General features: G+C 40.4%; 1 protein-coding gene across 1 annotated transcript; it reads right to left on the bottom strand.

Annotated features, from left to right (window-relative positions):
* Window positions 1-17,970: 17,970 nt before the first annotated feature.
* On the bottom strand, window positions 17,971-39,865 carry LOC127123422 (uncharacterized). The gene is made up of 5 exons (XM_051053641.1): window positions 39,638-39,865; window positions 39,139-39,375; window positions 38,796-39,071; window positions 38,016-38,708; window positions 17,971-18,408 (listed from the first exon to the last, which is right to left on the bottom strand). Exons 1-5 carry the CDS (start codon window positions 39,863-39,865, stop codon window positions 17,971-17,973), a joined length of 1,872 nt encoding a protein of 623 aa, XP_050909598.1.
* Between the last annotated feature and the right edge of the window lie 32,224 nt (window positions 39,866-72,089).

Here is a 72,089-nt window from a genome sequence, read left to right as displayed (position 1 = left end):
CATCCGATTATCCTCTCGAGGAATATGATGAAAGTCAACTTCTGTAAAGAACGTTGAAATCCTCCTCGCATAATCTCTATACGGAATGAGACCTGGCTGATTCGTCTCCCATTCACCCATAATCTGATTGACAACCAAGGCCGAATCACCATACACATCAAGATGTTTGATTCTCAAATCAATACATTCTTCCAATCCCATAATACAGGCCTCATACACAGCGATGTTATTCGTGCATTTGAAAGTTAGCCTTGCTGTAAACGGAATATGTGTGCCATGAGGAGTAATGATTACTGCCCCAATTCCATTTCCATACTGATTCACAGCGCCATCAAACACCATCGTCCATCTGGAACCAGGTTCCGGACCTTCATCAAGTGTAGGCTCATCACAATCTTTCATTTTCAAATACAGAATCTCCTCATCTGGGAAGTCGTATTGAACAGACTGATGATCTTCAATCGGATGGTGCGCTAAATGGTCAGCCAAGATACTACCTTTGATAGCTTTTTGAGCTCGATACTCGATATCATACTCAGATAACAACATCTGCCAACGGGCAATCCTCCCAGTTAAAGCATGCTTCTCGAAAATATACTTAATCAGATCCATTCTGGATATCAACCAAGTTGTATGATTTATCATGTACTGGCGCAAACGCTTAACAACCCAAGCCAAAGCGCAACACGTCTTCTCAAGCATAGAGTATCGAGACTCACAATCAGTAAACTTCTTACTGAGGTAGTAGAGAGCAGATTCTTTCTTCCCTGATTCATCTTGTTGACCGAGTACACAACCCATCGAGTCTTCAAGAACAGTCAAATACATGATCAGAGGTCTTCCTTCTACAGGGGGAGACAAGATCGGAGGTTCAGACAGATATTCTTTGATACTGTCGAAAGCTTTCTGGCAATCCTCGGTCCAATCATGGGATTGATCTTTCCGGAGGAGCTTGAATATCGGCGCACATGTGGCAGTCATGTGGGATATAAATCTAGAAATATAGTTCAAGCGGCCAAGAAAACCTCGGACTTGCTTCTCAGTTTTGGGTGCAGGCATCTCTTGTATTGCTTTGACCTTTGCAGGATCAACCTCAATACCTCTCTCGCTGACAACAAAACCCAACAACTTGCCAGAACGGACTCCAAATGTACATTTGTTCGGATTCAGACGAAGCCTAAACTTCCTCAAACGCTGAAAAAGCTTCAACAAATGCTCAACATGTTTAACTTCCGTTCGGGACTTAGCAATCATATCATCAACATAGACCTCTATCTCCTTGTGCATCATATCATGAAACAAGGTAGTCATAGCACGTTGATACGTGGCTCCGGCGTTCTTCAGACCAAAGGGCATCACTCGATAACAGAATGTTCCCCAAGGTGTGATGAATGTTGTCTTCTCCGTATCTTCGGGTGCCATCTTGATTTGATTATAACCGGAAAATCCGTCCATAAATGAAAAGACTTTGAATTTAGCTGTATTGTCTACCAACATATCAATGTGTGGTAGAGGAAAATCATCTTTTGGACTAGCCTTATTCAAATCTCTGTAATCAACACACATACGGACTTTTCCGTCTTTCTTAGGCACATGCACAATATTGGCCACCCATTGAGGATATGTGGAAGTCACCAGAAACCCCGCATCAATTTGCTTCTGAACCTCTTCTTTGATCTTCACTGTCATATCTGGATGAGTTCTTCTGAGCTTCTGCTTCACAGGCACGCACTCAGGCTTCAAAGGCAGGAAATGTTGCACAATATCTGTAACTAGACCCGGCATGTCTTCATACGACCAAGCAAAGATATCGGAATATTCTCGTAGCAAACTGATCAACCCCTTCTTGACAGACTCTTCAAGAAGTGTCCCAATCTTCACCATACGAACACAATCTTTAAACCCCAAGTTGACTGTTTCCAGATCTTCGAGATGCGGCTGAATGATCTTCTTCTCGTGCTCAAGGAGATGGGTAATCTCATCAGGAATCCTTTCAACATCATATTCCTCTGCCTCGAATACAGGGAATTCAAAATTGGGAGATGGCGTTGGATCATTATGTTCAATGGGTTTTAGAATCAACCTGCATAATGATTTTGGATAATGAAAAACTTTAGAATTTAAACAAGCAAACCATTATGCAGATGAAAAGATTGCTTTTATTCTTGTTTTTTAGGGTTTTTTGTGATCACTGATTTCATGCAAAAGCAAAAAGTGAAAACAAATGGAAAAACAAATGTTTACCATGGTCTCGTGAATCCATGGTCTACCAAGGAGACAACTATACGATGGGTGGATGTCCATAACCTGGAAGGTAACTTGGAAATCACTTGGTCCAATCTTGATCGGGAGATCAACTTCCCTAATCACGGTCTTACGCGACCCATCAAAAGCCTTCACAACAACACCACTCTGCCTCATGGGAGGCCCCTGATATGACAATCTCGAGAGAGTGGTCTTTGGCAATACATTTAAAGATGACCTAGTGTCCACCAGCACGTTGGACATGGCATCAGTCTTGCAATTCATGGAAATATGTAAAGCCATGTTGTGGTCTCTTCCCTCCTCAGGGAGATCAGCGTCACAATAACTCAAAGTGTTGCAAGCAGTGTTATTCGCAACAATACTATCAAACTGTTCGATAGTGACGTCATGATCAACATACGCCAGGTCCAAAACTTTCTGCAGAGCCTCCCTATGGGGTTCTGAATTCAGAAGCAAAGATAGCACGGAGATCTTAGACGGCGTTTGTAGAAGCTGGTCTACAACGTTGTACTCACTCTTCTTGATGAGCTTCAGCATCTCATCATATTCTTCATTCACAATGCCACTCGGGCCAACAGAAGAAGTAGGAGTCTTTTGTACAGAGGAGGGTTTGGCAACAGTAAGTGCCGGATTAGGAACATTCACCGCAGTCCCAACCGGACGTTCAGCAGAATCAGAAACAACAGTTCTAGCCTGAGGCTTAGGTGCTAAAAACATGCGACCACTACGGGTTAACCCGCTCACATCAGCAATATTAACAACAGAAGTTGAAGGCAATGGCACTTCTTTCCCATCTTCAACCGCAACGGGGTTGTATCGGAAGGGAATCGCTTTGTCCGAAGAATAAGGCACAGGGCTTGCAGGCTTGATGACCAAAGAAGGAGAAACCTTTAGCTTGCTACCATCATAACGGATGACAACAGGCTCAGGAAGCTTGAACACAGGAGAAATCACATTTACTTCTGGTTCGTCTTCATCAACATTTCGATTTTGCAGAATCTTAATAGTACCCTCATCCAATAACTCTTGAAGCTCTCGTCGCACTTGGCGGCAACCCAATCTATTGACGGAGCAGATACGACATCTGTCATGGTCGTGCTCCATATGATTGTACTGACACAGCAGACGATGCAACTCGACCATTGACTGTCGAATATGGCTCACATATTTGACTTTATATTTGTCAGGGCAACCCTGGACCATGTTAACCGACTTCCCATGCTCGGGCAATGGGTTCTTCGTAACATTGGGGCCTGAGTCCTCAAAGCTCAGAATGCCGCATCGCATAAGGTCTTGAACCTTAGTCTTCAATGGATAGCAGTTTTCAATATTGTGACCGGGAGCACCGGAATGATAAGCACAATGTTGATCGGGCTTGTACCACCACTGCGGGTTAGCAGGTACAGCCGGAGGCTCTCTGGGAGTAACCAGTTTCCGCTCTAATAAAGAGGGATATAGCTCAGCATATGACATAGGAATTGGATCGAAACTGATCTTCTTCCTATCATAATTCAAATTAGCCTGATTACTGGTGCTGACACGAGGTTGGTAAGCCTGTTGCTGTGGACGATGTTGCTGTTGATACGTAGGTTGTTGCTGATGCTGATTGTTGTCTCTGAAGACAGGTGCTATATGAGCCACCTGATGCTGATTGTTGGCATGACGCACAGGCTTCCTCTTGGCAGAGGGTCTTCTAGGTTTAGCATGGGATTGCACAACATGTGCCTCCCCATCTTTCTTCTTAAACGCCCCATATCGTTTAGAAGAGCTTTCATCTTTAGACAACCGTCCTTCACTGACACCTTCCTCCAAACGCATCCCCATGTTCACCATCTCGGTGAAATCAGAGGGAGCACTCGCAACCATCCGCTCATAATAAAATGAACTAAGAGTCTTCAAAAAGATCTTAGTCATCTCCTTCTCTTCCAGCAGAGGAGTAATCTGAGCTGCTAACTCTCGCCACCTCTGGGCGTACTCCTTGAATGTCTCTTTATCCTTTTGAGACATGGCCCTGAGTTGATCACGGTCAGGAGCCATATCAACATTATATTTGTATTGCTTGACGAAGGCTTCGCCAAGATCGTTGAAGGATCGGATGCTTGCGCTATCAAGGCTCATATACCAACGAAGAGCTGCACAAGACAAACTATCCTGAAAGTAATGAATCAACAATTGATCATTATCAGTCTGAGTAGACATTTTTCTGGCGTACATAACCAGGTGGGCGAGAGGGTAGGTATTCCCCTTATACTTCTCAAAGTCGGGGACTTCGAATTTGACGGGTATCTTAACACCGGGAACCAAACAGAGCTCAGCAGCAGACTTGCCGAACAAATCTTTCCCTCGGAGGGTCTTCAATTCCTTACGGAGCTCGAGGAATTGGTCATTCATCACATCCATCTTCTCATTAACATCTAGGCCCTCAGACGGCTCAGAATGATAGATGGTGTCGTCTACCCTGGGAATGGTATGCACGACAGGAGGAGGCATAGCAAGGACCGGGCTAGATGCCGACATGGAAGCAAAGGTAGGAGCTGGAATATCTGGCATAAAACCCGGAGGCATACCCCACGGAAACCCGGCTGGCATGGCATGCGGCATGAAGTGGGCACTGGCAGCTGGCACAGTTGAAGAAATCACTTCAGATATAACAGTTCTCTGGGGAGGAGTTGTAGGAGGTGGAGAAGGTTGATTCTGAGCAGCCAAGAATTGCTCCATCAGAGCGCTCAATCTGGCAACTTCTTCCTTCAGCTCTCTGTTCTCTTGTTCTAGTTTATCCATCACTCTTGCAGAATTGGTTCGGGTATAGTACCGATGAGTCAGCTTGTCTTCAAAATAAATGAAGAGCACAGAGTTAGGCCACAGACAAGAAGACCAGAACAACCTGCTTATGCAAAATGATGCATGGAATGCTTGTGCATATGCTTTGTTTTATTTCAAGGAACTTTTAGGGTTCTATTTGCAATTTTGAAATTTAAAACATTTAATAGCATATGGAAAATATCTCATCAAATATATTCAAGACAAAGAAGTACATCATTGTTGATTATTACAAGGGAAAAGGAAAATAAACATCTTATGGATCCCTAGAAGCTCGAGATGCTGGAAGACGAGATACACAAAGCTTCTTGATCTCTCTCTCATAGGCTGCTTCCATATCCGTTTTTTCCTTAGCGAGTCGATCATACTTCCTCTTCCAGAATTTGGAAGACTGAGGAAGCAGAGAAGTCCAGGTATCATTCGGATCATCTATCACCTGATGTTCGAGAAACTCAATCAGAGCATCCTTCTCTTTGATTTGCTGAAGCAACTCTTCTCTTTCACGGATCCAGGCACGTGAAAGGTCTTCTTCTCTCAACTCCTCTACACCTGGGTTAGGGAGGGTTGAAGGCCCAGCCACAACCAACGGTGTAGGTCTCGGATAATCATATGGCATAAGATACTCAGAACCTCTCTGTCTGACCCAAGAAGTATATGGCTCCAAAGCAATGCAGTTCTTCGGACCCAACTCATTTCTACCCTTCTTGTGAATCTTGCGCCAAGCGCGGGCCATCCTGGCTTTCAGGCCTTGGGGATCTTTACCCTCCTGAAAGAACACACCTTCTAACAGAATGTTATGAGGTTTATCCTTTAGGGGGAACCCAAGCTGACGACGTGCTATGATAGGATTGTAGCTGATCCCACCGAATGTACCAAGAAGAGGCACATTAGGGAATTCCCCACAATAATCAATGATCTGAACAGTATCATACACGCGATCATACCAAGAGATATCGTCATTAGTGAGAGACATAAGTCTCGTAGACCACCGTAGACATCCCTTGTTCTCCTTGAAAGCAACCGTCTGCGGTAAGTGAGAAATAAACCACTTATACAACAGAGGCAAACAGCACACAATAACTCCTCCACCCTTTGCATTCCTCAGATGCAAAGAGAAATAGGTATCACCCAATAGAGTCGGAACGGGATTAAGAACTGAGAAGATCCTAATGGCGTTCACATCCACAAATTTGTCGATGTTGGGGAACAATATCAATCCATAGATGAGCAGCACAAATAAAGCCTCAAAGGCATCCTCACTCATGGCCTTCCCATAAACGGTAGCTTGAGCAATGAGGAAATCAGAAGGAAGACCCTGAATTCCACCTTTGGTGGTCATATGCGCCTCAATAAGGGATTCATCTATGTGTAACAACTCTGCGATCTCTCGAGAAGTCGGAATACTCTCCAAGCCACTGAACGACACCTGATCCAGAATAGGAATACCCACAAGATGAGCATACTCCTCGAGCGTAGGCAACAACTGAAAGTCCGGAAAAGAGAAGCAATGGTACAGAGGATCATAGAACTGAGCCAAAGTACTCATCAACCCTTCGTCAACCTGAGTAGTCAACAGAGGCATAAGCTTCCCATAACGAGCTTTGAAACCCAAGGGATCTAATACATAGGATGTCAGATTCCTTAACTCTTTCACATCGGGCTGTCGAAAGCTGTACTTTTTTGTATGCCTTTTTGGTCTTTCCATGTCTGAAAATTTTTCAAATAAACCCTTTAAGTTCCTTGAAAATTTTCTCATTTTTCTGATGACATGGATGCAGATGAATGCATGAATGCATGAATGCAGCAATCACACTCAAGGATCAAACAAATCACACCAGACAAAGGTCATGGGAAAGCTCATAGTATCCTTAATATCAATCATCCATTTTGGTGGATTATGGTTTTCACCTTATCGACGCCCAAGTTCCAATGATATTAACAATACATGAACCGGCTCAATCATCCTTAATATCAATCATCCGTTTTGGTGGATTATGGTTTTCACCTTATTAACACCCAAGTTCCATTGATATTAAGGATGTCTGAACGACTCAACCATGAATCACGGGTTTGTTGAGAGTCACGAGCATGGAGTCTCGGTTAAGAACCACCCAAAGGGAGTGTACTAGGGTTTAAACCTGTCGAACATGTTCTACAAGAGGTTCCCATAGTCATCATCCCATCTTTCGAATATTATCGGAGGAACGAATACTCGTATTCCAAAAATATTCTCAAGAGAGACTCTTATGAGTGTAGTATCGCGTAACAATCGCATCAGATCTGACATTTGAACGACCTCCGCACTACGTCCTAAAAATAGGCCAAGATGGGCTTGGTAAAGTAAGGTCCTTGGCTTCTAAGGCACATGATTGAAAGAATAATGCCTAACCACAAATAACTTGGGTGACATTATTAATCCAACATGACCTCCACCAAGTGAATGGACTCGCAAGTCAACTTGTTAAGGAATACTCCACACAAGTCGACAAGACTATGCCATTCTCCTATCCTAAGGTGCACTCGAATTCGGGTATAGAACTCATCTCACAGAGATCACCAAGCAAACATCAATTGTATATCAAGCAATTCAAACATTACAATCAATACAGTAATCCCAAATTGTACAAAAATATGCCATATAACAAAATAACAAATCACACAACAAGGGTGAAAAGTAGGCAAAACCACCAAGGATATTGTTTCCCCAGCAGAGTCGCCACTTTTCTGTAGCGGTGTATTCGTCACTTTATGATTTATTGATTAAACCAAAAGCAAAGCATACAAAGAATCGAGTCGCCACCGCACTTTTATTTATCCAAAGGAATGGCTAAAAAGCGAACAAAAGCCTAAGAAGTTTTACACATAGAAAACTAATGAAAAGATCAGAGATTTGGGTAAGGGGTTAATTACGCAATGGGAAGGGGTTAGGCACCCAAAACGTCCTAGGTACTCCTAGGGAGCACTTTTCACACTTGTTGTACGAAATGTTATTTGTTTATAAAATATTTATTGTGCAAACATGATTGAAGGGATGAGAAAAGAATATACAAGTTATTATTTTTGTGTTTGGATGGAAAACCATTGCCTACGTACCTTTTCAGGATCAAAACCTCGTAGTTCGGCTAAAAGATTTCCAAAATATGAGTGGGTTCATTTTAAAACAAAAGCCCTAAGGTCTTTCATTATCCACGGGAGAAAACTCAACCTTATACAAACAACAAGTCCACCATGTGAGAATAGCTTCAACTTGCTAGTGAGGGGTTAACCCTATAATAAGCAAGGAAGTCTTACAATTCAATCACTAAGGACAAAAGGTGAGATTAACATCAACCACTAAGATAATTGAGATCTATGGCTAATGTATGAAAACTTATCAAGAATGGACAAAGCCACAAAACAATTGAATGAGTGAAATTAACCAAATTAGGATTATTCACAGAAGATGGTCAAAGTATGATTAGAATTCAATTCAAAAGAAGTATTATGAAAATGAAGTTTGAAAATCAAAGGCTTAAGGCCCAGGTTTCTAATTTGAAATCATGTCAAAATGTTTGCACAATAGTCTTCAGGTTTGGGCTAACATGCAAAGATGGAGGTTTAAAGAAAACAAAAGGTGGGAGGGTGATGGAAGTAAAACTTCTTAGATGTTCACCTCTTGAGATCATATGTAGATGATCCAAGTGATTCCTTTGGAATAGGCAATGAGCAATAAGCAAATAGACAAGGCTGAGGGATACCGGATGCCAATCAACGGGCTTACACCAATCTCCTAAAACAAAGAAACAATGATACCAGATGCCAATCAATGGACTTACACTAATCTCACAGAACAAAATGGATACCGGATGCCAATCAATGGACTTATACCAATCTCCTAAAACAAAAATGGATACCGGAAGCCAATCAATAGACTTATACCAATCTCCCAAAACAAAACATGGATACCAGATTCCAATCAATGGACTTATACCAATCTCCCAAAACAAAACAACACATGGATATCAGATGCCAATCAACTGGACTTATACCAATCTCCAAAGAATGATCATAGGAAACAACTGCCAATAAATGGACTTACAATTGACTCCTCACATACAACAAACAAAACAAATGCAATAAGCAAGAGGAAACAAGGATGCCAATAAATGGTCTTAGTCCCAACTCCTTCCAGATCATAGGAAACAAATGCCAATAAATGGACTTACAACTGACTCCTCAATGGACAAACAAAAGTGTTACAAAGATATGAACAATGATCATGCAATGATGTACAATTAATGATGATAAATGCACAAAGGCACACATAAGCAGATATGCACAGATGAATCAAGCAATCGGACAACACAAGTCAATTAGCACACACTATATACAATCAATTAGGCTCAAACAAGGTTAGGCTTTACAACCAACTGGAATGGGGTATGTTGTGCTCTTAACCCTAACATTGAGAGTTAGGGTGAAGCAGATGAAATGGAGATGAGGGGTGTGCCTCATAGCTCTTATCCCTGGCCTGGGAGAGCTTTAAACAACAGAATGTGTGGGAGTTCAGAAAGTTGGAACTCTTCTCCACAAGTGATTTGACTCTATAAGATCTTGGGTTAGTATTCACAATGCATCAACACATTGTGTGAGCAAAGTGAATGACACACTGAATTGCAGGAGATGGATTACACATCTCTTTTATCTGCCAATTGCCTCATAAGAGGACTTTTCCTGCTTGGCACAAAAAGTAAACAATCACATGCATTGCCTCTTAAGGAGGACTTCATACAGGTGCCTACCAATAACAGTAGGTCTTCCAGACTACATGAAGATTAGAGTTTATACCTAAGTGGTTAAGAAACCAAGCAAAGCAAAGTTCAAAATGAACTTAAAGCAACTTATGTACCTGTGGAAACATCAAACCAATCAGTACAAAGTTTAGACAATCAAACAACAGTCAATAAGCAACAAACAATCCCAAATGTACACAAGGTGTAAGCCAAAGGTTAAACTCAAATGACTCAACATCAACCTACAAAGCACACAAAGATTAGTAATCAAAGGCAAACATCAATGCTCAAATGATGGAGCATCAACAACTATGGAACTTGAATGCTCAACCTGAAATCAAAGCTCAAAGATAAGCAACAAACCACTAGGTCAAAGCCTAGGGTCAAAGATGGAGAAAAAATTCAAAACAGACGCTGAAATTTAACATGAATCAACTTAAAACACATCTTGAAACATTCCAAAAGGTCTCACATCAATATCATATACCAAAAGCATTTCATGATCAAATGAAGTTCAAGGCAATTTTAAAGCTCAAATGTGATCAACCAGAATGAAAAATCTCAATTAAATCAGAAATGATTCCAATAATTCCAACAAAATTCATGAGTAATCACAACATTCATAACATTCATCACACAAAAAATCAGGACAATTGGAGATCATTTGGCATGGCAAACACATCATATAAAATGGACAAGCAAAGGTGTGACACAAATTGTCACACCAAATTAGCATGATCATAAAACAGAAATGATAAATGGTAAAAATACCCAATCAACACCAAAATGTCGAGCAATGAGTCTAGTTTTATCATGCAAATTTTCAGAATCATTGGATCAAAGACCAGCATTTCACAAATGTATAAGCATGGCAAGGTACAAAATGGATACATGCTCACATACCCTATCACAAAATGAAATCCAGCCAAGCACAATTTTGGAATTAATGATCAAAAAATAATAGACAGAATAAGGATCACAATGCAAAAAAAATTGGGATGAATTTGGATTAATTTTCAATTAGATATGATTTTTTAAAGATGAGGAAAATGAAAAAAATGATACGAAGCAATGCATAGAAATATATGGAGGGAAATGAAAAAAGAAATGAAGCATTTGAATTATTTGGCACGGCTGGGAATTGAACTAGGTATACATTTGAATTCAAACGCGCGCGCCACACAAAACAACTGCGTATCACCTCAAAACCCTAAAGCGCACGCTGTGCATGGCAATTGGAATCCGCAGGTAATCACATGAACTCATGGCAAAATTCGCAGGAAAACATATGCGTTTCATGGCAAAATTCGCAGGTAATCTGGAAACGGTAAGAGCATGATGAAGATCATGAAGATCTTCATCTGGAAATTTCTAGATCAAAAAAAAAAGTTCCAGAAATCATCCAAAAGCATACCAATCGATTCATCATGCAATGCACATTCACAATCCATAATCATTTCTACATAAAACACCAAAACAAGCACGGATCGAAGCAAATAAGATTCATCATCCAAAATTCAATCAGTAATATCTCACTCAAAACAGCATGGAATTTCATGATTCAAAGCTCAAAATGCTCAGCATAACAAGATCTATAATATCATGGCAAGGAAAATCAAAAATAAGAGAGTTCATTTGTAACCTCTTGAAGAGAAGAACTGGAAATCACGAGCTGCAGGCCTTGGCAATGCTTTACAGTTTCTCTACAATGATTATTGAGGTGATTGGAAGGAAGATTGAAGCTCAATTGTGCTTGCATTCACAAAAATCTGAAATCACCATTGATATTCAAAGCTTCGAGCATGCTTCCATACATCACCAATTCTCTTGATTCCACGTGCAAACTTACTCCACAAAACTTCAGGATCAATAATCAAGCAATGGAAACGGTTCTTGTTTGAAGATTTGCAAGAAAATTTTGAGAGAAAAATTGATGAATTTGAGATCTAGATATGAAATTATGAAAGCTTCCCCTCTGAAAACAGTCAGGGTTATGCTTATATACCTCCTACTAATCATGTTTAATTAAGCTTAAACCAAATGCAAATGGAATTAATTGAGTTTTAAGGTGTAAGTGCAAATTGGCTTTTTCACCTCTATGCATGATATGCATGTGAACAGTGCACGAAAATCCATCCAATTCCACTTAAAATTCTATTTTGGAGCCAATGGTAATGGAAAAAAGATCAAGCCATGCACCAAATTTGAATTTCATGTTTTCCCTCCAAAAAGCCAATGAATTATCCAATGCTCATATGAATTTAATTTGTGCAATGCAATGCATGGTTTGGAAACTAGAGGTCAAAAGGAGAAGAATGCAAAAAGAGCCACCCAATTTAGAGCTTTGGTTGAGAAGTTATGTCCATTTGAATCTTCAAGTACACTTTTCCATGTTTTGATCATATCTCCTTAACCACACATGAGAAATTGATGATCTTGGACTTTTTGGAAATGGGAGAGAAAGATCTACAACTTTAATGTTCAACAAAATTTCATTTGAAGCTTTCTTGATGATGTAATTTGAAGTTGAAGTTGGACTAAAACCTTTCCATTTTTGGCAAATTTGAATTATAGGTCACTTTCTATTTTTGGAAAGTTTTGACCTGACTTTAAATTCTTCAATGTTGATGTTTGAAATGTCAAATTAGACTTGTTTGAACATGAATGAAGTATTTCTAATCACTTCCCACCTCCAAATCCACATTTGACTTTGCAGTTGATTTTCTAGGTCTTCAGATGACCTGGCAATGTTCTGATGAAATTCAAGCATCTACCACTTGGGATTTTGCTTCAAAATAACATCATAGCTCATATGAACTCTTGATAATGGTTGTGGGATCCAAATCTCAAGAAATGGCCACCATTTATTGCTCAATGACTGCCTTGGATTGCCTTGACTGTTGATTGCTTCATCTGCAAGACAAAGATTAAATGACATATTTTTGTACTTTTGGTTAGTGATAGAAAGAAAAGCAATGACATACAAATTCAATGAATGCTTGGTGATCAAGAACCACTCTCAAAAAGGTGACCCACCCATAGGGAAGGAAGCAAGGTGTCCAATGATCCTTGAGGCAATGAAATGTTATGATATGATGCCATGAGGGATCTTAGGGACAAAATTGGGGTCTTACAACCCCGCTACAGAATCCCATCTAACCAAGGTTGGGACGGACATGGAGGTAACCCAAACATGAACAGCTTTGACAAAGGGGAGAACCTAGGAGGCCAGACAACCCTCACCCAAGGGCCAAAAGAGTTATGTTTAAACTGCCAGCAGAAGCCCCTGAGGACAAATGGACTCAGGCGGGACCGAAGAAAGGAAAATGGAGAAGTTTTGAGGATGGAGGAAGAACCTCTTGGGCGTATAGAAAACAGTTCCAAGCATCCAAGAGAGAGGCTATCAGGCTAGAAAACTACAAAGGAAAAAATCCTATGTCAAGATCCCAGTGGAGAAGACATCAGAGGATGTGGAAGGCTAAAAGAGAGATGAATCTAAAAGAGATTGGAGAATCCAGCAGCGTCAAGGTTCCCCCAAATGTCATGGATTCGACCAAACCACCTGTAGGAAGGAAGTTGTTCCCAGATGAAAACATAAGTCAGAAAGTTCAGAAGGAACAAGTAAGAGAGGAGGAAAAGCGTCGTTGACGACTTCGAGTCCGACAGAGTGTCTTCTATTAATATGAATTACAATTTAGTCTCAGTGGATGCTGTGGAGATGGCGAAGCATCAACCGGTGTGTTACTATGTTCTCAATTGTGGCGCTATCGAAGAGCAGAACGCTATTTTTGGAGATGGCGAAGCATCAACCGGTGTGTTACTATGTTCTCAATTTAGGGCCAAAGTTGGACAGGTGGGAGTGAATAAAGTCCTGGTGGACAGAGGAGCAACAGTCAATTTGATGCCCCAATTCATGTTAAAGAAGATAGGTATGTTCAAAACTGATGTCAAACCTCACAACATGGTATTGTCAAATTATGAGGGTAAGATAGGACAAACTATGGGTGTCATACAAGTGGATCTGACTGTTGGATCAATCACAAGACCAACAATGTTCATGGTAATACCCACGAAGGCAAATTACAACTTACTACTAGGGAGAGAATGGATACATGGAATAGGGGAAGTCCCTTCAACCATGCATCAGAGGATATCCATCTGGAGAGAAGATGGTTTGGTAGAGAATGTTAAAGCTGACCAAAGTTACTTCATGGCAGAAGTAAACCATGTAGACAAGAGAAACTTCGACGAGAACTTGGCTCACATAGGACCATGCTACCCAGCAGAAGAAGGCTACGCCCCAAATAAAAAGGCCTTGTACTTCTTGACTCTTCATCCAAATGGCTTTCAGTGGGATAGGGAGATTATAGGAGACCCAGAAGAAGGGGAATCATCTGAAATATGACCAACAGGCTGGGATGAAGACCTGTACTATGACTGAGTCTTCTTTTCTCGAAATGATTGCGGCCTACATGGCTGAGAACAAAAGAGAAGCGGCTCTCGAAGCCAAGATAACAAACATGGCTAACAAAGCCACATATGGTGAAATCTATAATACAGGACCTTGGGAGTACTCTAAACCAAAACCCCCTGACGAACAAGTACCTATGGAACCAACAGAACAAAGGTTAGATGCCATCTACGACGAAGAGCCTCTAGGATTCGAAAAAGATCTAGTAACGTCAAGTGCGAAGATGTTAGCGCAAGATCCTCTTGAAGAAATTGATCTCGGAAATGGGAGTACAAAAAGAATCACCTACATCAGCATTAAACTGGACCCCAAGTTGAAAGTTAGAGTAATTGAATTGCTAAGAGAAAACAAAGATTGCTTTGCTTGGGACTACGACGAGATGCCTGGTTTGAAGAGGGACTTGGTCGAATTAAAGCTGCCTATCAAGGATGGCAAGAAGCCCATCAAGCAGACTCCAAGGAGATTCGCCCCAGAGATCCTCTCAAAGATCAAAAAAGAGGTCGAAAGACTTCTTCGATGCAATTTCATTAGGACCACAAGGTATGTCGATTGGATTGCAAATATAGTTCCTGTTATCAAGAAAAATGGCTCTTTGCGAGTGTGTATAGATTTTCGTGATCTAAATGCAGCAACTCCTAAAGATGAGTATCCAATGCATGTGGCAGAGATGCTGGTTGACTCAGCTGCAGGCTATGAATATCTCAGCATGCTTGATGGATATTCTGGCTATAACCAGATTTTCATTGCAGAAAAGGATGTTTCTAAAACAGCCTTTCGATGTCCAGGGGCAATAGGCACTTATGAGTGGATAGTTATGCCCTTTGGTCTAAAAAACACTGGGGCAACATACCAGCGAGCAATGAATTCTATATTCCATGATTATATAGAGACATTTATGCAAGTGTACATAGATGACATTGTGATAAAATCTACGTCAGATGAAGATCATCTAACCCATCTCAGCCAATCATTCGAAAGAATGAGAAAACATGGCTTAAAAATGAATCCTCTGAAGTGTGCATTCTTTGTGCAGGCTGGAGATTTTCTGGGCTTTGTGGTCCATAAAAAGGGGATAGAAATCAATCAGAACAAGACGAAGGCTATTATGGAGACCAAAGCACCATCAACCAAGAAAGAATTGCAATCATTGTTAGGAAAGATAAACTTCCTAAGAAGATTCATTTCGAATTTAAGTGGTCGAACTCAAGCCTTCTCTCCCCTCCTACGCCTGAAACAAGGGAAGTTCGAATGGAATGACAAACATCAAAAGGCATTCGACAAGATCAAACATTATCTGACGAATCCTCCTATCTTGGCACAACCATGTGGAAAGAAGCCTGTGAGACTGTATATATCGGCTTTTGACACTACCATACGTAGCATGTTGGCACAAGATAATGAAGATGGCATCGAAAGAGCCATTTATTATCTTAGTAGGGTTTTAAATGATGCAGAAACTAGATACATTTCAATAGAAAAGTTGTGTCTTTGTTTGCATTTCTCTTGTACTAAACTCAAGTATTATATAAAACCTATTGATTTATACGTCACTTCACATTTTGATGTCATCAAGTATATGTTATCTAAGCCAATAAGGCACAGTCGAATTTGGCAAATGGGCTTTAGCACTCACTGAATACTCTTTAACCTTTATGCCCTTAAGGGAAATGAAGGGACAAATAGTGTCAGATTTTATTGTGGACCATGCAATGGTCGAAAATCCGCAACTTCAAGTTGAGTTGAAACCTTGGAGATTATTCTTCGACGGTTCCACTCATAAGGATGGAAGTGGAGTTGGGATCATGTTAATTTCTCCTGACGGAATTCCAACAAAACTCAAATATAGAATTGAAGGTCCCCTTTGTTCTAACAACGAAGCAGAATATGAAGCCCTTATTGCAGGACTCGAGGCTTTGTTGGAATTGGGGGTAATCAAGCAACTGACGAAGAAGTACAAATGTATAAAAGAAAATTTGATTATGTACTTCGTCATTGCAAATAGGTTACTAAAAAAATTCGAATATATCGACATAAAACATCTCCCTAGAATAAAAAACCAAGAAGCTAATAACTTAGCACAAATAGCTTAAGGGTATAGAATTTCAAAAGAGAAGCTAGAATAACTTGTCGAAGTAAGAGGAAAGGCAATGGCTGCCAGATTGTCTCCGACAGATTTGGAAAGCACTCAGTTAGGATATGCTAACAAAGAGGAGTTTGAAGTACTGGCTATTGATACCTTAATAGATACAGACTGGAGGAATCCAATTATTAACTATCTTAAGGATCCTTTGACAGATACAGAAAGAAAAACCAAGTATAGGGCTTTATCTTATGTTTTGATGGGGAATGAATTATTCAAGAAAACCCCTGAGGGGATCCTGTTGAAATGTTTAGGAGAAAACGAAGCTTACTTGGCATTATCTAGTGTACATATTGGATCCTGTGGAGCACACCAGGCAGGCCATAAGATGAAATGGTTGCTTTTCAGATATGGAATGTATTGGACCACCACATTAAAAGATTGTATAGAGTTTGCTAAGGGTTGCCAAGAATGTCAAATACATGCAAGAATTCAACATGCTCCTGTAAGTGAGCTTCATATTATTAAGCCTTGGCCTTTTAGAGGGTGGACATTAGATCTAATTGGGGAAATTCGACCCAATTCATCCCAAGGTCAAAGGTACATACTTGTAGGAATTGACTATTTCACTAAATGGGTCGAAGCAGTACCTTTAGTAAATATGGATAAAGAAACTGTTATGGAATTCATTTAAAGGCAAATTTTATATAGATTTGGAATCCCAGAAAGTATAACAACAGATCAAGGATCTGTTTTTACTGGTCGAAAGATGCAAGAGTTTGCAAAGAAGATGGCTTTCAAATTATTAACATCCACACCCTATTATGCTCAAGCCAATAGGCAAGTCGAAGCAGTCAATAAAGTAATAATTGGTTTAATCAAAAAGCATGTAGGGAAGAAGCCAAAAAACTGGCACAAAACTTTAGATCAAGCACTTTGGGCTTATCGAACCTCCCCTAAAGAAGCCACTAACACTACACCTTTCCAGCTTACATTTGGACATGATGCAGTATTACCTGTCAAAATCTACTTGCAATCAGTGAGAATCCAAAGACAAGGAGAAATTCCATCTCACTTATACTGGGAAATGAAGATAAATGAGCTGGTGGATTTGGACGAAGAAAGGTTGCATGCGTTAGAAGTATTAAGAAGACAGAAGGAGAGGGTAGCAAAGGCATACAATAAGAGGGTCAAAGGTAAAACCTTGACTATGAATGATTTAGTTTGGAAAGTTATATTACCTATGGATCGAAAGAATAAAGCATTAGGAAAATGGTCTCCACATTGGGAAGGACCTTTTCGAATTTTAAAAGCCTTTTCAAACAATGCATACGAAATAGAAGAATTAATAGAGGATCAAAGAATCCTAAAAGTAAATGGGAAATACTTAAAGAAGTATAAACCATTTATGCACGAAGTTAAAATCATAACAGCATAGTAAGTAAAGAACTATCATGGCAAAAATGGTGAAGATATTTAAACTCCAAAATTTGCCAAAATGGCTTTCGTCTTAATCAAAATACAAATAAATAAGAGTCGAATAGAACAAATACAGGAGGAAATCAAAAAGGAATAGTGGCCCTCATCCGATCATACTTTTTCTTCGCCAAGCCAATCTTGTATTGAACAGCCGCTTGAACACCTCTGAGGCGTGCAATATCTTCATTCATAGTCATAACCTTTTCGATATAATCCACGCTGTGCTTCGCCAGATCATCAACTTCAGTACTATCCAAGCCTTGGATAGCAGCCTGCTTCGCCTTAGCATCAGAAATCTTCTTCTGCAATTCTGCAATCGGAGATTCCCAAAGACGTATCGAAGTAGTGTAAGTGTCGAATTCTGCTTGGGCTGATTTTCTGGAAGCGGCTAACTCCTCAGAAGCTTGTGAATTTTGAAGGGAATTATCAAACTCAGTGGCTTGAGCTTTTTCAGTTGATAGAATTTTGGTTTTGGCTTCCACCTCCCTATGATATTCAGCACAAACTTGATCAATTAGGTTCTGAATGTCGATAAGGGCTTCACCTATTGTAGCACCTCAAATTTGCACCTATCATTGTACATACCATCTCATATTAGGTCATAGCATATCATGATCCATTGCATAGCATTTGCATTGTCCCCAGTTGCCTCAAGAGCAAGCAAGCAAAGAGTTAGGTCAAACTGATCAGGAGATCAGTCAACCAATCAAGCAAGGGTGTTTCTCAAGGAGCCAAGGCCTTAGGGTTTGTCCAACAAGTTCACATGACTTGGAGGTCCATTTGAAGTGTTCAAGTCAAGGATTGGATGCTCAGAAGCCACCAGTTCATGCACAGACAGTCAGAAACCCTAGAAAGTCAAAGTTGGTCAACTGTGGTTGATTTTGTGGATTTGATGGATGGATTTGGTTTGAGAGAGCTTGTTCATGTCCCAATAGGCCTTATATGTCATGGCAATCAACATCATGGAAGAATTTGAAGCCAATCAGAAAATTTCCAAAAATAGAAAGTGGACCTGTAATTTTAACTGCCAAAAATGGAAACTTCTTGATCTTAAACTTGCATCATGATACAAGCTCCAAATGAATTTTTGCCCAACATGAAAGTTGAAGATCTTGTTCTCCCATTTCCAAAAAGTCCAAGAACTCTCAATTCCCATGTATGTTTGTCAAGATATGATCAATTCAATTTCAAAAATTTGTGAACTTCAAAGGGCCATATCTCTCAAACCATAAGGCCAAATTTGGTGGGGTTTTTTCCTACAAACCACATTTTTCCTCCTCTTTCCAAAAATGTAAACATCATATACCAAAACCTTGCCAATCAAAATGGCATTTTTTGACCTTTTCCATTTAAAAATCAAGTTTGACCAACCTTTGACTTTTTGATTTTTTGATTATTTCTCACTTTGGCCAATTGGGATTTGTTCCATATCATATTTGCAACATGTCTCAAGTCAAAATTTGTGCTCATGATATCATCATACCACCATTTTGGCCAAGGGTGCAAAATTGGTAACTTTGGCAAATGGTTTCATTAAGTGAAAACAAGTTAACCATTCATTGAACAAACATAAAACAGATGGATTAAGGGTCAGTAGCAGCTTGGCTAAGGCCCATTCTCGTGCCAAACTCACACCTCCATACTCACATATGCACAACTTAGCAATTTGCATTTGGTTTGATTTAAGTAAAACCAGATTACCATTTGATTAAGGGACTTTAAACAGCATATATAAAGTGTTTTTCTGACAGTTTCAAACCCTAAGCAGCAGCCATACACGATCAAAACACTCCCTTTCTCTCATCTTGCAATTTTGCACATTTGGGATTTCTGACCAACCCGTCAAAGAACCCGAGCATCTCTTCATTGCTTCACCATCCAAGCACCATTCCAAGCTCATTTCCACTACCATTTCCCAACTGGAACTCCCTTTTGAGCACTGCATCTTCAAGGCACCCTTCAATGGCAGAAATCGTTTCAAGCTAGCTTGTGCATCCTTGAGTGGAAATAGCTTCATCAGTCATCATTTCAAGGCCTAGAGAATACCTGTTTCGAGCCAAAGTAGCCAAAACTTCATTGCAACTCAGCTGTGCTTCAAACATGGTATTTTTTCGAATCCTTTATTCTTCAAAGTTATGCCATGTTTACTGAAGATTTTTGAATGCTGGTTCATTTAAACTATGCCTTGCTTGAAATGATTAAGAGACGTGTGAGAAATCTGCATTTACATCTTCATGTTCAAACTTGTTTCCATTGATTTCTTTTGTGTGAGCTTGCTTTAATGTTTTTGATTACTGGATATGTGATGCTTATTGTTGATAGATGCTATTGCCATGTTTAATTTGGATTTCTGGGCGAGCCAATCAGGTTATTCATGAATATGTTGGTTTATTGTTTGCTTATATGTTGCATGAGCCTACTGAACCAATGCCCTGCTGTTTGTGTGTTTTTGTTGGACTTCATTTTGATCGATTGCATGAAGTTACATGAGTTGCCATGCTGATTAAACCCTAGTGCATAAACCCTGAGTTTTAAAACCCAGAACTTGAACATTCATTGGCCTTGCTACTGTTCCATTGAGGGAGAGCCAATCAGGTTATTTCGTTTGGCCGTGTGAAACGAAGAGTTTTGATAAATGAGATGCTGAATTACAAAATTGCCATGCTGACTCTTGTTTGACCATGCTTTTGTTCATGTTTTCATCCAATTTGCACTTAACTTCCATAATTCATATTTAATTCATTTCAACTCCAAAAATTATGAATTTTTTTCCATCATGTTCACAAGAGTGTCTAGTATTTGATTTTGATTTTTAATTAATTTTTCACTGGCTGGATTTTAATTGATAATTGATCTCTTGACATGTATGCACATTTGACACCCTTGGCCATTTCTTTTGTAAAATTATGATGATGCATCCTTTGAGCTTGAAATTTTTTGTGATGAAATTAGACACATTCACCTTCATTGTGGTATAAAGTTTGTGCATTTATCATATGTGGTGTGTGAGCTTCGATTTTTTGAAGTTAAGTGTTACATTTAGTGCTACATGAATGATATGCATTTTCTCAATTTTTGTTCACATGCTTCCTTACATCCAATTGACCCCAAATGTTGCATGAATGATCTCTTACATGTCTAGTTTGTGTATGAATTTTCTTGGAATTAACCATGCTGTTTCCAATTTATTTGAGAATTTTCTTCCCTGCCTAGTCAATTGTTGACTTTATGTGATACATATTGCCAAATCCTTTGTGAAATTCTCATATCTTATTGTATGACCATGAAATTTCATATGTGATAACTAGACATCTTGAGCTTTGCATTGGTGTTAATCGCGTTCATTTCTCATCTGTTTTCAATTTGATATGATTTTTTGAAGTTGACCCATGTTTGTTGACCTTCATTGTGCATGCTTGAATTTGGTTTGACTTCTTGATTTTAATTGACTGCCTTCCTCTCATCCAAATGCCATGAAATTTGACATGCTTGCCATGCTAGATGTTAGGATTGAGTGTGATTTATTTGGTGATTTTTGAAATTGTTTGAGTTGACTTTTGATGCAAGTCATTCTGTTGACTTTTTTGTGCTTTCATTTGCCATGCCTTGCCTTCTTTTGCTTATAAGTTGATGATGATGCATGATGTGATTGTGGATCCAATTGAGATAGCTTCTTAAATGTTTGACCTTGACTTTGGTTGACTTTTCTTTGCTGTTTTGACTTTTTCTTTCATCTTTGACCCTAGGCTAGCCCTAGTGGTCTTCTGAGCTTACCATTGAGTTATTGTTTCAGGTTAAGCATCAATGCCTCCAAGATCATACAAATGTGATTGAATTTGATTACATATGAGCTAACCTTTGTTTTGTAGATGGCTTGACTCATGTGTTTGAGTCTTGCTTTGCACAATTGACCATCTATGTTGACTGTTTACCAATTCCTTTTGATTTAAACTTTTGAACTGTTTGCTGATTGTTTTGACTTTTTCAGGTACTTTAGTTGCCTAAGTTCTCTGAACTTGCTTTGCTTTGCTTTTAGCAACTTGCTTGAGGTATAATCTCTTTTACTTCATGTAGTCTGGAGACCCGGTCTGTTATTTGACCGGGCAAACTGTCTGAAGTCCTCCTTAAGAGGCCATGCTTGTGTGTGTTTAAAATTGTCCCAAGCAGGAAAAGTCCTTCAAGTAAGGCAATTGGTGGAAGGTAGGGATATGCAATCTATCCCCCACTACTCTTGTTGTGTGATCCCTCTGCTCACACTGCTGTGTGTTGATGCATTGGGATACAAACCCAAGATCTTGTACAAAGTGTACAGTGTCAGAGTCTTCGAGTATAGAAGGGTTCCCACTTTCTGGACCCATGCTCATTTGTCTATTAGCTCTCCCTAGCCAGGGATAAGAGCTGTGAGGTCTCATCCTCACTTCATCCTTTCATCTGCTTCACCTTAGCCTCTCAATGGCAAGGTTAAGAGCACACTTACCCTATTCCAGTTGGCCCTAGTGCCTAACCCTTGTGTGAGCCTCTTGTATGCATATAGAGTGTGCTTCTTGTGATTGTGATTGCCTGTTTGCTTTGCCTCTTTAGGTGTAGCTTAGACTTGCCCTTGTGCAAGGTAGGTTGTGCTTGACTTGCTTCCTGTGCAAGTCAGGTCTGTGTGGCTTACCTCCTGTGTGAGCCATGCTTAGAGTTGTTCGGCCGAACTACGGCAACTCTGATTCTCATGTTCAGATGAGATACGTAGGCACGAGACGCGATGTCTTGCCGAGTTTGACTAACCACTAACACTAGTTCTTTTCTCTCACCCTGTGTGATTGAGATCTCTTCTTTTCTCTCGCCCTCGTTGCGATTGAGACCTCCCTTTTCTCTTGCCCTAGTTGCAATCGAGACCCTTGCTTCCTGTGCAAGCCTTGTCTAGGATAGGTTGGCCCTTGTGCCATTTAGCTAGAAACCTTAACTTAGGGTTGATTTTGCATGACAACATCTAGGCTCGAGTCGTAGTCTCCCTAGAGTTGTGTCTCCCTCTGTTATCTGGTTAGGCTAGAACCTTTGTCCCTGCGTAGGGGAACTACATCGCCCTGATCTTCACACCAGATGAAGTATGTAGGCAGGAGATTGAGCCGATCTCTCCGGGCGCCCTTTTCTCTCTTTTGTGTGTGTTGTCTGACCTTTGCTAGGCTCGAGTCCGCGACTCCTTAGCATTTGCTGTCTGTCTGTTTGTGTGTGTTTGACAGTTATAGACTGAGTCCCCGACTCCCTATTAACTTGTTGTGTTGTTGTGTGCTTGGAAGCCGATGTAAGTCCATCGAGTGGCATTTGGGTTCCAGTGTGCGTGTGTTTAGGTTCGGATGCTGACATAAGTCCAGTGATTGGCAGTCGGGCTCCACGTTTTCCTGTGCGTGTCCTGTTTGTTTGTGTGCGTGTCAGCCGAGCTACGAATGCTCTGATTCTTCTCTCGTCCGAGAAGATACGTATGCATAGGATGCGATATCCTAGCGAGCATGTGTCGTTTCCCCAGTCCGAACTACTTCGACTCTGATGTCTATGCCTGATAGACTAAGTAGGCCCAGGATGCGACATCCCGCCGAGTCAGTTTCAGTCAGTCTCTTTCGTTTCTTTCAGCCAGTGTGTGTGAGTTTGAGCAGTGTTTTAGCAACCATATTCTTTCCTTTTGTGCGTGGATCCCGTAGAGTACTACGGATGCGTAGGGTGCCTAACACCTTCCCTTCGCATAACCGACTCCCGAACCCATCCTCTTTGGTCGCGAGACCATGTTCTTTCCTAGGTTTACTTCGAGCGTTTCCTTTCCCTCTTTTGGGATAAATAACGCACGGTGGCGGCTCTGTTGTTTCTTTCTTTTCCCGCCGGTTTTTCGCGTAATGCGACAGCTGGCGACTCTGCTGGGGATACTATAGAAGTTGACCTATGCTGGTCCATCTTCCCTGAGCGAGTCTCTCCTAGCGCTCTCTAGGATTAGGGTTTTGGTTGCTTTCTGCTTGTTGTATTTTATTGCATTCATTGTATATATGTACATTTATTTGTTTGCATTGATTGTGTGCATTGATGTTTGCATTCATATTCATTATTCATTACTGGTTGGCTGTCTGTTTTCTCTGTGTGGGGGGGGAGTCAGTTGAGGTAAAAGGTCCAATACCCAGACTATGAGTGAAAATCTAGGATGATTAGGAATAGAGTGATTCATGGGAAGCGGGTGGTATGGCGCCACTTAGCGGAACATTGATATCACGAGCAGTTCAGACCCTGGTGGGATACTGTCGTTACATACTTCGGGTGTGTATATGATAGTATTTCTGCGAAAGGTTATTTATGCTACGTTTCTCTCAGCTTTACCCTGGCCTAGACTACACCCGTGAGTGGGAAGGGTTATTCATTACAGGTACCGTTGGTGACTTTGGTTCTGTTGGTGACTCTAGTTCAGACAACAGTGTGATCAGTTTGACCATAAGTTGGATTTATGTTCTGATCTTGACTGAAGCTTCGACCTAGTCAGAGTTTGCACAACCAGCCAGTCCAGTCTGCATCATGTGCATCATAGCATATTTATTTTTCAAAAGAAACGCATTGGAAAAAAAAACAATCAAAAAAAAAAAATTGAAAAAAAAGAAAAAAAAACTAATCTCTGCATGCATATCATTTCTCAGGTACATTCCAGAGCTTGTCTACTGATAGAGATGGCAACAGTCTCAGAGCCGAAGCGGAAGACCTGTTCCTACAGTTTCCATCGTGAGCCGTTGACTCCACTAGTTGAGTTGGGTAGCCTTGTGACAGATGATCGATTGAAGAGTTTTGTTGGACGGTATGGAGATATTCTGACAGTGCTGAAGACAGTAGTGGATCCAGTACCTCTGCAGACCCTACTTCAGTTCTACGACCCAGAGCTCAGATGCTTTACATTCCAAGATTATCAGCTAGCACCTACTCTCGAAGAGTACTCTATTCTGATGAATGTCCCAGTTCAGCATCAGACTCCCTTCTTGGACGTCCCAAAGGAGGTTGATTTCAGATTAATTGCCAGAGCTCTCCGGTTGAGTGTTGAGGAGGTTGGTGAGAATTGGAAGCCCTGTGGGGAGGTTGTAGGTCTGCCGTTGAAGTTTCTGTTGAGAATTGCCAGAAATGAAGCAGAGAAGGGGAATTGGGAAGTTTTTCACGCACAGCTTGCTGCCATGATCTATGGGATCGTCCTATTCCCAAGCATGCCTAATCTCATTGACTTTGCTGCCATCAGCATCTTTATCCGAGGGAATCCAGTCCCTACTCTCTTAGCAGACACTTACTATGCCATCCACAGTAGGCATGGTAAGGGTGGAGCCATTAGATGTTGTCTACCTCTTCTGTTCAAATGGTTCATGTCTCTTCTGCCAGCCAGTGGACCATTTATAGATACCCAGAGCACTCTGAAGTGGACTCAGAGGGTCATGTCGCTCACTTCCTACGACATTAGGTGGCAGTCGTACCGGATGGATGTCAAGGATGTTATCATGAGCTGTGGTGAATTCCGGAGCGTGCCACTCATAGGGACCAAAGGCTGTATCAATTATAACCCAGTTCTCTCCCTTCGCCAGCTAGGGTTTGTGATGAGTAGAAGACCGCTCGAAGCTGAGATAGCTGAGAGCGTGTATTTCGAGAAGAAGGATAACCCTGTCAGATTGGAGCAGATAGGGAAGGCCTGGAGAGCTGTTGGGGCGAAGGATGGATCCGTCTTAGGGAAGAAGTTTGCCATTGCAATGCCCGATTACACTGATTGGGTAAAGAAGAGAGTGGAAACTTTGCTGCTACCCTACGATAGGATGGAGCCTTTGCAAGAACAACCACCTTTGGTTCTTGCTGATAGTGTGCCCGCTGAGCACTATAAGCAAGCTTTGATGGAGAGTCGTCGCTTGAAGGAAAAGGAGCAAGACACTCAGATGGAATTGTATAAAGCTAAGGCTGATAAGCTGCACTTGACCCATCAACTCAGGGAAGTGCAAGGAGAAGATGCTAGCAGAGCAAGGGGTAAGAAAAGATCATATGAGGAGATGGAATCCCTGATGGATGCAGAGCATAGGGAGTGCTTGAGGTTACAGAGAGCCGAGGCTGATTATCAGAAGAAGATCAGAGATTTAGAGAAGCAACTCAAAGACAAGGACACTCAGTTGAAGAAAGAGATGGAGTTGAGACAGAAGTCAGAGGAGTATCTTGGAGGAGAAGTCTTGGAACTGAGAAGACAGTTGAAAGAGAAGATCACTCCTTTACCAGATTATTCAGAATGCTCACTGTTGATAGACCAGTGTCATTACCTGAAGACCCTCATTCCAGAAGACCGTCTGCCGTAGACTTTTCTTTGTTTGTTTCTTATTGAGAATCACCTCCAGGCTTGTTGGATGGGATTCATTTGTGTGTAATCCATCTCTTGGATCTTTTTTGTTAAGGATCACCTCCAGGCTTGTTGGATGGGATTCTTTTTCTTTGTACTCTGTTTTCGAATATTCAGTTGTATGACTCTTTTACCCTTATGTATGTATAAGGATGTCAGATTTTCTTGTTGCTCTTTTTCCCTGTATCTATTCACTTATCTTGTTGCTGCAGGTTGCCACCTTTTGAGGATGGGTCAGGCTCTTTGAATGCCTGAGAAATGAGCATATCATGTGCATCATGCATATCATTTAACATCATACTCATATCATTTACATATCGGGTGTTCTTGTGCTGCCTTCTCACTCCGGTTCCTTTGTCAGATAGGATAGCCGATCAAAGACCACACCGGTTTTCAACCAGGCTCAATCAACAGAGAGGTATGGATCAGGTTCAGGCAGAGCTGGCCGAGATGAGGGCGAACATGGCCCAATTCATGAACATGATGCAAGGGGTCGTTCAGGGGCAAGAGGAGCTGCGTGCCTTAGCCCAGAGACAGGAAGTTGTGATTCCAACATCCAACCGTGCTTCGCCTGTTGCTGCACCCGCTCATGAGACTATCAATGTTGCTGCTCCCACTAACGACTACGCCGTCGGGGAAGAGTTGAGAGGAATAAGAATCAATGGACAGCCTCTTGCTGCAGAGGTCAATGTCAGAGCTACCCGGATTCCAGTTCGTCGTCCTGCTTCACCCGTTGACAAACAAGAGGACACGTTTACTCTCCTCAGTGAGGACTATGATGTTGTGAAAACCGAAGAGAGGGACAGAAAAGTGGATGCTCTTGCTGAGAAAGTCCGAGCCATGGAATGCCAAAACTCCCTTGGGTTTGATGTGACCGACATGGGTCTGGTGGAAGGGTTGAAGATCCCCTACAAGTTCAAGGCACCCTCATTCGACAAGTACAATGGCACTTCCTGTCCTCGCACCCATGTGCAGGCGTACTTCAGGAAGATCTCTGCCTACACTGACGATGAGAAAATGTGGATGTACTTTTTCCAAGATAGTCTATCTGGGGCATCTTTGTATTGGTACATGGATCTGAAGCGAGAATCAGTCAGAAGCTGGAAAGATTTGGGTGAGGCCTTTCTGAGGCAATACAAGCACAACATGGACATGGCGCCAAGCCGAACTCAGTTACAGAGCTTGTATCAGAAAGATAAGGAGAGTTTCAAAGAGTATGCCCAGAGGTGGCGTGAACTAGCCGCAAGAGTGCAACCTCCGATGTTGGAGAGAGAGCTGACTGACATGTTCATTGGAACCCTGCAAGGTGTGTTCATGGATCGTTTGGGAAGTTGCCCGTTCAGTAGCTTTTCAGATATTGTCGTCTGTGGAGAAAGAACTGAGAGCCTTATCAAAGCAGGAAGGATACAAGATCCTGGCTCTTCAAACTCGTCCAATTCTAAAAAGCCATCCTCTCGGGCACCCAGAAGGGGAGAGGGTGAGACAAATGCTGTGCACCGTCGAAGGAGTGCAAATAGAGGACCATATCGGCAAGTTGCTGCTGTGACTATTCCAGCAACTCAAACTCAACAACAGCAGAGAAGACCAACTCAGCAGTATCAGACTCCACAACGTCATCCTCAGCAGCAGGCTTACCAGTCTCCCATTGACAATCAAGCTGGTACAAGTAATGAGAGGAAGAAGATCATTTTTGATCCAATCCCCATGTCCTACGCCGAACTGTATCCCACTCTGATAGAGCGAAACTTGATTACTCCCAGAGACCCGCCGCCCATACCCGTCAACCCTCGGTGGTGGTATAGGCCTGAACAGCATTGTGTGTATCATTCGGGTGCTCCTGGTCATGATGTGGATAGCTGCTTTCAGCTGAAGATGAAGGTTCAAGACCTTGTGAGGTCAGGTATTCTGATTTTGGAAGACTTAGGTCCCCGTGCTAATCAAGTTTGAAGATAACAAGTCCTGGGCTGGCGCCGACTTTTCTTCAGAAGGGTTGTTCGGAAAGCGGAAGCTGCTGATGCAAAAGATATTGACAGTTGTCGTCCCCGGTGGGATCTATCACAATTGGGTCACTGTGGGCTTTCCTACAGTTTGTTCATAAGTCAGAGTAATAATCACCTTGTTTAAAAACCCTTCTCCCACGCCAAAAGGAGAAGTGATGGCATTGTTGGCAACATTTTGTGCAATGATATTTTCATTCAAATAAATTCATGTTAAACATTTGTTTTTCCATTTGTTTTCCCTTTTCGCTTTTTGCATGAAATGGGTGATCACAAAAAACCTTAAAAAACAAGAATAAAAGCAATCTTTTCATCTGCATAACGATTGTCTTGTTTGTTTTTCAAAAAGCTTTGCATCTCTAAATCATTATGCAGGTTGTTTCTCAAACCCATTGAACATAATGATCGGACGTCATCTCCCAATTTTGAATTCCCTGTATTCGAAGCGGACGAAGATGATGTTGAAGGGATTCCCGACGAGATTTCCCGACTTCTTGAGCAAGAAAAGAAGATCACTCAGCTGCATCTCGAGAATCAGCAGAACAGCCAACTGGGGCATTATCAAAAAAGAGAAAAAAAAAGAAAAAAGAAAGAGGAGGGTGCAAAACCAAATCAAAAGAAATCCAAATCAAAAAAAAAAAACCAAAAGCAAATCAAAAGAAAGAAAAAGAAAGAAAAAACAAAAGAGAAATAGCACCCTCAAAGTCCCAAGTTGACTGATGCTGAATTCAAGCAAAAACAAGAGATCAACTGCCATGTGTCATGGTCAGTCATATCAGCAGAGAGTGAAAAAGCATTCAACAAGAAGGTCAAGCCTCGTGTGTTCCGAGGAACCTTATGCTCAAGAAAGTCTTGTCTTTCGTACCCGATTCCAGGGGCAAGTGAACTCTACAAGCTATGAACGTCCGTACGTTGTCAAGAGAGCCTTTGCAGGCGATTTTCAGACACTTACAATAATGGATGAAGAAGTTCACTCGTCCTGTGAATCCAGATGCAGTCAAGAAATACTTCGCCTAAACAAAAAAACAAGAAAAGCAAAAGCTCGATAAGTCGAACACCCCAAAGGGCGACTTAGGCAAAAAGGAGCGTCTCGGTGGATTGAAAACCCGAAAGGGCGATCCAGGCAAAAGTTAGAGACATTGAAAAAAAAAAGAAAGAAATTACATCCCGCTAGATTGATCACCTCACACTGGGGCAATCTAGGCAAAAATTAGGGATTTGGCAAGTAACTGCATCTTGACAAGACTGTGCTCTATATCCGTCATCCGTCAGGGATTCTCGATTCGTCGTCGACTGAAGTTTTGAATACATCGAAAATTTAGAATGGTAGAGGAAAGGTCATTATGTTCAATGTAGCCCTCTCCAATATATATCACCGATTTCAAACTTGTACAGATCTATGGGGTCTCGCCCTTTGCAGACTACCATCCCATCACGTCAATTCGAGCTTTTATCCGTTTATTTGCACTCTTATTTGTTTCAACTCAACAAATGTTTTGCATGTTTTAATTGATAAAGTATCATTGTTTTCAAAATAAACAAAAAAATTTTCACAAAAAAAATTGTTCTTAAACAAAGTGAACCTTCACAATGATGGAAGAATACTTAGGAGACCCACAGTGCTCTCCCGGGGGTGGTATGATTACCAGCAGGTAAGACATTTGTTCGTATCTCGAGCATGACTGTATCTTTGTCCTGCAGAACCTCGTATGGTCTCTCCTCAGTGAAGTTGCCCGATGCAGTGTTGTTTGAAGTTGTTCATCTTCATATTCCCGGCAGTACAGATTCTTCCTCCAAATCCTTGTTAGCTCTATTGTGGGGCATCCCCAGTAGAGTGCTGTTTGAGCCCTACCGTGGGGCATCCCCAGCAAGTTTGCTGTTTCGGACATTATTGTGGGACAGCTCCCCTAGCAGAGTGTTTACTGAAGACTTCAACTTTCGCCTCTCCAGCAGGGCAGTCTTCCTCTCCACCAGCATGGGTGCTTTTCTTTGAAGATTCGGTATTTGGTGGATTGACATCCCAGTGCTCCATCATGTCCTCAGATGGATCCCCTAGCGGAGTTGTTGGCATGATGAGCTTTATCAATACCTTTGTATTTCTCATCAGAGATCTGGTGGCTTAGGGTGGTTGATCCCCGGACCTGCGTGTTGAACATGTCTGTTTGTCAACATTCATCATACATTTTAGGTATAATGCATACATGCATAATCATAACATTCAGGTACTCATGTTGCAGCTGTTGCCGTGTATCTGTTGATGTTTGCCTCCTGCTATTTGGCGATACAGAATCTCTCCAGTAGATTTTTCCTTAAGCAGATATGGGTGTGTCTGATCTCTCCATGTAGAGTCTACCCCTTAAGCAGAAAGTGTCTATCCTTTCCTGACATTTCCCCACTGAGATACATCCTCGTGGATGACGGTTGTTTTCGTTCCCTCCCTACACGGGATGGGTTTCCCCTATTGAGTTCTTTCCTCATTAGGATGAGTCTTGTTCCAGTCTGCCTTTTTGGATCGATCCTAAATTGGCTCCCCGTTGACTGTCTCTTGTGCTTCCCTGGGGCATAAATGAATAGTCGCTCACTAACCGGCACTCGTTCATCTTATCCTCAGTGGAATTTGTTGGCCTCTACCTACGAACCGGTAGCTGTAAGTCCTTTCTTTACGGTCTTCTACCCACTACCCGGTAGTTGTAAATCCTTTTCTCACTTTGTCTCTCAGCAGACCGTTTGTTGGCTTCTACCTACGAACCGGTAGTTGTAAGTCTTATCTTTGTGGTTTTCTACCCACAAGCTGGTAGTTGTAAAATCCCACGTTCATCCCCTTGTTGGATTTAACCCTGTGTGCTCATCCCGATGATGACTGGTTACTTTTCCGTGGTTTTCTGCCCACTAACCGGTAGATGTAATCCCCTCTTTGTGGTATTAATGGTCTTGTCCCCTTTGGATACTTGCCTTGATCAAGCAGTATTGTCCCCATTGGGTCTTCACTTTCTTTTTGGATACTTGCTCCGAGTTAGCAACTTTATCCTCTTTTGATTGGTCATCTTTTGCATACCTAGTCTGGTACCCAGATGCCTTTCCTTTCGGTCGTTTATCCATCTAACAACCTACAACCCGGTTATGGATAATCTTCCATGCGAGGTTATTATCTACGTTTTGACGGCTATAGATAATATATCTCATGCACTCTTTGGTCAATCTTTCGATTGTTATCACCAGCAGAGTAAGATTCGTATTCCCTGTGGAATCGGATGTTCATCCTTTAACAAGTTTGCCTTTGCTCTCTTCAGGATGTTTTCGGTCGTTTATCCATCTAACAACCTACAACCCGGTTATGGATAATCTTCCATGCGAGGTTATTATCTACATTCTGACGGCTATAGATAATATATCTCATGCACTCTTTGGTCAATCTTTCGATTGTTATCACCAGCAGAGTAAGATTCGTATTCCCTGTGGAATCGGATGTTCATCCTTTAACAAGTTTGCCTTTGCTCTCTTCAGGATGTTTTCGGTCGTTTATCCATCTAACAACCTACAACCCGGTTATGGATAATCTTCCATGCGAGGTTATTATCTACGTTTTGACGGCTATAGATAATATATCTCATGCACTCTTTGGTCAATCTTTCGATTGTTATCACCAGCAGAGTAAGATTCGTATTCCCTGTGGAATCGGATGTTCATCCTTTAACAAGTTTGCCTTTGCTCTCTTCAGGATGTTTTCGGTCGATTATTCATTTAACAACCTACAACCCGGTTATGGATAATCTTTCATGCGAGGTTATTATCTACATTCTGACGGCTATAGATAATATGTCTCATGCGCTCTTGGGTCGAAGTCGTCCTCCCCAGTCGAGTAAGATTCGTATTTCTTGTGGAATCGAATGTCCATCCTTTAACAAGACTGCTTTTCTAGCCCTCTTCAGGATGTTGAGTGTTTTGGAACACAAACCAATTCACGCTTTGGCACTCAGGCCAACTTTGCCGGTATTCAGACCGAAGAAGTTTCCGACGATCAGGTCGATGTACTTACGGCGCTCAAGCCATGGTTATCCCTGTGTTACCATTTATTTTGGTATCCAGGTCGACGTTTCTGTTTCGGTATTCAGGCCGATTTCTTTTCCGTTCCAGGCGGATTGTTCTTTCAAGACTGTTTCTTTGCCGATCCTAACAGGCATTCCTGTATTATATCCAGTCGGTGCAAATTTCTACGGTTCTTTTGTATTCAATCCCTGTTTACCCTGAAAGTCTGACAGCCACTGCTATCATCCGTTCGGGTTCCCAGCTGATTGAATAGGGGCAGCTGTAGCACCTCAAATTTGCACCTATCATTGTACATACCATCTCATATTAGGTCATAGCATATCATGATCCATTGCATAGCATTTGCATTGTCCCCAGTTGCCTCAAGAGCAAGCAAGCAAAGAGTTAGGTCAAACTGATCAGGAGATCAGTCAACCAATCAAGCAAGGGTGTTTCTCAAGGAGCCAAGGCCTTAGGGTTTGTCCAACAAGTTCACATGACTTGGAGGTCCATTTGAAGTGTTCAAGTCAAGGATTGGATGCTCAGAAGCCACCAGTTCATGCACAGACAGTCAGAAACCCTAGAAAGTCAAAGTTGGTCAACTGTGGTTGATTTTGTGGATTTGATGGATGGATTTGGTTTGAGAGAGCTTGTTCATGTCCCAATAGGCCTTATATGTCATGGCAATCAACATCATGGAAGAATTTGAAGCCAATCAGAAAATTTCCAAAAATAGAAAGTGGACCTGTAATTTTAACTGCCAAAAATGGAAACTTCTTGATCTTAAACTTGCATCATGATACAAGCTCCAAATGAATTTTTGCCCAACATGAAAGTTGAAGATCTTGTTCTCCCATTTCCAAAAAGTCCAAGAACTCTCAATTCCCATGTATGTTTGTCAAGATATGATCAATTCAATTTCAAAAATTTGTGAACTTCAAAGGGCCATATCTCTCAAACCATAAGGCCAAATTTGGTGGGGTTTTTTCCTACAAACCACATTTTTCCTCCTCTTTCCAAAAATGTAAACATCATATACCAAAACCTTGCCAATCAAAATGGCATTTTTTGACCTTTTCCATTTAAAAATCAAGTTTGACCAACCTTTGACTTTTTGATTTTTTGATTATTTCTCACTTTGGCCAATTGGGATTTGTTCCATATCATATTTGCAACATGTCTCAAGTCAAAATTTGTGCTCATGATATCATCATACCACCATTTTGGCCAAGGGTGCAAAATTGGTAACTTTGGCAAATGGTTTCATTAAGTGAAAACAAGTTAACCATTCATTGAACAAACATAAAACAGATGGATTAAGGGTCAGTAGCAGCTTGGCTAAGGCCCATTCTCGTGCCAAACTCACACCTCCATACTCACATATGCACAACTTAGCAATTTGCATTTGGTTTGATTTAAGTAAAACCAGATTACCATTTGATTAAGGGACTTTAAACAGCATATATAAAGTGTTTTTCTGACAGTTTCAAACCCTAAGCAGCAGCCATACACGATCAAAACACTCCCTTTCTCTCATCTTGCAATTTTGCACATTTGGGATTTCTGACCAACCCTTCAAAGAACCCGAGCATCTCTTCATTGCTTCACCATCCAAGCACCATTCCAAGCTCATTTCCACTACCATTTCCCAACTGGAACTCCCTTTTGAGCACTGCATCTTCAAGGCACCCTTCAATGGCAGAAATCGTTTCAAGCTAGCTTGTGCATCCTTGAGTGGAAATAGCTTCATCAGTCATCATTTCAAGGCCTAGAGAATACCTGTTTCGAGCCAAAGTAGCCAAAACTTCATTGCAACTCAGCTGTGCTTCAAACATGGTATTTTTTCGAATCCTTTATTCTTCAAAGTTATGCCATGTTTACTGAAGATTTTTGAATGCTGGTTCATTTAAACTATGCCTTGCTTGAAATGATTAAGAGACGTGTGAGAAATCTGCATTTACATCTTCATGTTCAAACTTGTTTCCATTGATTTCTTTTGTGTGAGCTTGCTTTAATGTTTTTGATTACTGGATATGTGATGCTTATTGTTGATAGATGCTATTGCCATGTTTAATTTTGATTTCTGGGCGATTCGATTTTGCTCATGTTTGAATGATGGTGATGATACCCTGTTTGAATCCTGCACGTCTGCCCAGTTTTATTCATGAATATGTTGGTTTATTGTTTGCTTATATGTTGCATGAGCCTACTGAACCAATGCCCTGCTGTTTGTGTTTTTTTGTTGGACTTCATTTTGATCGATTGCATGAAGTTACATGAGTTGCCATGCTGATTAAACCCTAGTGCATAAACCCTGAGTTTTAAAACCCAGAACTTGAACATTCATTGGCCTTGCTACTGTTCCATTGAGGGAGAGCCAATCAGGTTATTTCGTTTGGCCGTGTGAAACGCAGAGTTTTGATAAATGAGATGCTGAATTACAAAATTGCCATGCTGACTCTTGTTTGACCATGCTTTTGTTCATGTTTTCATCCAATTTGCACTTAACTTCCATAATTCATATTTACTTCATTTCAACTCCAAAAATTATGAATTTTTTTCCATCATGTTCACAAGAGTGTCTAGTATTTGATTTTGATTTTTAATTAATTTTTCACTGGCTGGATTTTAATTGATAATTGATCTCTTGACATGTATGCACATTTGACACCCTTGGCCATTTCTTTTGTAAAATTATGATGATGCATCCTTTGAGCTTGAAATTTTTTGTGATGAAATTAGACACATTCACCTTCATTGTGGTATAAAGTTTGTGCATTTATCATATGTGGTGTGTGAGCTTCGATTTTTTGAAGTTAAGTGTTACATTTAGTGCTACATGAATGATTTGCATTTTCTCAATTTTTGTTCACATGCTTCCTTACATCCAATTGACCCCAAATGTTGCATGAATGATCTCTTACATGTCTAGTTTGTGTATGAATTTTCTTGGAATTAACCATGCTGTTTCCAATTTATTTGAGAATTTTCTTCCCTGCCTAGTCAGTTGTTGACTTTATGTGATACATATTGCCAAATCCTTTGTGAAATTCTCATATCTTATTGTATGACCATGAAATTTCATATGTGATAACTAGACATCTTGAGCTTTGCATTGGTGTTAATCTCGTTCATTTCTCATCTGTTTTCAATTTGATATGGTTTTTTGAAGTTGACCCATGTTTGTTGACCTTCATTGTGCATGCTTGAATTTGGTTTGACTTCTTGATTTTAATTGACTGCCTTCCTCTCATCCAAATGCCATGAAATTTGACATGCTTGCCATGCTAGATGTTAGGAATGAGTGTGATTTATTTGGTGATTTTTGAAATTGTTTGAGTTGACTTTTGATGCAAGTCATTCTGTTGACTTTTTTGTGCTTTCATTTGCCATGCCTTGCCTTCTTTTGCTTATAAGTTGATGATGATGCATGATGTGATTGTGGATCCAATTGAGATAGCTTCTTAAATGTTTGACCTTGACTTTGGTTGACTTTTCTTTGCTGTTTTGACTTTTTCTTTCATCTTTGACCCTAGGCTAGCCCTAGTGGTCTTCTGAGCTTACCATTGAGTTATTGTTTCAGGTTAAGCATCAATGCCTCCAAGATCATACAAATGTGATTGAATTTGCTTACATATGAGCTAACCTTTGTTTTGTAGATGGCTTGACTCATGTGTTTGAGTCTTGCTTTGCACAATTGACCATCTGTGTTGACTGTTTACCAATTCCTTTTGATTTAAACTTTTGAACTGTTTGCTGATTGTTTTGACTTTTTCAGGTACTTTAGTTGCCTAAGATCTCTGAATTTGCTTTGCTTTGCTTTTAGCAACTTGCTTGAGGTATAATCTCTTTTACTTCATGTAGTCTGGAGACCCGGTCTGTTATTTGACCGGGCAAACTGTCTGAAGTCCTCCTTAAGAGGCCATGCTTGTGTGTGTTTAAAATTGTCCCAAGCAGGAAAAGTCCTTCAAGTAAGGCAATTGGTGGAAGGTAGGGATATGCAATCTATCCCCCACTACTCTTGTTGTGTCATCCCTCTGCTCACACTGCTGTGTGTTGATGCATTGGGATACAAACCCAAGATCTTGTACAAAGTGTACAGTGTCAGAGTCTTCGAGTATAGAAGGGTTCCCACTTTCTGGACCCATGCTCATTTGTCTATTAGCTCTCCCTGGCCAGGGATAAGAGCTGTGAGGTCTCATCCTCACTTCATCCTTTCATCTGCTTCACCTTAGCCTCTCAATGGCAAGGTTAAGAGCACACTTACCCTATTCCAATTGGCCCTAGTGCCTAACCCTTGTGTGAGCCTCTTGTATGCATATAGAGTGTGCTTCTTGTGATTGTGATTGCCTGTTTGCTTTGCCTCTTTAGGTGTAGCTTAGACTTGCCCTTGTGCAAGGTAGGTTGTGCTTGACTTGCTTCCTGTGCAAGTCAGGTCTGTGTGGCTTACCTCCTGTGTGAGCCATGCTTAGAGTTGTTCGGCCGAACTACGGCAACTCTGATTCTCATGTTCAGATGAGATACGTAGGCACGAGACGCGATGTCTTGCCGAGTTTGACTAACCACTAACACTAGTTCTTTTCTCTCACCCCTGTGTGATTGAGATCTCTTCTTTTCTCTCGCCCTCGTTGCGATTGAGACCTCCCTTTTCTCTTGCCCTAGTTGCAATCGAGACCCTTGCTTCCTGTGCAAGCCTTGTCTAGGATAGGTTGGCCCTTGTGCCATTTAGCTAGAAACCTTAACTTAGGGTTGATTTTGCATGACAACATCTAGGCTCGAGTCGTAGTCTCCCTAGAGTTGTGTCTCCCTCTGTTATCTGGTTAGGCTAGAACCTTTGTCCCTGCGTAGGGGAACTACATCGCCCTGATCTTCACACCAGATGAAGTATGTAGGCAGGAGATTGAGCCGATCTCTCCGGGCGCCCTTTTCTCTCTTTTGTGTGTGTTGTCTGACCTTTGCTAGGCTCGAGTCCGCGACTCCTTAGCATTTGCTGTCTGTCTGTTTGTGTGTGTTTGACAGTTATAGACTGAGTCCCCGACTCCCTATTAACTTGTTGTGTTGTTGTGTGCTTGGAAGCCGATGTAAGTCCATCGAGTGGCATTTGGGTTCCAGTGTGCGTGTGTTTAGGTTCGGATGCTGACATAAGTCCAGTGATTGGCAGTCGGGCTCCACGTTTTCCTGTGCGTGTCCTGTTTGTTTGTGTGCGTGTCAGCCGAGCTACGAATGCTCTGATTCTTCTCTCGTCCGAGAAGATACGTATGCATAGGATGCGATATCCTAGCGAGCATGTGTCGTTTCCCAAGTCCGAACTACTTCGACTCTGATGTCTATGCCTGATAGACTAAGTAGGCCCAGGATGCGACATCCCGCCGAGTCAGTTTCAGTCAGTCTCTTTCGTTTCTTTCAGCCAGTGTGTGTGAGTTTGAGCAGTGTTTTAGCAACCATATTCTTTCCTTTTGTGCGTGGATCCCGTAGAGTACTACGGATGCGTAGGGTGCCTAACACCTTCCCTTCGCATAACCGACTCCCGAACCCATCCTCTTTGGTCGCGAGACCATGTTCTTTCCTAGGTTTACTTCGAGCGTTTCCTTTCCCTCTTTTGGGATAAATAACGCACGGTGGCGGCTCTGTTGTTTCTTTCTTTTCCCGCCGGTTTTTCGCGTAATGCGACAGCTATATCAGTGGGGCAAGCAGTGATGTTAATCTTGCTTATCAGCTTCTTTATGCTAAAGCTCACTCCCACATTATTCCTTAATTCTTCAAAGAGATCTACATCAAAAACTGTCTTCTTCACCTGCTGAAGGAGTTCGTCATGTGATGCTTCGTTTGCACTAGCACCGGAATGGGTCGAAGCTCCAGAAATACTTTGCTCTAAAGAAGACTCTCTTTGAGCCATCATTAACCTCACATACTTGAGGGGATCATTTTGTTTTAAATCTTTTTTCTCCTCCTTAGTAAGTGATATAGGTGAAGTCTGAGTGATGGATCGTCGAACTTTAATTGGATTTGGGACCGTCTCGACGTTGGCATCACCAATTCCAGTTTTATTTCCTTCAGTATCAGCTTCTCCCGCATTCATGTCTTCATCTTCCTGAAAATACCCCTCAATCTCATCAGAATCCTGATCATCCTCATCAGCATCATCTGAAGGGAACACAACTCTTGTAGGAGAATTACTAGGAGTATCCTCAGAATCTTCTTTCCCTGTTGAGTCCTTCTCGTCAACGTGCTTCGAATCTCTTTTACCATCTTCACCAGGAGAAGAGGTTTCTTCTTCGTTCTGGGCGTTATCTGCTTCGAGATTTTGAGCTCTAGTCGAAGATCCTTTGTTTTGGACAGCACCGCTGATTTTCGGAGGAGGAGATGGATTCATGCCGCTCGAAGGATCACTCTGATTGGCGGTAGAAATGAGGGGAGTGGTGGCTTTGTCCTGAAAACAAAGTGTTAGAATAAAAACAAAGTGTTAGAATAAAGTATGAGTTTGTCGAAAGATAAAACACTCAAGGTAGAAGTATACCTGTTGAGGCTCAGGATCGGAGGCATTGCTCCCAATGTGCTCCAATGCTTCGCCACCAGAGGGCTGGGGTGGAGTTTTCTTTAGAAGAGGAGGGAGAATGTTGGTTTCGACACCTTGTTGTTTATTTGTTTGGGAAGGGGAAACTGTTGCCTTATTCTTTTTCTGCTTTTTCTTGAGTGGAGTTGGAGGAGTATCTTCTTCATCGTCTTCGACAAGAATGACATTAGCAGTGGAGAATTTTCTTTTCTTGGACGTCAAAGGAGGCTTGCCACTACCCTGAAAAAGAAAATTATAAATAGTTAGAAAAATACGAAAGAGACAAAGAAGTTACTTGATGTAATACCTTTGAACTCTTCTTCGTTTTTTCTGGAGCAGCACCAGAAGGCACTCCCTGGCTTGAAGAGGTAGTTGGCCTAGAAGCAGTATTTGAACTAGCCTTCGCCACAGGCTTCTCTTTCTTCGCCACCTTCCTTTCGACAGCTAAAGAAGGATGTGAGTTAGTCGAAACATGCAAATGTTTAAAAGATTTGCAAAAAGACGAAAGGGAGTTGTAAAACCAAGAAATCCAAACATTCCACACCTTCACATGTCGGAGAAGTAATTCTCACTGCAGCAAAGTCGAAGTGAAGAAAGCCTTTGAAACTATCTAAGTTATGTTTGGTTGCAACTACTCTTTTTGCAGGTTTTTGTTGGTCATTTTTTAGTATGTTAAAAATGTTCCCACATGTGAACCAGTTTGGGTAAGGGGGAAATATGACAAAAGCAAAATCTGCACTGGGTAAATTTGGAAATTTGGGTGGTTCGCACTCAAAGGCCAAATCATATTTCAATTCAGGTTATACAGCTTTGAGAGATTTTCTTTTGGCAATTTTCTTTTCAAATTTTTCTTTTAAAATTGGCGTTGCGTCACAAACGGTTCCAACAAGCTTCGTTGGGTCATAGCCAGTTTCAAAGTACTTTTGGAATGCTTGGATTTCTTTAGAGTGAGTAAGCTTACCCTTGTGGACATTTTCCTGCAAAGATGAAAAGGCCTTCGTTAGACGTTCTTTGATTTCAGCAGTAGAAAACATATTCTTGGAATAGAAATTTGGCCACCAAGTGGCAAAACCATTGGTGGAATAGAACGACGGTTGGTAGGCTATTAATTGGAATTTAGTAAAATTTTCATGGAATTCTTTGTGGATTGCAATGTCTCGACCGATCCATTCAGTCCCTGCACATCAGATCTCGCACTTTTGTTTGAATAAAGAAACAGGGATAAGTTGACATAACCCAAATTGTCGAAAGACAAAATTAGGTTGATAAGCCAACAAACACACATGGCTCTTTACTGGAAGAATCCTAGAAACAAGCAGCCTTGGGAGGAGAAAGGCACGCCATATTTCTTCGATCTTTGTGTTGGCATTCTTCACAGCATCTTCGAGCGAAGCAGTGAACCAGGAAGGACCATGGGTTCGACTGGAAAAAGGAGCCATCGAAGAAATGGTGACGCTTCGAGAACATCAAGGTGTATTTCGTGAGGGAAGTTTGTAAGTTGTCAACATCATCAGCTGGAGTCAGTTGAAGGAGTCTGGTGCCCTCAATGCTTCGATTTATTATCTTTGGGGCACTTTCATCAATGTTTCCTTGTGTTGGCAAAAAGGATTCAAAAGTGCCATTGAGCCACAATTGAAGAAGCCAATAAGGCCTAGATAATAATAAGTTGGTACGAGCTTCATACTCCTTTAACTTGGCACTAGCCGATCCTAGACTTTCATACAAACTAGCCAATAAGAGCTCACTTAAACACACTCTTCGACCAACATGCAATTGGTTAGCGAGTGTTAAAAATCTCTTTGCAACCTGTAGAGATTTACAGCAAAAGAAGAACTTGGACAACCATAGAACTAAGAATTATATATGTTCTATGTTAGAAACTTCTTCCCCATCAGCATGGTACAGATTAATGTAAGTACTGAACGAAGCGTTCTTGACGTTGAAGTCAATCAAGTTTTTGCAGTCTTGGTAGGGGTCGAAGGTTTCTCCTGTCGGAGGAAGCCCAGAGATGGCAGCTACGTCGAAAAACGTGGGAGTCATCATTCCACAAGGGAGATGAAAGGTGTTATATGTGCTATCCCAGAAATATAGGCTGGATAATAATAAAGGCCAGCAGTAACTGAACCCCAGCTTCGACATCTGAATCAGGTCAAAAATACCCAATTCTTTCCAAAATGAAGCTTTCTTCTTCTCAACTTTTGTTAACCAAGCTAGATAGGATTTGTCTAGAGTTGGACAAGACCGAAAGGGTCTGAAACTATCAGTGATAAAATCAAGTTGAAAAGCCTCTCTTTGGGTTAGATCCTCATTATCTCTGGAGGAAACGGTTTTGTTGGCTATGGGTTTGGTAGTATGATGACAGGGAAAAAACTTTGCACATTTCTTTAAATGTTCTTCAGAGACTAATGGGCCTAAAAACCCTAAAGCATTTCCAGAAAGTAAGGAAGGAACCATTACCTGAGAAGCAAAAACTACTTTCTGTTCTTTCATACATTTTGGAGCAGTGATGTATTCCCGATCCCCAACAGTTATGGTTGTGCTAGTTGGATTGTTCTAGGAAGCAGAACTTTTTGAGGATCCATCACCTTTGATGTTCTTTGATTGCTTTTGCTGTTTATCAGAAGACATTGTTATGGGGTTTTTTGGAGATTTTGAAGGATTAGGGATTTAGGGAAGAAGAAGCGTTTTCAGAGAAGTTTTAGAAGATGAACTTAGGTTGAAAATGGAGATTTTCGTAAAAAGAAAGAAAGAAATGACAAGTGAGTTTTTATAGTGTCAACCTACGAAGCTGACTGGTTACGCTTTACCAGGGTAGTGGGCCACGTGGTGGTTTTTCTGAGAAAAGGGTACAGGGATTACTGTTCATTTTCTTGGAAGTTGAAATTCATGATGACAAATAACTGTCCACACGTTTTGATGAGACGTTTTGAAAAAGTTAATCATGATTAACTGACAAATGTGGACTTTTAGGTCTATGAAAGGTCTTTGGTCGAAATCTGGTAATTACAAAAAATGCCCATTTCTACATTGATTCGAAATAGACATTTATTGGGGGCAATTAGCTGGAGATTTCGACTAATAGTTGAAGTTCTTTGGAAGTGTTACGTTTTGGAGAATAAATAAAAAATGGATGTGTCGAAGCTGTTTGTTGAATACTTTTCTTAGGTAAACAAATCTTTCTTGTCGAAGCCTGAGACTTGGAAGATTTTTTGATCTCCACAAAGCTCTCTTCGACGTAGGCGTTTTGACAGAGTCGAAGCTTCAAAGTGGGAAAGATTTAAAATTTGAACGAAGCAATTTCGTCAGGCCAACACGTGGAAACATCTGAGATATGCAACGCTTGAGAAGGTCGAACGTGGCATTCATCTGTGTAGAGGCCGTTAGGGTCAAATTGTTATAAATAGGGGTCTTAGTTTTAGATTTTAGTGTGTTCAGACAGATATACAGAAATTTACAAAAATACTCAAAGTACCGGAGCTAGAGAAAAGAGTTTTATGCTGAAAATGGATGTATGAAGAACACCACAAATTTCGTTCATGTTATCTATTTCATGTAAGTTATTTAAGTTAAAATTATTCACTGTCTGTTTCTTTTTTCGAATTGCCCTTATTTTCAGTATTTCTATCATCATTTTTACCTTTGCATTTACATTTCGCCAAGTTTTCATTTCCAGTACTTTCTCAAAACTTAAAACATTTACTTCAAGTCACTTATCTTCATTTTTTCCAAGTACTTTCGTCATCTTTAAACACATTTTCCTACAAAGTTATCGTCATTTACTCTTTATTCATAGAGTCATAAACTTCGTTTAGAATTATTGTCAAAACACTTTTCGTTGTTCATAAACCAGAAACAAACTTAACCATGAGTCAAATCACCGTAATAATAATTCTTGAGACACATGTCCTAGGATCAATCTAGTTGATCCTGCAAGTTACCAAAAATATATAATATTGGAAGACTAGCTGTTTTTTATCAGAAATCACTAGTAAACAGCTATATGAATAAATGAGCAACAAATTAAATTGCATTAAAGAAAATTGCAAGAATTAAATGCTTGAATTAAAGTTAATGTTAGTAGTTAATGTTAGTGTGCCATAAAGAAATTTAGCGCTATGTTAAGCAATCGTAAGTGGACTAATGTAGTAGTCACACCTATCTGAGATCGGTCAATAAAACTATAGGCAAATAAACACAAGTTAGAGATCATGACTAGTAAGCCAAGCTCCTACAACTTGCCATGCCAAAAGAAAAGAATAATAACCTTGTATGGATTTTAGGTTTTTTGCTTGACCAAGAAGCAACCTATCTTGTACACAAAGCAATTCACTTGATCTTTGATCAAGTTGAATTTGATTTGGATCAAAGAAGGTTAAACCTCTCATATGTCAAGGCTAACCACAAATCATTAACTCATTGGTCAAAAGAAAAAGAAGAAGATGAGAGATGAAGATTGAATGTACAAAATGGAAATTCAAATGACATAACAAAAACACAATGATCAAATGTGAATGGAATCAACATCAACCAATGGTAAACAACAGTGAAATGAAGATTAGAAGTCAAGAAGGGTCAAACATATTTTTGGTATTTTTTGGAATTAAAATAATACATAAAATGAAATGAACAAAGTAAGGTCAAACTTCAAATCCAATTCAAATCAATTTGGATAAGTCCAATTGGATCATCATAAGTCTAACATGGTCAAACAAGGTTTGACAATTTTTCTCAACATTTTTTGAAAACAGAAACTATTTTAAAATCAATTAAAAGAATTAAAATATAACACAAATAAATTAAAATCTCAAATAAATATCAAATCAATTAAGAAATTGATGAGAATATTTTCATAGACTTATCATGATCCAAGTGCGTTAAGAAAATATTTTTGAAATTTTTGAATATCAAAAAGTATTTAAAATGAATTAAAAACAATTAAAAACAAAATAATTCACAAAAAATATTAAATGAAATCACAAAAATAATTAAAAATCAGATTATGAAACTAGATTTTAAAAGAAAATTTTTGCAATTGGTCCCATATTTTTGTGATTTCAAATAAAAGAGTTATGAATTTTTGAAAATAAAAGGAATTAAAGAAAATAAAACAGAAATTAAGAAAATCTGGAAAATCTACAGCGCTTGGATCAACATTCATTAATTGACGTGGATGATCCTAAGGCTCTCAGGCGCGCGCTCATTGTGTTCCACAGTCAAACACATCACACATTGGATTTTAAAAAGTCATAAAGAGCAAAGGCCAAGATTAGATCCTGTAATCACCATCCAATGGCTCAGAGTGGTTCCACGTGGGGGTGATGGTGGAAACCACCGTCTTCTCCGGCGAGCAAACAGAAACCGGCCACCAGTTGCAGGTTTTGCAACCTTAACCAAATTGCATGATCTTTATACCAAATTAAAGCTGGGGTGATGTACATCACCCCTGTAACCTTGGATTTCTCTCAAGATCCCTATGGAAGGAGAAATCTGAGATGGAAAATCCAGGTTTTTAATCTGAAATGCATCAATTCATGAAATTAAAGCCACCATTGGCTTGCCTCTCACACGAGGACTTCAGAGAACCAAACAAACACAAGCAAAACACAATATATGATAAGATTCGAATCAAAACAGTTGAGATGTAAACCTTTGAAGTGCAACTTTGATGAGCACGATCCAACCAACTCTTGCTAGCAGCATGATCTTGAGGTATGATATGAGTGCAAGGCTAAGGAATGAGTGTTGAAGATCAACTGATTTTGTTGAAATTCAAACTTGAAAAGAGAAATGAAAATTCAAAATTCCTTTGGTGAGAGGTTGGGAATGGATTTCAGCAGAGCTTTAGGCGTCTTCAGGTTGAGAGATGAATGAAGCAAGGTGTTTATTTATAGCTGCAGTTGCAAGCAAAGTGTGACAAACTCGTGTGCATGAAGCTTTGGGTCCTCCATGCATGGGCCTGCACAGGCGCATGTGAGGCCCAAAAGCTGATGGTTTTGCAAGCTAATAGCATGATGAATTGATTTGGACGTGTGATTTGCAATATAATTGCTTGTGTATGGAGTTTCATCATGAAATGCATAAATGGTCACAAATGTTCCTCTCTTCGAAAGTCCCGTATGGAAAATCCAAACATAGGTATGTGAGTAATGGTTGGAAAGGTCCTGACATAAGGAACAAAAGCTATTTTGAACAAAAATCCATTTGGAGTTTGGAAAATTGTGAAAACTGGCCATGAAGTTTGATGTACAAAACATGTCTTTGAAAATTTTGCCAAAAGTGACCAACTTCTAGCCCTTCTATTTCAATGATACAAGCCTCAAATGAAAAATCCTTCAACATAAACGTTGTAGATATTTTCAAGATGATCAATTTGGACTTAAATTTGGCATCATTTGGATTTTGTATGAGAAAGTTATGGGAACTTAAAGTTGGACTTTTTCAAGTTTCAATGGCTTTGGTCCAAAGTGACCTATAATATTTTGTATTATCACATGTGTTTATTTGAGGAATATGAAATTGTGTCCAACATAACATTTTAAGTATACATCTGAATATTTCTAATGAAATTGGTCTCACCTCAAGATCATGAAAAATGAGTGAGTTAGGTCCTTGGGAAGTTGACCCAAAATTAGGGTTTTAGTCAAAATGACCTATAATGTTTTGAAATGAATGATGACCTTCCAAGTTTCAAATAGATTTTTGATGAACATGAAATTTTTCATATGGTTATTAAGAACATTTTTTATCTTAGGGTCATCTTCACTTGACAAACACATCAAAAGATAGGTCTCAGTGGATTTCAATTTGGTCAGATGACTTGACTGGTGAACGTCTCAAGTCTAAACTTCAAATCTTGATGAATGAATGATTGAGGATACTCACATAGACTCATATATGCATAAAATGATGAATGAAAGAACTTACCTTGATTTAATTTGATCCTTGGTTGAGGTTGCTTCATGAGCAAGGCACAGTCAATGCACAGTTGAATTAGGGTTTCCTTGGGAAACAAACCTCAAGCCCTTTGGTTTATCTTGATCAAATTGGAAAATTAAGATACTTGGGAGACATATATGATGATTGAGAGCTTTGTGAACCATTGCCATGCTTGCTTTTATCTTCATCTGGCCATTTCCTTGAGCATAGGTGTAACACCCCGAATATTGTTAGATTAATTTAAATATTATTTTAATATGATTATTTGAAGGTAAAATGAATTATTAAATAATATTGGGAATTATTATTATTATTATAGATGTTATTTATTTTAATAATAATTAAATGAATAAAATAAATGGAATATGAAGAGTGGAAGGGTAAAAGTGGAATTTGATAAAAGAGGCCAAAGGGAGAACTCAGAGTGTTTTCACGTATTTTTGCCTCAGAGTCAGAGAAAGGGAGAAACGCTGAAGAGAAAGAGAAGGAAGAGGAAAAGGCCAAAGATTGCTCAGAACTTCCTTCAATCCAAAGAGGTAAGGGGTCTGAACCTTATTAAACGATAATATGCGAGCAAATTCATGATATATGTTGGATTGTTGATGGATTTTGGGGATTTTAGGGAGATTGGGAAAGTTGGGGTTTTGATGGAAATTCTCCGATCTGTGAGTTTTGTTGAGTTATATGCATTATAATCGAAGTATGTTGTGTATATATGACTGTTAAATGTTGATATTGGGTTGTTAGCTGTGGGGTATGAGTTATGGCGAGTAGAGAAGCAAAGCTGCGCTGGTTTCCGTAGCAGATGGCTTCTGTTCGCGCGCGATTCGCGGCGCGAAGCCCAGTTCGCGGTGCGAACTGGGCAGGATTCAGAGGAGTTTGGAAACGCATCGTTCGCGGCGCGAACCCTGCTGCGCGGCGCGTACTGAAGCGAATTAATTGTTCGCGACGCGATCCTTCGTTCGCGGCGCGTCCTGGAGTAATGGAGGAGTTCGCGGCGCGTCCCTATGTTGGCGGCGCGAACTGTGCTGTGAAGCTAATGTTGGTGAGTTTTTGAGTACGTTGAGTTGCGAGACTCTTAGTAAGTCGCTGTAATTGTATTATAAACAATTAACAGTGATTATATGATTGTGTATGAGGTGTTTATGATGATGAGATGTTGAATTTACGTGTTTAGTTATAAATGTGTTATGTAACGATGTGATATCGTTGTAATGTTGTTGTTGTTTTGTTGAGTTGTATGTCATGCTATTAATGATGATGATAACATGACTATATGATGCTGTTGTTGCTATGTTGATTATGATGCATGTTTGGTGTGCATGCATTCATGAAAGGCCGATGCCTAGTGATGAACGGACTGAGTTCCAATGATGTTGTTGACTCCGGGCTTGTTGAGAGGCTTGGTTCCTTGCGGGGAACTCGGATTCTATGGTGATGAATCTGGGAGTGGTGATCCTGTAATTTGTCATAAAATGGGTATACCGAGTCGTGTTGAGTCATGCATGGGTGTGTGCATTGCATTTGATATGTTGTTTTGTTGATGTTCATGAGTATGTTGATTATGATGATTATGATGAGATGTGTTGGCATATGTGAAATATATTTATGTTTATATTTCTGTCGTTATATTATTATTTAATAATGTAATTCTCACCCCTTCTGCATGTGTTTATGTTCATCTATGATGAGCAATGTGCAGATAAAGAGGAGTAGCTATTGTTGAGGTTTGAAGAATAAGTGTAGAGTTATTCTACAGAGTCGAGTCAAATGCTCTGGTCATGTGACACCGGGGTTATGGGATTCGATAGATAATTGGTTATTATTTACGTTGTTTATGATGACTAATATGTTGAGATGCTTTGTTGAGATAATGTTGAAACATTATTATGAATTGTTATATGATGAATGATAACATTTGTGTTGTTGTCCGCTGCGAAGTTTTAATAAAATAAATAATATGTTTTATGTTGTGATGTGATAAGTGTTATGTTGTAAGAAATGTAAACTCTTCTACATGTTGTACTCTGATAATCTATTTAAATATGTCATTTGGGTAGAAGGGTGTTACATTAGTGGTATCAGAGCATAGTCAGTCCAGTCGAGTCATAATGTGATGTTTTCCCTGTTGGTCGATTAGTGTAAATGACACTGTCGATATTTAACGGTTGTGGTTGTGTTGTGCAGAGTATGGCTGGAGAAAATGACCGTGCGATTGCTGAGGCTTTGGCTGCTATGGCGCAGGCTATGCAGGCGCAGCAGAATCCGCCGGTCGACGAGTTTAAGAATTTGGGAAGGTTTCTGAAGAATAACCCTCCTACATTCAAGGGGCGCTATGATCCAGATGGCGCTCAGATTTGGCTGAGGGAAATTGAGAAGATTTTTCGGGTGATGACGTGTACTGAAGCACAGAAGGTGCAGTTTGGTACGCATATGTTATCTGAAGAGGCTGAAAACTGGTGGGATAACACTCGCCAGAGAATTGAAGTACCAGGTGCTGAGATGACTTGGGAAAGGTTCAAGACGGTCTTTCTGGAGAAATATTTCCCTGCTGATGTGCGATGTAAGAAGGAGATGGAATTTCTAGAACTGAAGCAGGGTAACATGTCTGTTGCTGATTACGCTTCGAAGTTTGAGGAGCTAGTGCAGTATTGTCCTCATTATAATGATGTTGATGCTGAGGAATCCAAGTGTGTCAAGTTTGAGAACGGGTTGCGTTCCGAGATCAAACAAGGCATTGGTTACCAGGAGATTCGTAGGTTTCCTACACTGGTTAATAAGTGCAGGATATTTGATGAAGATAGCAATAGGACTGCTCATTACAAGAGTCTTAGTGAGAAGAAGAATAAGGATCGTGGTAGTCCTTATGCATCTCCGAATGGTAAAGGTAAGCAGAAAGTGGTAGATGAGAAGAAGCCAAGTGGGGGAGGATCTCCCATAGCTGGTAAATGTTTCAAGTGTGGCGAGCCAGGCCACCGTGCTGATAGCTGTACCAAGAAAGTGCTGAGATGTTTCCGATGCGGTCAGGCTGGTCATAGAGTTACTGAATGTAAGGATGCTGGTCCGACATGTTTTAATTGTGGCGAGAAAGGCCATATCAGTTCGCAGTGCTCGAAACCGAAGAAGGCGGCTACTGCAACTCATACTACTGGTAGGGTGTTTGCTCTGAGTGGGGCTGAAGCTCCTAAAGAAGATAATCTGATTAAAGGTACTTGCTTGATTAATAATGTTGAATTGCTTGCTATTGTTGACACTGGTGCTACTCATTCGTTTATTTCGTATGAGTGTGCGACCAGGATTGGTGTGATTATGTCGTCCCTAGGCGGAAGTATGGTGATAGATACTCCTGCTAATGGTTCTGTGAAGACTTCTGTTGTCTGTCGAGGTTGTCATTTGACGATCTTTGAGAGAGAGTTCGTGGTTGATTTGGTGTGCTTACCCTTGCACCAAATTGATATTATTCTGGGAATGAATTGGCTAGAATTCTATGGCGTGTTTATCAACTGCTATAGGAAGACGGTGCGGTTTTCTGAAGTAGGTGAGAATGATGAGGCAAGATTTCTATCTGCTAGGCAGGTGGGGGATTTTGTGAAAGATGAAGCTCAGATATTCGCTTTATTTGCGTCTCTGCAAGCGGATAAGAAAGTGGTGAGTGTAGATTTGCCTGTTGTCTGTGAATTTCAGGATGTGTTTCCGGAGGATGTAAGTGATTTACCTCCAGAACGTGAGGTCGAATTTGCCATTGACTTAGTACCAGGTACGAGTCCAATGTCGATGTCTCCTTATAGAATGTCGGCAACTGAATTAGTTGAATTGAAGAAGCAACTTGAAGAATTGCTTGAGAAGAAGTTTGTGCGTCCAAGTGTTTCTCCTTGGGGTGCACCAGTATTGTTAGTGAAGAAGAAAGAAGGTACGATGAGGTTGTGTGTCGATTATCGGCAGTTGAATAAGGTGACTATCAAGAATCGGTATCCATTGCCGAGGATTGATGATTTGATGGACCAGTTGGTTGGAGCTCATGTTTTCAGTAAGATTGATTTGCGGTCGGGTTATCATCAGATCCGAGTGAAGTCAGATGATATTGCGAAGACTGCTTTCCGTACGAGGTATGGTCATTATGAATACACTGTGATGCCGTTCGGTGTGTCTAATGCTCCAGGTGTGTTTATGGAATATATGAATCGTATATTTCATCCGTACCTTGATAATTTTGTTGTGGTGTTCATAGATGATATATTGATATATTCTAAGACGGAAGAAGAGCATGCAGGACATCTGAGAATTGTTTTGCAGGTGTTAAGAGAAAAGAAATTATATGCAAAGTTATCTAAATGTGAGTTCTGGTTGAAGGAAGTGAGTTTCCTTGGCCATGTGATTTCGAGTGGTGGGATTTCTGTTGATCCTGCTAAAGTTGATGCTGTATTACAGTGGGAGACTCCGAAGTCTGCTACTGAGATACGCAGTTTTCTGGGGTTAGCTGGTTATTATCGCAGATTTATTGAGGGCTTCTCTAAGTTGGCATTGCCGTTGACGCAGTTGACTAAGAAGGGTCAAGTGTATGTGTGGGATGCAGCTTGTGAAGCGAGTTTTGTTGAGTTGAAGAGGCGGTTGACCAGTGCTCCAGTGTTGATCTTGCCTGATCCTGGTGAGTCGTTCGTTGTTTATTGTGATGCTTCTTTGATGGGTCTTGGTGGTGTTTTGCTGCAGAATGGTAAAGTTGTAGCTTATGCTTCTAGGCAGTTGAAAGTTCATGAGAGGAATTATCCTACGCATGATCTAGAACTTGCAGCTGTTGTATTTGTGTTGAAAATGTGGAGGCATTATCTGTATGGTTCCAGATTCGAAGTGTTCAGTGATCACAAGAGTCTGAAGTATCTGTTTGATCAGAAAGAGTTAAATATGAGGCAGAGAAGGTGGTTAGAATTACTGAAGGATTTTGACTTTGAATTGAGTTATCATCCCGGTAAGGCTAATGTAGTTGCAGATGCGCTGAGTAGAAAGTCTCTACATATGTCTATGATGATGGTTCGGGAGCTTGAGTTAATTGAACAGTTCCGTGATATGAGTTTGGGTTGTGAAGTTTCCGCTGATAGTGTAAAGTTGGGTATGCTGAAGTTGACTAGTGGAATTCTGGAAGATATTCGGAATGGTCAGCAAGTTGATGTCGCTCTAGTTGATCATATTACTATGGTTAACCAGGGTAATGGTGGTAATTTTGAGATTGATGAGAATGGCATCCTGCGATTTAAAGGTAGAGTTTGTGTTCCTGAGGTGTCTGAATTGAAAAAGAGTATTCTTGAAGAGGGCCATAGGAGTGGATTGAGTATCCATCCAGGTGCAACTAAAATGTATCAAGATTTGAAGAAGTTGTTTTGGTGGGCTGGTATGAAAAGAGATGTTGCTAAGTTTGTGTATGCCTGTTTGACTTGTCAGAAGTCAAAGATTGAACATCAGAAACCGGCAGGTATGATGCAACCTTTGAAGATTCCTGAATGGAAGTGGGATAGCATTTCCATGGATTTTGTGACGGGATTGCCGAGGACGGTGAAAGGTAATGATTCTATTTGGGTGATTGTGGATCGATTGACTAAGTCGGCGCATTTCTTGCCGATGAAGATTAATCACTCTTTAGAGAAGTTGGCAGAGTTGTATATTGAGGAGATAGTGAGGTTGCATGGTATTCCATCCAGTATTGTGTCTGATAGAGATCCCAGATTTACTTCTAGATTTTGGGAAAGTTTGCAGAAAGCGTTGGGGACTAAGTTGAGGTTGAGTTCAGCTTATCATCCTCAGACTGATGGTCAGACTGAAAGAACTATCCAATCCTTGGAGGATTTGTTGAGAACTTGTGTGTTGGAGCAGAGTGGTTCTTGGGATAGTTATTTGCCGTTGGTGGAGTTTACTTATAATAATAGTTTTCATGCTAGTATCGGTATGGCTCCATATGAAGCATTGTATGGTAGGAGGTGTAGAACTCCATTGTGTTGGTATGAATCAGGTGAAAGTGTTGTACTCAGACCTGAGATTGTGCAGCAGACGACTGAAAGGGTTAAGATGATTCAGGAGAAAATGAAGATTTCTCAGAGTCGTCAGAAGAGTTATCATGATAAGAGGAGAAAGGCACTTGAGTTCCAAGAGGGAGATCATGTGTTCTTGAGAGTTACTCCGACGACAGGTGTGGGTAGAGCTTTAAAGTCTAAAAAGCTTACTCCGAGGTTTGTGGGTCCGTATCAGATTTTGAAGAGGGTTGGGGAAGTGGCGTATCGGATAGCTTTACCGCCGTCGCTTTCTAATCTGCATGATGTGTTTCATGTATCTCAGTTGAGAAAATATATTGCGGATCCTTCGCATGTTGTTCAGTTGGATGATATCCAGGTGAGGGATAATTTGACCGTTGAGGTGTTGCCAATTCGGATAGATGACCGAGAAGAGAAGACCCTGAGAGGTAAGAAGATTGCTCTAGTGAAAGTTGTTTGGGGAGGTCCAGCTGGTGAGAGCTTGACTTGGGAGCGTGAAGATCAGATGAAGGAGTCGTATCCGGCTCTATTTGCTTGAGGTATGTTTTCGAGGACGAAAACTTCTAAAGTGGGGGAGAGTTGTAACACCCCGAATATTGTTAGATTAATTTAAATATTATTTTAATATGATTATTTGAAGGTAAAATGAATTATTAAATAATATTGGGAATTATTATTATTATTATAGATGTTATTTATTTTAATAATAATTAAATAAATAAAATAAATGGAATATGAAGAGTGGAAGGGTAAAAGTGGAATTTGATAAAAGAGGCCAAAGGGAGAACTCAGAGTGTTTTCACGTATCTTTGCCTCAGAGTCAGAGAAAGGGAGAAACGCTGAAGAGAAAGAGAAGGAAGAGGAAAAGGCCAAAGATTGCTCAGAACTTCCTTCAATCCAAAGAGGTAAGGGGTCTGAACCTTATTAAACGATAATATGCGAGCAAATTCATGATATATGTTGGATTGTTGATGGATTTTGGGGATTTTAGGGAGATTGGGAAAGTTGGGGTTTTGATGGAAATTCTCCGATCTGTGAGTTTTGTTGAGTTATATGCATTATAATCGAAGTATGTTGTGTATATATGACTGTTAAATGTTGATATTGGGTTGTTAGCTGTGGGGTATGAGTTATGGCGAGTAGAGAAGCAAAGCTGCGCTGGTTTCCGTAGCAGATGGCTTCTGTTCGCGCGCGATTCGCGGCGCGAAGCCCAGTTCGCGGCGCGAACTGGGCAGGATTCAGAGGAGTTTGGTAACGCATCGTTCGCGGCGCGAACCCTGATGCGCGGCGCGTACTGAAGCGAATTAATTGTTCGCGACGTGATCCTTCGTTCGCGGCGCGTCCTGGAGTAATGGAGGAGTTCGCGGCGCGTCCCTATGTTGGCGGCGCGAACTGTGCTGTGAAGCTAATGTTGGTGAGTTTTTGAGTACGTTGAGTTGCGAGACTCTTAGTAAGTCGCTGTAATTGTATTATAAACAATTAACAGTGATTATATGATTGTGTATGAGGTGTTTATGATGATGAGATGTTGAATTTACGTGTTTAGTTATAAATGTGTTATGTAACGATGTGATATCGTTGTAATGTTGTTGTTGTTTTGTTGAGTTGTATGTCATGCTATTAATGATGATGATAACATGACTATATGATGCTGTTGTTGCTATGTTGATTATGATGCATGTTTGGTGTGCATGCATTCATGAAAGGCCGATGCCTAGTGATGAACGGACTGAGTTCCAATGATGTTGTTGACTCCGGGCTTGTTGAGAGGCTTGGTTCCTTGCGGGGAACTCGGATTCTATGGTGATGAATCTGGGAGCGGTGATCCTGTAGTTGGTCACAAAATGGGTATACCGAGTCGTGTTGAGTCATGCATGGGTGTGTGCATTGCATTTGATATGTTGTTTTGTTGATGTTCATGAGTATGTTGATTATGATGATTATGATGAGATGTGTTGGCATATGTGAAATATATTTATGTTTATATTTCTGTCGTTATATTATTATTTAATAATGTAATTCTCACCCCTTCTGCATGTGTTTATGTTCATCTATGATGAGCAATGTGCAGATAAAGAGGAGTAGCTATTGTTGAGGTTTGAAGAATAAGTGTAGAGTTATTCTACAGAGTCGAGTCAAATGCTCTGGTCATGTGACACCGGGGTTATGGGATTCGATAGATAATTGGTTATTATTTACGTTGTTTATGATGACTAATATGTTGAGATGCTTTGTTGAGATAATGTTGAAACATTATTATGAATTGTTATATGATGAATGATAACATTTGTGTTGTTGTCCGCTGTGAAGTTTTAATAAAATAAATAATATGTTTTATGTTGTGATGTGATAAGTGTTATGTTGTAAGAAATGTAAACTCTTCTACATGTTGTACTCTGATAATCTATTTAAATATGTCATTTGGGTAGAAGGGTGTTACAATAGGAGCCTCCTAGGAGCAAGGGATCTCATGATTGCTTAAACGTCAAAACAAAACAAGTTAGTGACATAGTTTTATGCTTTTGGTTAGTAATCAAAATAAGAAAAGCAATAATATACAATTCAAACATGCTTGGTGGTCTCAAACCCATCACACAAGTCCCAACCCAAGGGTTAAGGAGCCAAGATGCTATGATCCTTGAGGCAAATGCAATGAGGAATGATATGATGCCATGAGGATCTTAGGGTCAAAATTAGGGTCCTACAGATGCCCCTATTTAAGGTCATTCTAGACAGAGATATGAAGGTTAAAATCTTCATCTCGACGAGGTAGAATGGGCTTAAATAATAACAAAGAGACAAATTTTGGTCCCTAAGAGACCTCATGACGCAGATGTATGCATGCAAAAGTTAATACTCTATGGGGATATATGGCCACAAAGGAAAAGGAGGTCAGGAGAAACTGAAAGTCCGCGGGGGTATAATACATTCCATAAGGAAAACTCACTAGGATACAGAGACTCTAAGGAGAAATAAAGGGTAAAATGCGTGAGCAGGTCACGACTTAAGACCTGCCAGGAGACACGAAGGGATTCCACGAAAATAAATCAATGGAAAGACTCGAGATGACGCAAAGATGCATGTATTGGGGAATATGCCAATACAACAAGACTATCCACAAAGGATACTTCGGATAAAAATCCGGACTCAGGTGGGGAATATCCAATAAAGGATTCAGCTGAGGAAGAAACAATGAGATATTACCGGTTATTGTGTAATAAACTCAAAGAGACATGTGATGAAATACACTGGTATAAGGGTGAGAGAACAACACGCTCAGGGAGAAAGAATATCTAATACCGGTATAAGGGTGAGAGATATCAATCATCCAAAACATTTGAGGAAAACCTAACAGGCATATTTCAACTCAGGAAAATCTAACTCCACAGGGGACAAAAAGTCATAATAGAGAGCAGAAGGAAGGAACACCAGGGATAGCGGTTACTGGGTTAATAAAGGATAGATCGACCGAAAAGAAAAGACATCGGCATACCGGATACTAGGTATAAAATGATGACCAATCACAAGGAGAAACAATCATTACCAAACAAGGGTAAATGAAAGATGACTCACGGAGGATAAATTGCATGACAAAAGCAATCATCCAGGAGATATATCACCGGCTATTGGGCGATATACTCAAAAATGAAGGAATACCAATACCGAATATTGGATAAAGATAACCAACAAAGAGGGGATTACATCTATCGATTACTAAGAAGAAAACCACAGAAATAAGATTTACAACTACCGGTTACTGGGTAGATGGCCGGGACATCCGCTGGGGAGAGAATGAACAATTACTATTTACTGAGCAATTGATCACCTGAACCACAGGGAATCTGCCAGGGAAATAACAAGAAAGGAGTCAATCTAGGAACAAACTAGAGAGACACAATGAACCATGACTCGACCCAATGAGGATACAACTCGGGGGAGTAATTCCATCCCAATACATAATTAGGGAGGAAACTGAAACAATAATCATCCACGAGGACATAACTCAGTGGGGAATATAGAAGGAAAGATAGACACTTTATGTCTATGAGGCTGACTCTATTTGGAGAGATCAAACACCAACATCTGCTTGGGAGAGAACATTTCACCACTAGAAAGAGATAACAAGCGAAGATATATGGCAAAAAATGCAACATGAATATATGAATGCTAAAATTATGCATGTATATGCGTGGTTCATGTATAATGAATGCTGACAAACAGACATATCTAACACAAACAGGTCCAAGAAATAATGGACAGACATCCGGTATAACATCTCAAAAGAGAAAAGCCAGGCCCACAGGAGAAATCCAATCTGGTGGGGAGCATCATATGTCAGGAGACACAGATTGCAGCCGGGATCAAGTAGAGTCGCTATTGGGGATAAAGGCCACCGCTGGGGATCAACAAATAAAACACTTCCTTTCATCTGTCGGAGAGACATCTCTGCCAAGGAGAGAGAACCAATGCTCCACTAGGGAAGGACACAACATCTTCACCACCAGTCCTGCTTGGAGGGAACTTTCCAATAAGGAGGGGAATACAAATTAACAGGCTCTGATTAGGTAACTCCACTAAGGATAGACTGAAGGCGATCATACTGGGGATAATCTGCTGTTGGGAACCCTTACAGGGATGAGTTGTAGGCAACCTGCCGGGGAAAAGCTGTTAGTCAATCTACTAAGGATTTCCACTCATGCTGGGAATTCCTGCTCACTCTGCGGGAGATTTCCACTTACGCCGAGGGAAAGGCCAACTTCCTCGAAGAAAGAAAAAAAAAGATAGCATATCAATTTTTATCATTCTATAAGGGATTTTAGGTCAGTCCACACAAGGGATAACAACCATATAATTGATAAAACACAAATGCTAGGCTCAAACTCTCTGGGTATCTGAGGATGGATACATCTCCAAAAGATCAAGGCCCAAAACTCTAGACTCTCTGGGGATTTGATGATGTATCACCCTTCTCTGCGCTCGCTGAGGAGACGGCCTGAAAGATGATGAAGAGGATACAAATATGCTAGGAATATGAACAAATGTCTTACCCTTTTGGGGATCGTGCTATGCTTGGGAGAGCACTGAAGACACTCCATTTATCCTTTCGGTGAATGTTCTCATTGTTTAAAAACAGTTTATAAAACTTTATTTATTTTAAAACAATGATATTTATCAATTAAAACATGCAAACATTTTTTGAACAGAAACAAATAAGAGTGCAAATAATTGGATAAAGGCTCAAATTTATTTGATAGAATGGTAGTCCGCAAATGGAGAGACTCCATGGATCTTTACAAATTTAAAATTGGTGATATATATTGGAAAAGGACTACATTGAACATAATGACCATTTCTCCACCAACTTTGAATCCAATGTATTTGAAGCTTCAGTTGACGATGACTGAGAGAGAATCTTTGATAGATGACGGTTGTAGAACAAAGTCTTGTCAGGATGTAGTTACTTGCCAAATCCCTAATTTTTGCCTAGATTGCCCCAGGGTGAGGTACTTCAATCTAGCGGGATATATATATTTATTTTTTATGTCTCTAACTTTTGCCTGGATCACCCTTTTGGGTTTTCAATCCACCGAGACACTCATTTTGCCTAAGTCGCCCTTTCGGGTTTTCAACTTAGCGAGCTATTCTGTTTTTATTTTAGGCGAAGTATTTCTTGACTGCATCTGAATTAACAGGACGAGTGAAATCCTCCCCATCCATAGTTGTAAGTATCAAAGCACCGCTTGAAAAGGCTCTCTTAACAACATATGGACCTTCATAGTTTGGAGTCCACTTGCCCCTGAAATCGGGGGCGAAAGACAAGACTTTCTTGAGCACAAGGTCACCTCCTCGGAACACACGAGGCTTGACCTTCTAATCAAAAGCTTTCTTCATCCTTTGCTGATACAACTGACCATGGCACATGGCAGTTAATCTCTTCTCTTCAATCAAATTCAACTGGTCATAATGACTCTGAACCCATTCAGCCTCAGTCAACTTGACTTCCATCAAGACTCTCATTGATGTGATCTCAACCTCCACGGGGAGCACAACCTCCATGCCAAATGTACGATAGCTATGCAAAGCAAATGGCAACATATCATGCCAATCTTTGTACGTAACAACCATCTTCTGGATAATCTTCTTGATGTTCTTGTTAGCAGCTTTAACAACCCCATTCATCTTGGGTCTATAGGGAGAAGAATTATGATGTGTAATCTTGAACTCTCTACACAACTCTTTAATCATCTTGTTGTTCAAGTTAGATCCATTATCAGTAATGATCTTGTCTGGCACACCATAACGGCATATGAGTTGGTTCTTAATAAACTTCACAACCACCTGCCTGGTCACATTCGCATATGATGCCTCTTCAACACACTTGGGGAAGTAATTAAGTGCTACGAGAATAAAACGGTGACCGTTTGACGCCTTTGGCTCTATCATGCCAATCATGTCAATTCCCCACATAGAGAAAGGCCATGGTGAGGAAATAACATTCAGAAGTGTCGGGGGAATATGAATCTTAACTGCATAAATCTGACACTTGTGGCATTTCTTCACATATTTGCAGCAGTAAGACTCCATTGTCAGCCAATAGTAGCCTGCTCTCAACATCTTCTTTGTCATGGCATATCCATTGGAATGAGTACCAAATGAACCCTCAAGGACTTCAGTCATCAACAGGTCTGCTTCGTGTCTATCCACGTATATGAGCAGGACCATGTCAAAATTCCTCTTATAAAGTACATCGCCATTGATGTAGAAACTGCCAGATAATCTCCTCAAAGTCTTCTTATCTTTAACAGATGCCCCTGGAGGGTAAATCTGTCTCTAAGAAAACACTTGATATCAAAATACCATGGCTTATTATCTTTCACTTCCTCAACTGCAAATACATGAGCTGGTCTATCCAAGCGCATCACAGTAATATTGGGAACTTCATTCCAATATTTGACAACAATGATCGAAGCAAGCGTAGCAAAAGCATCTGCCATCTGATTCTCATCTCGAGGAATATGATGAAAATCAACTTTAGTAAATAAAGTTGAAATCCTCCTCGCATAATCTCTATATGGGATGAGGCCAGGCTGATTCGTCTCCCATTCACCCTTGATCTGATTAACAAGAAGGGCCGAATCACCATAAACATCCAGATGTTTGATCCTAAGATCAATACACTCTTCCAATCCCATAATACAAGCCTCATACTCCGCCATATTATTCGTGGATTTGAAAGTTAGCCTTGCTGTAAAAGGAAAATGTGTGCCCTAGGAGTAATAATCACTGCCCCAATACCATTTCCATATTGATTAACAACGCCATCGAATACCATACCCCATCGGGAACCAGGCTCTAGCCCTTCATCAAGCGTAGGCTCATCGCAATCTTTCATTTTCAAATACAGAATCTCCTCATCTGGGAAGTCGTACTGACCAAAACTGATAATCCTCAATTGGTTGATGTTCCAAGTGGTCAGCCAAGATATTACCTTTAATAGCCTTCTGAGCTCGATACTCAATATCATACTCAGACAACAACATCTGCCAATAGGAAATCCTACTAGTTAAAGCAGGCTTCTCAAAGATATACTTGATTGGATCCATTTTGGATATCAACCAAGTCATATGATTCAACATATACTAGCGTAAACGCTTAGCGGCCCAAGCCAAAGCACAACATGTCTTCTCAAGCATTGAGTACCGAGACTCACAATTAGTGAACTTCTTACTCAGATAGTATATATCATACTCTTTCTTCCCTGATTCATCTTGCTTACCTAGTACACAACCCATAGAGTCCTCAAGAACAACCAAGTACATAATCAATGGTCTCCCTTCAACAGGCGGAGACAGAATCGGAGGCTCGGACAGATACTCTTTGATACTGTCAAAGGCCTTCTGGCAATCCTCGGTCCAATCATGACGTTGATCTTTCCGGAGGAGCTGGAATATAGGCGCACATGTGGCAGTCATGTGGTATATAAATCTGGAAATATAATTCAAGCGTCCAAGAAAACCTCGGACTTGCTTCTCAGTTTTGGGCGCAGGCATCTCTTGTATTGCTTTGACCTTGGCAGGATCAACTTCAATACCTCTTTCACTGACAATAAAGCCCAATAACTTGCCGGAACGGAATCCAAAGGTACACTTGCTCGGATTCAGGCGGAGTTTGTACTTCCTCAAACGCTGAAAAAGCTTCAACAAGTGCTCTACATATTCAACTTCCGTTCTCGACTTTGCAATCATATAATCAACATATACCTCGATCTCCTTGTGCATCATATCATGAAACAAGGTAATCATATCGTGTTGATACGTGGCTCCGGCGTTCTTCAAACCGAAGGGCATCACTCGATAACAGAATGTTCCCTAAGGTGTGATGAATGTTGTCTTCTTCATATTCTCGGGTGCCATTTTGATCTGGTTATAACCGGAAAATCCGTCCATAAACGAGAAGACCTTGAATTTAGCTTTATTGTCTACCAACATATCAATGTGTTGTAGAGGAAAATCATCTTTTGGACTTGCTCCATTCAAGTCTCTATAGTCCACACACATTCAGGTTTTTCCATCTTTCTTAGGCACAGGCACAATGTTGGCCACCCATTGAGGATATGTAGAAGTCACCAGAAACCCCGCATCAATTTTCTTATGAACTTCTTCTTTAATCTTCACTGCCATATCAGGATGAGTTCATCTAAGCTTTTGCTTCACAGGCACACACTCAGGCTTCAAAGGTAGAAAATGTTGCACGATATCAGTATCTAGACCAGGCATGTCTTCATATGACCAGGAAAAGACGTCGACATATTCTCGTAGCAACTCAATCAACCCCTTCTTAACAGACACTTCTAGGAGTCCCCCAATCTTCACCTCACGAACACAATCCTCAGACCCCAAGTTGACTGTTTCCAGATTCTCAAGATGCGGCTGAATGATCTTCTCCCCGTGCTCCAGCAGACGGGTAATCTCATCAGGAATCTCTTCAACATCATATTCTTCGGCCTCAAATACAGGGAACTCAAAGTTGGGAGATGGTGTTGGATCATTATGTTCAATGGGTTTGATCAACCTGCATAATGATTTTGGATATAAAAAGAGATTTCAGAATTCAAATAAAGGCAAATCATTATGCAAATGAAAAGATTGATTTTATTCTCTTTTTTAGGTTTTTTAGTGATCACCAATTTCATAAAAAAAAGCAAAAAAGAAAAAATAATTTGGAAAAACAAACATTTAACATGTAATTTTTGAATGAATATCATTGTATTAATGTGCCAACAATGTCATCACTTCTCCCTTTGGCATGGGAGAAAGGGTTTTTAAATAAAAGTGAACACATTACGTGGACTTATGGACAACTGTTGGAACATCAACAACGACCCAATTATTGCATATTCCACCAGGTATGACGAAGTTGCCCAAATCTTCCTCTTTATCACCTTCCACAACGGTAGCAGCCTCTTGATCTTCAACAGTATGGATGAAACCTCCACTCTGGAAAAACCCACGCTCGTTGCAAATGCCTGAAGAAAACCATATTCCAACCCGGGATTTATTGTCTTCCAGCTTAATCATTTGTCCTAAACCAATAGTTGCACCATGCTCAATGGCCAACTTAGCATCATTGTAGGATGCAAATGGAGAAGATCCTTTCTTTGAAGGCTCAACAATAGATAAGGCTTAGAATGGAGTCCTAACCTCATCCTCAGCCTCTATGTAAGAAAAGGAAGACAAATGGATTACCAAGAGAGCCTTCTCTCCCCTATCACCACCAACTTTTTGTTCTTGACAAACTTTAACTTCTGGTGTAGGATGGATGTCACAACACTTGCCTCGTGAATCCATGGTCTGCCAAGCAAACAACAATATGATAGGTGAATATCCATGACCTGAAAAGTGATCTGGAAATCCCTAGGTCCGATCTTGATTGAGAGTTCAACTTCGCCAATCACAGTTTTGCTTGATCCATCAAAAGCTTTGACTACCACTCCACTTTGCCTCATGGGAGGCCCCTAGTATGAAAGTTTAACCAGAGTGGATTTTGGAAACACATTGAGCGATGACCCTATGTCTACCAACACATTAGACAAGGCATCATCCTTGCAGTTCATGGAAATATGTAGAGCCAAATTGTGGTCTTTTCCCTCCTCGGAAAGATCCGCATCGCAAAAGCTCAAATTGTTACAAGCAGTTATGTTTGCAACAATGCTATCAAACTGCTCAATTGTGACATCGTGATCCACGTATGCCACGTCAAACACCCTCTACAAAGCTTCACGGTGTGGCTCAGAATTCATCAGCAAAGATAGGACAGATATCTTTGATGGAGTTTGAAGCAGCTGATCAACAACATTATACTCGCTCCTCTTGATGAGCCTCAGCATCTCATCATAGTCTTCTTTCAGAATGCCATTCTGGCCAACAGAGACAGGAGCTTTAGCGGATTTATCAACAACAAGTGCCGGATTTGGAGAAGAAGAAGTCCCCACAAGACTGGCAGAATTATGAACAACAACTCTCCTCATGTCATCTTGGGGTTTCGGCGGTGCCGAGAAAACACGACCATTGCGGGTCACTCTACTGACATCAGATATACTCACAACAGAAGTGGAGGGCAACGACACCTCCTTCCCATCTTCTAACGCAACTGCGTTATATCGGCAGGGAACAACTTTGTCAGAGGAATACGGGACAGGGCCTGCTGGCTTGATAATAAGAGATGGAGAAACCTTCTTCTTGCTGCCATCACATCTGACGACAACAGGTTCTAGTATCTTAAAAACAGGGTATATAACATTCACTTCATCCTCATCACGATTCTGAAGTGTCTCAATCACACCCTGATCCAGCATCTCTTGGATGTCCTTCCTGACTTGGCGACATCCTCTCTCATTGACAGTGCACACCTGGCACCTGTCATGGTTATGCTCATAGTGATTGTATCCGCATAACAGTCTGTGCATCTCGACCAGCGATTGCCTGATATGACTAACATACATGACTTTATATTTGCCAAGGCAACCCTATACCATATTCACAACAGTTTTCCCATGCTCGGGCAATGGGTTTTTCTTAACATTCGGACCTACTTCCTCGAAAAACAAAATCCCACTTCTAACAAGGTCTTGAACCTTGGTCTTCAGAGGATAGATGTTTTCCACATCATGTCCGGGAGCACCGGAATAATATACACAATGCAGCTCAGGCTTGTACCACCACTGAGGGTTGGTCGGTACAGCAGGTGGGTCACATGGAGTGATCAGCTTTCTGTCTATCAATGAAGGATAGAGTTCAACATATGTCATTGGAATTAGATCAAAAGTGACCCTCTTCCTATCGTAGCTGGTGCTGGTATTGTTGTTGTTTCGAGGCTGGTAGGCCTGCTGTTGCGGAAGATGCTGTTGTTGATATTGTTGATGTTGTTGTTGTTGATGTTGATAATGTTAAGCTTCCCTGAAGGCAGGTGTTATTTGAGCCACCTGGTGCTGGTTACTTGCAGGGCGGACAATCTTCCTCTTCATTGAGGGGCTTCTTTTAATATGGGAAGACACATCATGTGCCTCTCCCTCTTTATTCTTTGCAAATCCCCCATACCGTTTTGCAGAAGAGCCTTCCTCTCTGGTTAGACGTCCTTCCCGGACTCCTTCCTCTAGCCTCATCCCCATGTTCACCATTTCGGTGAAGTCCGAGGGAGCACTAGCAATCATCGTTTCATAGTAAAATGAACTCAAGGTCTTCAGAAAGATCTTGGTCATTTCCTTCTCCTCGAGGGGTAGCACAATCTGTGCGGCCAACTCACGCCACCTCTGGGCGTACTCCTTAAACGTTTCCTTCTCTTTCTGGGACATAACCCTCAACTGGTCCCTATCAGGAGCCATATCAACATTGTACTTGTACTGCTTGACGAAAGCTTCGGCAAGGTCGTTGAAGGAGCGGACGTTCGCACTATCCAGATCCATATACCATCTGAGTGCGGCACCAGACAGGCTGTCTTGGAAATAGTGGATGAGGAGTTGATCATTCTCTGTTTAAGTTCACATCTTGCGTGCGTACATCACAAGATGGCTGAGAGGGTAAGTGTTTCCCTTATACTTTTCAAAGTCGGGCACTTTGAACTTGATAGGGATTTTAACGTTGGGCACGAGGCACAACTCAGCAGCAGATTTATCGAAGAGGTCCTTCCCTCTTAGAGTCTTCAGTTCCTTGCGCAGCTCAAGGAATTGGTCATTCATAGCATCCATTTTCTCATATACATCTGGGCCCTCAGATGGCTCAAAGTGATAAATGGTGTCTTCAACTCTCGGTAACGTGTGCACAACGGGAGTTGGCACAGCATGGACCGGGCTAGATGCCGGCAAAGAAGCAAAGGTCGGAGCGAGACCCTCAAGCTCAAAGTTTGCGGGCATCCCCCAGGGAAACCCGGCTGGCATAGCAGGAGCGAAATGAGCAGTGGCGGCAAGCACGGTAGAGGAAACAACCTCTGAGATGACCGTCCTCTGGGGAGGAGTTGCAGGTGTTGGAGATGACTGGCTCTGGGCAACCAAGACTGACTCCATCATGGCAATCAGCCTAGCTGCTTCCTCCTTCAATTCTCTGTTTTCTTGTTCAAGATGATCTGTTAGCTTTGGTAGATTGGCCCTGGTGTTATACCGGTGCATCAGCTTGTCTTCAAAATAAATGAAGAACACAGAGTTAGACCACTGATCAAGAAACCCTGAACAAAACCTGCTTATGCACATGATGCATGCAATGTTTGTGCACATGATTTGTTTTTATTTGAGGAACTTTATAGAGATCTATTTGCAAATATTTTGAAATATTACTCTTTTTAGACATATAAGGGAAATATTCATATTAATAATATTTGGAAAAAAAAAATTTATACCAAAGAAGTACAGTCTTGGTAACCAAATACAATACAAGTGAGAAGGAAAATGAACATCCTACGGAACCCTAGAAACAATCATCCAAAAATCTCGAGTCCAGAAGATAAGATGCACGAAGCCTTTTCACCTCTCTCTCATAAGTTGCCTCCATATCTGCCTTCTCCTTGGTGAGTCGATCATACTTGCTCTTCCAAAACTTGGATGACTGAGGAAGAAGATAAGTAACCACGTCGTCTGACTCATCAATAATCCGATGCTCCATAGATTCTATCACAGCATCCATATCTTTGAGTTGCTGAAGTAATTCCTCTCGCTCACGGATCCAAGCACGCGAACAGTCTTCATCTCTCAACTCCTCTACTCCTTGGTTAGGGAGGGTTGAAGGCCCAACCATAACCATAGGTGTAGGTCTTGGATAGTCATAGGGCATGCGGTACTCATATGCTCTCTTCCTCACCCCAGAGGTGTAGGGTTCCAAAGTAATATAATTCTTCGGGCCAAGCTCTTTCCTTCCTTTCCTATGAATCTTGTGCCAAGCGCGAACCATTCGGCCCTTCAAGTTCTGGGGATCTTTACCCTTTTGAAAGAACACACCTTCCAACAAAATGTTGTTAGGTTTATCCTTTAAGGGGAACCCAAGCTGGCGGCGAGCCAAAACAAGATTGTAGTTAATCCCACCACATGTACCAAGAAGAGGCACATTGGAGAATTCACCACAAGAATCAATGATCTGGGCACCATCATACACACGGTTATACCAAAAGATATCATCATTAGTGAGAGACGTAAGTCTCGTGGACAACCGTAGACATCCCTTGTTCTCCTTGAAGGCGAGCGTCTGAGGCAAGTGCGAAATAAACCACTTGTACAACAGAGGCAAACAGCACACAATGGTATCACCACCCTTTGCGTTCCTCATATGCAAAGATAAATAAGTGTCACCCAATAGAGTCGGAACGGGATTAAGAGTAGAGAAAATCCTAATAGCGTTCACATCCACAAAATTGTCGATGTTGGGGAATAACACTAACCCATAGATGAGAAGTACAAATATGGCTTCAAAGGCGTCCTCACTCATGGCCTTCCCAAACAAAGTAGCTTGGGAAATGAGAAAATCAGATGGAAGACCTTGAATTCCACCTTTGGTAGTCATATGAGCACCAATCTCATATACATCTATGTGCAACAGATCAACAATCTCTTGGGAAGATAGAATAGGTATACCCACCAGATAGGCATACTCCTCAAGTGTAGGCAAAAGCTGGAAATTCGGAAAAGTGAAGCAATGTTACAAGGGATCATAGAACTACACCAACACACTCATCAGACCTTCATCCACCTGAGTAGAAAGAATAGACAGAAGCTTCCCATGGCGAGCTTTGTACTCCAAGGGATCTAATACATAGGATGTCAAACTCCTTAACTCTTTCAAGTCGGGTTGTTTAAGACTGTACTTCTTCATATTCCTTCTTTGCTTATCCATGTCTGAAAATTTGCAAATAGACCTCTCAAGGATCAAGCAAGTCACACCACACAAAGATCACGGGATAGATCAAGTCATCCTTAATATCAATCATCCATTTTGGTGGATTATGGTTTACACCTTATAAACCCCCAAGTTCCATTGATATTAAGGATATACGAGAACGGGTCAACCGTGAATCAAGGGTTTGTTGCAAGTCACGAGCATGAAGTCTTGGTTAAGAACCACCCAAAAGGAGTGTACTATGGTTAAACCTGACAATCATGTTCTACAAGAGGTCCCCATAGTCATCATCTCATCTTTCGGATATTATCGGATAAACGAATACTCGTATTCCAAAAATATTCTCAAGAGAGACTCTTATGAGTGTAGTATCGCGTAACAATTGTATCAAATCTTACACTTGAACGATCTTCGCACTACGTCCTAAAATAGGCCAAGATGGGCTAGGTAATCTAAGGTTCTTGGCTTCTAAAGTATATATTGGAAAGAGTAATGCCTAACCACGACTACTCGTGTGATATTATTGATCCCAATAAGACCTCCACCAAGTGAATGGGCTTGCAAGTCAACTTGCTAAGGAATAACTCCACGCAAGTCAACAAGACTATGCCATTCTCCTATCATAAGTGCACTCGAGTTTGGGCACATAACTCATCTCACAAAAGACCACCAAGCCCACCAGCAATTGATATATATCAAGCAATTCATACATTACAAACACTGCAGTCATCCCAAATTTGCACAAAAATATGTCACAAACAATATAAACATACAATACAACAAAGGCAAAAAGTAGGCTAAACCCACTAGGAATCATATTTTTCCCCAGCAGAGTCGCCACTTTTCTGTAGCAGGGTATTCGTTACCTTTAGATTTATTGACTAAATCAAAAGTAAATCATACAATTCGAGTCGCCACCGCACTTCTATTTATCCAAAGGAAAGGTTAGAAAGCGAACAAAAACCAAGAAGTTTTATCAAATCAAATACTAATAAAAGTGTCATAGATCTGGGTAAGGGGGTTGGTTATGCAATGGAAAGGTTTTAAGCACCCAAAACATCCTTAGTACTCTAAGGGAGCCCTTTTTGCAAAGTTGTATGGTAGGTTAGTATTTGTGAAAATATTTGAGCAAACAAGATTGGGGAGATGAGAAAAGAATATACAAATCATTTACAATTTTGTTGTTTGAATGGATGAACCCATTGCCTACGTACCATCACAAAGGTAGGATCAAAACCTCGTAGTTCGTGGTAAAAATCTCAAAATATTGGTGAATTGATTTGATTAATAGTCTTAAGATTTTTTATTATCAAATGGAGAAAACTCAACCTAAACCAACAATCCACCATGTGAGGAGAGCTTCAACATATTAGTGAGTGATCCACCCTATAATAAGTATGGAAGACTTATAGTCCAATCACTAAGGATAAGGTGAGGTTTACATCAACCACTATGATAACTCAAACCTATGGCTAATGTTTATGAAAAGTTTTAACAAAGGTGGTCATTGGAACCACAAAAACAATTTGAAGTGAGTTGCATTTGCAAATTAGAAGTGTTCACAAAATGAAGTCAAAGTTGACTTAAGACTCAATTCAAAATAAGCATTAAATGAAACGAGTTTAAAAAATCAAAGGCATATGGCCTAGGTTTTCTAGTTTTGAAAATAATGTCAATGTTTGCACAAAATGAGTTTGGCTTGGGTTAGAGTGGAGAGAAGAAGAGAAGGGCTAGTCCTAAACATGCAAAGATAAGAGAATAGATAAAACCCTTGGAGTTCCTTTCTTGAGATCATAAAGATGATTCAAGATGCTCCTTTCATTTGGACTTAGCAATCAACAGGCAATTAAAACAATTAAACATTCAAGTTCCTAGGATCTCCAATTGTCTTGTCTCTCTTAACTTGGTTATCCATGATAATGGTCCTTCTCACTATCTCAAGTTTGGATTCCCTATCACACAAGAACAAACAATCAAAAAGTTCACAATGCAATAAGAGGAATGGACCAAGAGAGTTTAGATTAGGGGTCCTTTCAAGTCAACTTCAAGATTTAAGCATTCTAAAGGCATGAGGCCTAGTTGCTCTTCAACAAATTTAACATTCTAAAGGCATGAGGCCTAGTTGCTCTTGAACTCCATTAAGCATAGGTAAGGTCCTAATTCTAAGTCCTTTTCTCCTTTTTGCATTGGGTTCACACAAACAAAGACAAACAAGCACAAGGCAATAATATATTTACACAATAATATGCTCAATTGAACAAAAGGAAAATAGCATAAACATAAACATGAGCTCAAATGAGCAAAGGAAAAAGGCAATATGAATAAATGAGCAAGAAATTAAATTGCATTAAAGTAAATTGCAAGAATTAAATGCTTGAATTAAAGTTAGTGTTAGTAGTTAATGTTAGTGTGCCATAAGGCAATTTAGCGCTATGTTAAGCAATCGTAAGTGGACTAATATAGTAGTGACACCTATCTGAGGCCGGTCAATAAAACTATAGGCAAATAAACACAAGTTAGACATCATGACTAGTAAGTCAAGCTCCTACAACTTGCCATGCCAATAGAAAAGAAGAATGACGTTGTATGGATTTTAGGTTTTTTGCTTGACCAAGAAGCAACCTATCTTGTACACAAAGCAATTCACTTGATCTTCGATCAAGCTGAATTTGATTTGGATCAAAGAAGGTTAAGCCTCTCATATGTCAAGGCTAACCACAAATAATTAACTCATTGGTCAAAAGAAAAAGAAGAAGATGAGAGATGAAGATTGAATGTACAAAATGGAAAATCAAATGACATAACCAAAACACAATGATCAAATGTGAATGGAATCAACATCAACCAATGGTAAACAACAGTGAAATGAATATTAGAAGTCAAGATAGGTCAAACATATTTTTGGTATTTTTTGGAATTAAAATAATACATAAATTAAAATGAACAAAGTAAGGTCAAACATCAAATCCAATTCAAATCAACTTGGATAAGTCCAATTGGATCATCATAAGTCTAACATGGTCAAACAAGGTTTGACAAATTTTCTTAACATTTTTTGAAAACAGAAACTATTTTAAAATCAATTAAAAGCATTAAAATATAACACAAATGAATTAAAATCTCAAATTAATCTCAAATCAATTAAGAAATTGATGAGAATAGTTTCATAGACTTATCATGGTCCAAATGTGTTAAAAAAATATTTTTGGGATTTTTGAATATCAAAAAGTATTTAAAATGAATTAAAAATAATTCACATAAAATATTAAATGAAATCACAATAATAATTAAAAACCAGATTATAAAACTAGATTTTAAAAGAAAAATTTTGCAATTGGTCCCATATTTTTGTGATTCCAAATAAAAAGTTATGAATTTTTGAAAATAAAAGGAATTAAAGAAAATAAAACAGAAAATTAGAAAATCTGGAAAATCCACAGTGCTTGGATCAACATTCATTAATTGACGTGGATGATCCTAAGGCTCTCAGGTGCGCGCTCATTGTCTTCCACACTCAAACACATCACACGTTGGATTTAAAAAAGTCATAAAGAGCAAAGGCCAAGATTAAATCCTGTAATCATTATCCAATGGCTAAGAGTGGTTCCACGTGGGGGCGGTGGTGGAAACCACCGTCTTCTCCGGCGAGAAAACAGAAACCGGCCACCAATTACAGGTTTTGCAACCTCAACCAAATTGCATGATCTTTATACCAAATTAAAGCTAGGGTGATGTACATCACCCCTGTAACCTTGGATTTCTCTCAAGATCCCTATGGAAGGAGAAATCTGAGACGGAAAATCCAGGTGTTCAATCTGAAATGCATCAATTCATGAAATTAAAGCCACCATTGGCTTGCCTCTCACACGAGGACTTCAGAGAACCAAACAAACACAAGCAAAGCATAATATATGATGAGATTCGAATCAAAACAGTTGAGATGTAAACCTTTGAAGTGCAACTTTGATGAGCACGATCCAACCAAACTCTTGCTTGCAGCTTGATCTTGAGGTATGGTATGAGTGCAAGGCTAAGGAATGAGTGTTGAAGATCAATTGATTTTGTTGAAATTCAAACTTGAAAAGAGAAATGAAAATTCAAAATTCCTTTGATGAGAGGTTGGGAATGGATTTTAGCAGAGCTTTAGGCGCCTTCAGGTTGAGAAATGAATGAAGTAAGGTGTTTATTTATAGCTGCAACTGCAAGCAAAGTGTGACAAACTCGTGTGCATGAAGCTTTGGGTCCTCCATGCATGGGGCTGTACAGGCGCATGTGAGGCCCAAAAGTTGATGGTTTTGCAAGCTGATAGCATGATGAATTTATTTAGATGTGTGGTTTGCATTACAATTGCTTGTGTATGAAGTTTCATCATGAAATGCATAAATGGTCACAAATGTTCCTCTCTTCGAAAGTCCCATATGGAAAATCCAAACATAGGCATGTGACTAATGATTGGAAAGGTATTGACATAAGGAACAAAAGATATGCTGAACAAAAATCCATTTGGAGTTTGGAAAATTGTGAAAACTGGCCATGAAGTTTGAAGTACAAAACATGTCTTTGAAAATTTTGCCAAAAGTGACCAACTTCAAGCCCTTCTATTTCAATGATGCAAGCCTCAAATGAAAAATCCTTCAACATAAAAGTTGTATATCTTTTCAATATGATCAATTAGGACTTAAATTTTGCATCATTTGGATTTTTGTATGAGACAGGTATGGGCACTTAAAGTTGGACTTTTTCAAGATTCAATGGCTTTGGTCCAAAGTGACCTATAATGTTTTGTATTATCACATGTGGATCTTTAAGGAATATGAAATTTTGTCCAACATAACATTTGAAGTAGACATCATAATATTTCCAATGCAATTTGTCTCACCTCAAGATCATGAAAAATGAGTGACTTAGGTCCTTGGGAAGTTGACCCAAAATTAGGGTTTCAGTCAAAATGACCTATAATGTTTTGAAATGAATGATGACCTTCCAAGTTTCAAATGGACTTTTTATGAACATGAAAGTTGTTCATATGGTTCTTAAGAACGTTGTTTCTCTTGGGGTTATCTTCATTTGACAAACACATCAAAACTTAGGTGTAAGTGGATTTCAATTTGGTTAGATGACTTGACTAGTCAACTTCTCAAGTTCAAACTTCAAATATTGATGAATGAATGATTGAGGATACTCACATAGGCTCATATATGCATAAAATTATGAATGAAATAACTTCTCTTGATTTAATTTTATCATAGGTTGAGGTTGCTTCATGAGTAACGCACAGTCAATGCACAGTTGAATTAGGGTTTCCTTGGGAAGCAAACCTCAAGCCCTTTGGTTTATCTTGGTAAAATTGGCAAATTTAGATACCTAGGAGACATATATGATGATTGAGATCTTTGTGAACCATTTTCATGCTTGCTTTTATCTTCATCTGGCCATTTCCTTGAGCATAGGAGCCTCCTAGGAGCAAGGGATCTCATGATTGCTTAAACTTCAAAACAAAACAAGTTAGTGACATATTTTTGTGCTTTTGGTTAGTAATAAAAATAAGAAAAGCAATAATATACAATTCAAACATGCTTGGTGGTCTCAAACCAATCACACAAGTCCCACCCCAAGGGTTAAAGAGCCAAGATGCTATGATCCTTGAGGCAAATGCAATGAGGAATGATATGATGCCATGAGGGATCTTAGGGTCAAAATTAGGGTCCTACACTGTCTGCACTTCAACAGGGGCAACTATTTTCTCTCTTGTATATGGCATGGAGGTTGTGCTCCCCGTGGAGGTTGAGATCCCATCAATGAGAGTCTTGATGGAAGCCAAGTTGACTGAGGCTGAATGGGTTCAGAGTCGTTATGACCAGTTGAATTTGATTGAAGAGAAGAGATTAACTTCCATATGCCATGGTCAATTGTATCATCAAAGGATGAAG

Source organism: Lathyrus oleraceus, chromosome 2, assembly GCF_024323335.1.
Source record: "Lathyrus oleraceus cultivar Zhongwan6 chromosome 2, CAAS_Psat_ZW6_1.0, whole genome shotgun sequence".
Lineage (NCBI taxonomy): Eukaryota > Viridiplantae > Streptophyta > Magnoliopsida > Fabales > Fabaceae > Lathyrus > Lathyrus oleraceus.
This window is presented reverse-complemented; position numbering and strand designations above follow the sequence as displayed.

Coding starts and splice junctions, on each gene's coding strand:
- LOC127123422 (XM_051053641.1), bottom strand. CDS start 39,865: ATGTTTTCTACTGCTGAAATCAAAGAACGTCTAACGAAGGCCTTTTCA. Junction 39,072..39,138: donor AAACGAAGAAGAGTTCAAAG/GTATTACATCAA, acceptor TTTCTTTTTCAG/GGTAGTGGCAAGCCTCCTTT. Junction 38,709..38,795: donor CCGATCCTGAGCCTCAACAG/GTATACTTCTAC, acceptor CTTTGTTTTCAG/GACAAAGCCACCACTCCCCT.